The following is a 72089-nucleotide window of genomic DNA, read 5'->3' as shown; positions in this document are numbered from 1 at the left end:
GTCAGCATCTTCCGAATTGCTGTTTTATATTTTTTATTGATGTCAGAGTATGTGTTACTCGATACATATATCTCGCTTACTAAGTGGAATGGTGCTACGAAGGTAAGTTCACCCAAAGTTTCAAGAATTCTGAAGGAATTTCGTCTACTACAGCTGCCTTCTTTTGATTTATGTGTTTCAGTGCTCTTCGGCAGCTGCTGTTGTTATAACGTCAAAACTCAGAGATTGAAAAATATTCCCGTTACGAGCAATACTATCGCTGAAATGGGTAGTTTGAAGCCCGAGAAGTTGTCAGATACTACCCTACGCCTTGTACTGTTCATGAACGCCTGCAGTTCAGCGGGGCAACCTCATGGCTGGATGCACGTTCCCCTCACGCTGCGGCATCCCGTCACACCGGTAAGCTCTGCGGACTGCCGTGTCTCATGCAGAAAAGGTATTTGTCTGGTGCATAAGTTCTAACGTAACACAGACGTTTATCAATAATACATTCTCCTTCTCTATTTAAAACAATCTGTCAACGCTGGAGTACGTTTTATATTCCGCGACTGTGGAAATCACGTGGTTTTGAGGCGAAGAACTCGTCGAGCCATGTTCATAGAGCATCTTCATTGGAAAGGGAAGTTCCTTCAAGGTTGTATCTGTGTTTGAGGACACCAGATCAGCTGAATAACGTGGTTGCGGAAGGACTCCCCAACACAACTCCCGTATAGTGTCTTCCCTCAGCCTAGCAAAATGCGGGTGGTCATTATCGTGGAGTAGCATCACTTCACGCGGTCTTCCTCCTTGTCGTTCTTGGATTGCGTCTGCAAAACGTCGCGGTTGCTGAGAATAAACGTCAGTAGTGATGGTTACACTTCGGGGAAGCAATTCGTAGCGCACCAGATGCATAACATCATCTTTTGTAGATGATTACAGGTCGTTGTTCGGGGAGTTGCTGCTTTGCTGGGCTCAACCATTCCTTTCGTTTCCCTGTGTTAGCATTGTTGTTGTTTGCTGTCTTCAGTTCTGAGACTGGCTTGATGCAACTCTCCATGCTACTCTATCCTGTGCAAGCTTCTTCATCTCCCAGTACCTACTGCAACCTTCATCCTTTTGAATCTGCGTAGTGTATTCATCTCTTGGTCTCCGTCTAATCTCTTGGTCTCCGTCTACGATTTTTACCCTCCACGCTGTCCTCCAGTGCTAAATTTGTGATCCCTTGATGCCTCAGAACATGTCCTACCAACCGGTCCCTTCTTCTTGTCAAGTTGTGCCACAAATTCCTCTTCTCCCGAATTCTATTCAATACTTCATCATTAGTTATGTGATCTACCCATCTAATCTTTAGCATACTTCTGTAGCACCACATTTCGAAAGCTTCTATTCTCTTCTTGTCCAAACTATTTATCGTAATGTTTCACTTCCATACACGGCTGTCGTGCGGTAGCGTTCTCGCTTCCCACGCCCGGGTTCCCGGGTACGATTCCCGGCGGGGTCAGGGATTTTCTCTGCCTCGTGATGACTGCGTGTTGTGTGCTGTCCTTAGGCTAGTTCGGTTTAAGTAGTTCTAAGTTCTAGGGGACTGATGACCATAGATGTTAAGTCCCATAGTGCTCAGAGCCCTTTGAACCATTTGAACCATACATGACTACACTCCATACAAATACTTTCAGAAACGACTTCCTCACACTGAAATCTATACTCGATGTTAACAAATTTTTCTTCTTCAGAAACGCTTTCCTTGCCATTGCCAGTGTATATTCTATATCCTCTGTACTTCGACCATCATCAGTTATTTTGCACCCCAATAGCGGTACGGAGTAGTCATCGCCGGTGTTGTTCACGAGCCAAGCAATGATGCACATGTGGTCACCTGCTGATTTTGTGATTTTGGCTTAGGGCATGCGGCACCCGTACTCTTGATGTTTGAGCCTTTCCCATTGCACTTAAATTCGTACGGTGGTGAAATAATTGCAGTTTACCACATTTACCAGCTCTCGAGTACACTCGCGTGGATCATTGTGGGTTCATGAGTGTGAACGACTTCCATTAAACAGCGAAATCATTAACGTCAAAACGATCCTCCTTAACAAGAGAAAACCACTTCCTTAGAGTTCTCTGTCCAATAGTATTATTCCCACACACGGTGCAAATGTTTCTGGGTGCCTCCGCTGCTGTAGCTCCTCGAATGAACTCAGACCGTGTAAAATGTCGGAAATGTTCCGATTTATCCTGTTTGTACTCCATTTTGTAGCGTCGACAGCTCCACTCACTATCTTCAGACACAAAATTTCAACATGTAAACTCAAATAGCAACAGTGAACTAACAATAAAAACTGACAATCGTTAAATAAACCCATAGCAACCTGAATACCAGCTGACAAAAAAAAAAGCTGTGAACTTCTGCACCAGCCTAATAGATACATATTTTCAAGTGAAGCTAGGATTTCAGACTTAATTTTTTTGTTTTAGAGCGATTGTATCAGGACGCTAATTATGGACAAAGTATGGTCACAAAATATCGACATAATATTTACACATGACTTTGACATAACACAAATCAATATTTTGCACATTTTGCGCCATTTTCTGGAGCATCTATGTTCCACTACATCCGCATTATGTACAAACCAGCAGAATTTCTGAGATTTATAGTAGTGTTGCAAAACAATAACTATGATGTATAAGAAAACACAATTAGTTACTTCAGACATTTTTTGAGTACACCCTGTGGTCCATAGCATTCTACTTAAAGCTCCTAAAGCATCTCGCTACCACTAGGCAGATATGAGACATCGACGTGACAATTCTAAACACTGCGTATGACTTTAGTATGACAGAAACGGAAGATTTAAGTTTTTCTCAGTTACCCTGATTTATTTAAAGAAGTTAAATCGTTTTTCGCACAACTAGGCCTCACGCTGGTCTATTTGCTTCCTCATTTGGTCATATCCTACTCTTTGCTTCGAACAATTTATAGAGAATCATATTTTCGTTACACTGAAAAATTTTACCAATGAAATACACAGACAGCATTCCGCTCTAGGCAAAAGCACGCCAAAAAAAGAAACTAAAGTGTAGCCTGTATAGAAACAATAACTGTTGTACGTTCTCGCTTCCCACGCCCGGGTTCCCGGGTTCGATTCCCGGCGGGGTCAGGGACTTTCTCTGCCTCGTGATGGCTGGGTGTTGTATGCTGTCCTTAGGTTAGTTAGGTTGAAGTAGTTCTAAGTTCTAGAGGACTGATGACCATAGATGTTAAGTCTCATAGGGCCCAGGGCCATTTTTTGAATAAGTGTTGTAGAATTAAGGAACATGTTTTATGTGGAAGAACTGCGATGTTTTTGGAAAATGAATATCTCTTCTATAAAAGTCAACATTGACTTATCAGGATGGCAACGTGAGAAGGCAGTATTGAATACCGAAAAGAATTGTCAGCACCATTGCTCTTTGCAACGTATGTGAGCCGTGGCTGGCTGGATGAGTGCCTTGTTTTTTAATCATTTGTTGTAGCCCAGTGGTTACCGCAATAACGTTGCTGTCTTCTCTCCGTGAGCCGCAGTAGCAGTGTGTATCGATACTAGTACTGCTGTACTATGTCTGGTGTGGCGGATATGTTTTCCGGGTGTGCTGTGTGTGACAGTCGGTCCGTTGGGTCAGAGCAACGAGGAAGTCTCTGTGGCGCGTGGTCAGACCGGAGCCGCTGGCGGCGTGTACGTGCGGTTGTAGTTGTGAGGCACTTCTTGCAAGGGTTACGAAGTTCGTCAGCCACCGAAACTGGACACTAAAGTTGAGTGCTCACTTAACCTACTATCAAGCCTCAACTGCTATCACATCTCTTGGTTTGATCCTGGTTGTCACTTTCTGAGAGATCCACGCGAGCAACAACGTGTGTGCGTTCAAGTCGATTAGAATTGCAGCCGTCTTCCTGTGTGGTGTTAAACTTCATTAATGAAGGAATGACTTAAATTAAGTGTACCAGAGGTATCTCCTGTGTTGTGGCCGTTGACGTTCCAGTGACCTAAAGTGGTTGTTGACGTAGTTTCTGGCAGTGTATTTTCCACATCGTGTTGGTATTGTACAGCACAGCGTGTAGTGTGACAGCTGAGGTGTTGGTAGTTTTGGGCGTTTATTCTCATTTGGCTTGATTGGCCACCAGTATCCGGAACGTTTTGCGATTGACATCTTGTTGTCGTTTTGCTGTTCAGGTGCAGTAGAAGTGATGTTGTTGGTTGGTTCCTCGGCTGGCTTTTTGTTGGGTTGCCTTTTGATTAAGAAGTTGTCGGTCTGGCTGCCTGTTTCACCTAAAAGTGCGTTAGTTACTTCCCCAGGTTGGAACCTTCTGAGCGCCGCTCCTTGTGTATTACAGAGTGATTTCCTTTTTAGTCTTAAGTACTGTGTGTGGCCTTCAGCGGAGTTTTTGCTTATTGAAATTTCAAGGCTTTTCTTCTTAGGCCTTAAGGCGTAAAAAAGTTTCTTGACTGGTATGTGGCCTTCAGCCGAGTTTCAGCCTTTCAAAATTAAAATTGCAAATTCCTTGTGCCTAGACATTAAGCCGTAAATTGGTTTCAAGTAGGTATGTGGCCTTCAGCCGAGTTTTCAGCCTTTTCAAATCAAGAGTTGAAAATTTTGTCTAGGTTTTAAGCCGGAAGAAATATTTTGTAGTTTTTATGTGGCCTTCAGCCGAGTTTTTCAGTTAAAGCCCAGACAAAGAAATTTCCAATTTTTAATTTTAAGACGTGAGATTATTTGGGTTTCGTATGTGGCCTTCAGCCGAGAGTTATGTGAAGCATTTTAGGATAAAGACTTTATCCTATTTTAGTTGAAATTCAGAATCTCTTCCTTTAGGCCTTATGTCGTAAAATTGTTTTCTCCATGATGTGTGTTTTAATCACTATTAAATTAAAAATTCAAAATCCTTGTCTTGCCCTTAAGTCATAAGATTGTTATTTTTTAATATGAGGCCTGCAGCAGAGTTTTACACGAAGTATTTTGAGATCAGGCCTTCAGCCTTTTCAAATTGAAAGCTCTTCTTCCCAGGCAAAATCCGTAAAATTGTTTTGTTGAAATGCGGCCTTCAACCGAGTTTTCAGCCAATTTAAATTAAACTTTGAAAATCTTTGTCTCGGCCTTAAGCCGCGACACTATTCTTGATTAACGTGAGGCCTTCAGCCGCGTTATATGGGATAACATTAAAGCTAAGGCTTTCAGCCTATTTATATTGAAGATAAAAAATTCTGAAGAAGTGAAACCGCCAGAAGAACTCCTGTACCTTGCTTAGGCCTTGTGCCTTGGATTTTCGATGTGGCCTTCAGCCGATCTAAATTAAATCAAAGGAGGTCTTTCGTTAAAACCTTGAGAGTTTTGATTCTTGCTTGTCTGATTGTGTGTTTTAAGAAATAAATTTTGTATGATGGTGTGCAACTGACAGTAACATATTTTGACCTCTTTCCACAAATATAACCGCATCCGCTCCGTCCTGCTAGCCCAGGGATTTCACTGGTAGCAGAGCGTGGTTACGTTTGTGTTCTTGCCATTTCAGTTACTGTTAGTTACAATTTTATTTCTGTTCTGTGACACCACATTGTTTTGGGTGTTGATTGTTTCAGGTGTATTGTAATGGCGGTCAGTCAGAGTCCGGGGATCGGCCTGCTCAGGAACATCTTGTTTACGAGTTGGAAATAAGGCGCCAAGCTACTGAGAGCAGTGATCCGGATTTAGTGGCCCGTTTAGGTGCTGCCGTTTTTCAGCCGGTTGACGTCACGCCGGCGGTGTTGGGTGAGACAGGAGCGGCCACTGAATTTTTGTTGAAGGCTGTTAGGGGCCTTGAGGACACTATTTGCGTTTTGGAAGGCACTCAACCTAGTGCCAGTCTATTGGATAGGGTGTAGGCCCAGTTAATGTATTTAACAAATCGGAAAGCGGATTTGGGCATGTTAGCTTTGGAAGATCACCATAAAAAATTAGCCGCCGAATTGGGCTCTTTGGTTAGTGCATTGCAGTTTAATGTTACGCGTTTAGATTTGGTGAGAAGAGGATTGAGGAGCGGAACTTGCTGTGTTCGGGAGAGGGCGAGAGCCTGCCCGGGATGGTACTGTTACGTCCTCGGTGAAGTTAGACGCAATGTTTGCCAAGTTGCCTAATCCTCTCGTGATATTACTGAATTAGTCGTGGAGTGGCTTGAACAGGTCGAAAAATTATTACGGTTGTCGGTTCGTCTTGAACTTTATGCTTCTCCCTTTCGTGGTTCCACACCAAGTAATTTTGTCACTGCCGTACCTGTTAGCTAGAAGTGAGTTGCAGAACCTCCTCTTCCGAGCCATGACTGAAGTGTTCTCCTTACAGCAATTGAGGGAGCTCGTCATTAGGCAGAGATTGACCACCGGAGTTCGAAAACAGCTTGAATGTCGTTACATTTGGGAGATGCAGCGGGATAAAGAGCAGTTACATCAGTATGTGGACAGAGTTCAGACGGCGTCCTTGGCTTTGTTAATCGATTTGCCTGAACAACAGCCGGTGTCTATTGTTCTTAGGGGAATGCGCGTTGCGGATAAGTAGCACTATGTTTTCCGTAATCAGCCTTCAGCTTGGGAAGAACTCCGTGCCGCGGTTGTAGCGATATGGGCGTTGCCGCTTGGATACGATGTATGTCACGAAGTTAAGGGGCAGGCCACCGGCGCTGGCAAGGGAAATTCCGAAGTGTCTGCATCCGCTGAAGCCGTAAAACTGGAACCCCGGGGTTGTTTCAGGTGCGGCAGCACGGCTCACTTGGAGCGCTCTTGGATTCAGCCTCGCGCTCTCAGAGCCAATAAATGACGCCGGACTGGGCAGCTATCTCGTGATCGAGCCTTTAGACGCTGGCGTACCCGTGTTGTCGCTCCCTCTTCACCGCCATCGCCTTACGTTGGTTCTCGAGTAGGTGGCGAACCGATCTGTGCTCTTTCCGATTCTGGTAGCTCATTTTCATTATTGTGCTTCGAGTGGTTTTTGGAAGTTGGTCATTTTACGAAACTTCGGTCGGTGCTTTCTCCGGTGCAGAGATGTCGGGTGGCCAATGACCAGGTGTTGCCTCTGCATGATTGGGTCCGAGGGAGTATATCGATGGGGGATTTTTCCTGGCCCTTGTCATCAGCCTCGGTCAAGGAGCTGCCGGTCGATCTAATTTTGGTATGTGATTTCAGTAAATACTGGGTTATTCTTGGATTATTCTGGGCACACCTTTTTCTTTAAGTTAGCTCCTGTGGAGAAGTTTCTACATCTACATCCATACTCCGCAAGCCACCTTATGTTTCGTTTTATAAGTGCGCTAAACGTATTGTGCATCGAAATGCAGATGCATTGGCCGTTCAGGATGTGGCTAATGAGTTTGATCTTACCCATCTCTCGCCGCATCACGCTTCTCAATTACGGGATTTGTTACAGAGTTTTCCTGAGCTTCTTAGTGATAACTTGAGTGTCACTAATGTTCTTAATTACCATATCCTTCTATCCGACGATAGTCCTGTCAGGCAGCCCCCACGTCACCTCTCACCTCCTAAGGTGAAGATACTGAAGGCGAGAATATCACAAATGCTCCAACAAGGAGTTATTACGCCTTCTACATCTACTTATGCTTCCCCCATATGCCATGTTCCCAAGGATCAGGAGCACTATTTCAGACCTGTGGTTAACTACCGGGTGCTTGAACACTAAGGTTGTCTTCGAATGTGCCTCTGCCTCTGATCTGCATAACTTTTACCTGGTTTGCCGGTACTAATTGGTTTACTGTTCTTGGTTTGAACCAAGCCTGTTGTCAGATTCCATTAGCTGAAGAATGTAAACATGTTACCGCATTTTGTACTGATTGGAATCTGTTTGACAGAGTTCCTTTTGGTTTGGCAACTCGTTTGCTGGATAATATCCTTAGGGACTTGAAATTAGTGTTTGCCTATAATTATTTGGACGATTTAGTCATCTATAGCTGTTCGTTTCAGTCCATTTGGATCATATCCAGAAAGTTCTTTCGAGGTTTCAGGGAGCCGGGCTGACTGTTAAACCCAGTAAGATGACATTAGAAAGGCAGCAGGTGTTCTTCTTAGGTCACCTAGTGTCAGGTCAGAGTATTCGCATCGAACAAGAGCGAACTAAGACCATACGGGCGTTGCCTCCGCCTACTGATAAACGCGGAATTGCTAGGTTCATAGGCATGTTGAACTATTTTAGGCGTTTTGTCCCTAATTTGGCTTAGTTGGCCGCGACCTCAAACGAACAGTGCCGGAAGAGAGTGCGTTTTGAATAAGGACCTGTCCAGGAGCCCGCGTTTGAGTATATTAAGGCAGCTGTAGCCAATCGTCCATTTCTAGGAGTACCATACTTTAATAAAAGGTTTATTGTCCAAAATGACACATCTAATGCTGGTATTTTAGCCGTAAAACTGGCCGTAGTGCCAGATGAGAGGTACGCATTTAATTTGAAGTTAAACACGTGAGAGACACTGAAAATATCCTTGCGGATGTCCTCAGCCGGTAGTTCGCCGAATCTACACCTAGTGAGGGAACCCGGGAGACAGATGGAGGCAGGATTGGGAGAAATTCCTCTTTAGTTTGATGTCGCTCAGCGTCGGGATCAGGACCCTATTTGGCTGGGGAACTGTCGCATGAGTATATTATTAACAGTTGCATTCTGCGTAAAAGGGTCGGGCATGCGAAGCAGTTAAAGAAGTTTGCCAGTAGCTCTGGTGCGCCCGGTTTTTCGGTACTTTCATGATTCGTTGGTGGGTAGCCACTTATAAGTTCCTAAGACTCTGAAAAAAGTCAAAGCCTCTTGGCCCTCCATGGAGCGAAATGTCAGAGAGATGGTATAGCAATATCGGCTGTATAATGTAGTCAAACCCAAGAATGCTCTTCAACAGGGTTTGCTGAGCTCTGAGCGCGAGTCCTGTCCTACGCACAAGCTCTATATCGATTATCTAGGACCCTTTCTTCGTACTAAGAAAGGTCATCGATACGTGTTAGTTACTATTGATGCGTTCTCCGGATTCACTTGGCTCCTTCCGAGCCGTAACGTCACTGCTACCACCACTATTTCTCATTTAACTAAAGTTTTCATTGTTTTTGGCCCCCCTAAGAAAATTGTTAGCGATAATGCGCCGGCCTTCCTTTCGGCTCCTTTCAAGGCGTTCTATTTTCAGAACGGTGTCAAGCATATCACGACTGCGTCGTATTATCCGCAGGCATGCTTTACGGAGAGGGTTAACCGAAATCGTAAATCCGCTTTGATTTCAGAAAACGCCTAGTAAGTGGGACTCTAGTCTTCCTTGGCTTAGTTTTGCTTTTAATACCACCAATCATGAAGCCTTGGGAGCTACTCCCGCCTCTTTGATCCTTTCCTATCCTGTTAATTCCCCTTTTTAGAACTTGTGGGGAATTCAAGATCTAGTTCCTCAAGTCATCAATGAAAACTGGAACCGTGCCAGACGTAATATACTCAGGGTCCATAATAATCAAGGTGAGCGTTACAATCGTAATCGGCGAACCTTTAGAGGGAGGCTAGGAGATCAGGTCTATGTCCGTAGTTTCCCCAGTAGGCAGCTGCGTGTCGGAAATATGAGTAAATTTACTCCTCATTTTCTGGGGCCTAGCACCAATTTGCGCATTTTAGGCCCGGTGAATCTGCTGCTTAAGGATAACCATTCCGGTAACAAGTACTGGGTTCACCTTAGCCAGGTTAAATCCAGTTAGTTAGTCTGATGGTTAAGTAGCCCCCCCCCCCCCCCCCCCCCCCCCTTCCAGCATCGTGTTTGTTTGAGGGCGGGAGGTTGAGCCGTGGCTGGCTCGTGTTATGCTTCCCATTAAATCTTGGTTTTGGTTGATATTCTGTGATTAGTCTCTCGCGGTTATGCTGTTATCCTCTGTCTCCGTGAGTCGCAGCAGCAGCGCGTATCGATATTAGTACCCTTGTACTATCTATGGCGTCGCGCTTATAGTTTTCCGACTGCAGCGCGTGCGGGTAATGCTGCGGTCCTTTTGCCTCAGAAAGTCTACAAGGAAGAGCTATGTGGTCTACTTAGTTCTGGTGCATACCGGAAGATTAACAAAGATCCTACTATCAAGGTGACAGTATGGACTGCTGCCTTGCTGAACGCTTCATCACTACCAAAGGAAGTCAAAAGAAGTACCACCGAGATATTATGGTCTTCCTAAAGTTCACAAAATGTCTAAGTATGAGAGTGTAGAGGTCTATGAGACCTATAACGAGCGCTATTGGTTCACCGACGTATTTTTCTGCCAAACACTTGACTTCCTAATTAAAACAATTGGTAGGAAAACGGAGTCACCACATTCGTAATTCTATGGATTTTATTCAGAGACTTAACACGTCAAAACTAACTAGCACATCATTATTATTTAGCCTGACGTTGCTGTCATTATGCACCGGTACCTTTAAAGGACTCTTTCTCTTATCAGCCAACATCTTGATACGAACATTACGGCCTTATTTGAACATGTGCTTTTATCATCTTATTTCCAGTTTAATGGTGAATTTTATGAGAAGATTGATAGTTAATAAAAATTTGCGGGTTTCCAGCCGCGTCGGGTGGTTAAAATCCCACGGGCTTTCGACCGAGCTCTCCCCGGTCATTCTCAAGTGGTAAGACTGACTGCTGTGTCGTCGTGGCCGCGTCGTTATACAGCCGCACTGCTGGCTGTGACGTCACTGGTGCTCTCTTCCACGTCATATATGATCATGTTTTCATACCGCGTTCATCGCGCCCGTTTTAACATCGCGATAGCCGGGTCCCAGGCTGTGCTGAGTTGCAAACATCCGCCCTTGTTGATGGTGTTTTCAGCGTTTTTTATTTCAATAGCTTCTTTTATGACGCTATCGCAAAATCCCTCCGCTTTCATAACGACAGATGTTTCGTCGAATAGAATTCGGTGTCCATTTTCTAAGGCGTGTTCTTCCACGGCTGATTTTTCTGGATAGCGTAGGTGTAAGCACCTCTCGTGTTCCTTTCCGACGTTGCTCTACCATGCGTACTGTTTGGCCGACGTAGTAACAGCCACACTGACATGGTATCTTGTACACTCCAGGCGTTCTTAGCCCTAGGTAGTCCTTCACAGGCCTTATGAGCTGACGAATTTTTGCTGGGGGCCTGAACACCGATGAAATGTTACATCTCTTCAGGAGTCGGCTAATCTTTCCCGACACTGTACCACAGAAAGGCTAAAACACAAGTTTCTTGCTTTCTTCTTCGGTGGTGTTCTCTTCTCTGTTGGTGTGTTTCTTGCGTGTCACGCCAGATATAGCCTGGACACCTGTCCGTGGCTGTACCCGTTTTCCCGGAAGACGTTTCGGAGGTGGCTCAGTTCTAGTGGCAGTCTTGCTGCGCCTGGGACGACTTTAGCACGATGGACGAGGGTATTCAGAACGCCACGTTTTTGTGCCGGATGGTGGTGGCTGAGAGCGTGCAGATACTGATCTGTGTGTGTGTGTGTGTGTGTGTGTGTGTGTGTGTGTGTGTGTGTGTGTGTGTGTGTGTGTGTGTGTCCGTTTTCTGTAGACACTGTGGCTGAGGGGCCCCTTGGTTTTCCGTCGAATGAGGACGTGAAGCAAGGGCAATGTACCCTCTGTTTCGACTTCCATCTTACACTTGATGTGGCCGTGAATGCTGTTCAGGTGTTCCAAAAATTCACGACCATGGAGCTACATGATGAAAGTGTCATCGACGTAACGCTAAAAGCAACTTGGTTTAGCTGGAACCGTGTCCAAGGCGAAGTCTTCAAATTTTGCCATAAAAAGTTTGGCTATGGATGGAGCCAGAGGGCTTCCCATAGCCACGCCGTCCAACTGGTCGAAATACTGGCCGCCATGTAGGAAGTACGACTATGTCACTGTGTGCTTAAACAGTCCCACAATTGTGCTATCAGATAATTGGGAGAGGAGATCTATACAGTCTTTGACCGGAACACGTGTAAACAGGGAGACCACACCAAAACTAACCATCAAATCTCCTTGACTAAGACGCAGTTGTTTAATTCTGTTGAGAAAGTCGACGGTGTTCTTGATGTGATGCACACAACGAAACACATGCGGTGCAAGGAGGCTGGTCAGGTGTTCTGCCAGTCTATAAGTTGGTGACCCAATGCTGTTCACAATGGGACGAAGAGGAGAATCGGTTGTGGATTTCTGGTAGTCCAGAAAGCGTAGGTGGTCTCGGCGCCTGAGGGAGGAGAGTCTTAATAACGCCCTCTTCCAGCATTGACTGTTTTAGAAGCTCTGATGTCTTCCTCATTATTCTTGACGTCGGGTCCCGTGGCAGTTAACGCTATATATCCTCTTCAAGCATTAACTGAATTTTGGCATCGTAGTTAGCTTTATTTACAATGACGGATGCATTGCCCTTGTCGACTGGCAGAACCACGATGAGTGCGTCGTTGCGGAGTGCGTGAAGACCATTGCGTTTAGCCCTAGTCAAGTTAGACCTCGGTGGTTTAGATTTTGAAATGATGCAACACGTTTCGCGATGAATTTAGTCAGCATTCTCACTAGGCATCTTACGGATTGTTTGTTCAACCCCACTTATATCATCACAGACAGGGATTCTCTGAAGCGCTGGTGCGAAGTTAATACCTTTCTTAAGCGCCGAAATGGCACCCGCATCGACCTCTTTCTCCGTCATATTGATGACAGTTCCTTCTGTTGATTTCCGTTCTGCACCGTGTTGTTGTTAAGAAATCCGCGCGAACTACCCTTTCTGTTTCTCTGTGGCCTTCTTTTGCTGTAGTGGCCGCGTCGACCCACTCAAAATCTAATTGTGAGAGTACCTCTGTCAACTGCAGATGTATAGCCAGCAGTTCGCGACCTTTTAAATCCAGCTGCCGCCTGGTGAAGTGTATCGTTTCCCGCAACAGGGCAGAGCTGGCTGAACGGTAGATTCACCTGGCTGCCGAGGTAAATCGTGGAATCGCGTTCTCATCTCGACAGCGTAGCAGGAAGGCTAGAGAGCTTAACAGGTTAGCCTTCTTCCCAAGCAGGTTCCCTAGGCGCCACGTTTCCCCCCCGTAGAGGTACGCCATGTATGAATGCGTGGTTTCGTGGCGATATGAATTAATAAGATTTTCTCGGGCTTCCAGCCGCGTCAGGTGGTTATAATCCAACGAACTTTCGAACGAGCTCTCCTCGGCCACATCAAGGACGATCTAAATCTTAGAACGCTTCGAGTGTACAAGATACCATGTCAGTGCGGCTGTTACTACGTCAGCCAAACAGTACGCATGGTAGAGCAACGTCGGGAAGGAACACGAGAGGTGCTTACACCTACGCTATCCAGAAAATTCAGCCGTGGAAGAACACGCCTTAGAAAGTGGACATCGAATTCTATTCGACGAAACATGTCGATATGAAGGAGGGATTTTGCGATAGCGTCATAAAAGAAGCTATTGAAATAAAAACCGCTGAAAACACCATCAACAAGGACGGAACCCGACTATCGCGATGTTAAAACGGGCGCGACGGACGCGGAATGAAAACATGACTATATACAGTGTGTTACAAAAAGGGACGGCCAAATTTCAGGAAATATTCCTCACACACAAATAAAGAAAAGATGTTATGTGGAGATGTGTCCGGAAACGCTCAATTTCCATGTTAGAGCTCATTTTAGTTACGTCAGTATGTACCCTACTTCCTCTATTCACCTCCAGTTGGCAAAATAGAAGGAAGGTAATGTTGACTTCGATGTTTGTGTTGACATGCGACTCATTGCTCTACAGTACTAGCATCAAGCACATTAGTACGTAGCATCAACAGGTTAGTGTTCATCACGAACGTGGTTTTGCAGTCAGTGCAATGTTTACAAATGCGGAGTTGGCAGATGCCCATTTGATATATGGATTAGCACGGCGTAATAACCGTGGCGAGGTATATTTGTATCGAGACAGATTTCCAGAACGAAGGTGTCCCTACAGGGTGACGTTCGAAGCAATTGATCGGCGTCTTAGGGAGCACGGAACATTCCAGCCTATGACTCGCGACTGGTGAAGACCGAGAACGACGAGGACACCTGCAATGGACGAGACAATTCTTCGTGCAGTTGACGATAACCCTAATGTCAGCGTCAAAGAAGTTGCTGCTGTACAAGGTAACGTTGACCACGTCACTGTATGGAGGGTGCTGCGGGAGAACCAGTTGATTCCGTACCATATACAGCGTGTGCAGGCACTATCAGCAGCTGATTGGCCTCTACGGGTACACTTCTGCGAATGGTTCATCCAACAATGTGTCAATCCTCATTTTAGTGCAGATGTTCTCTTTACGGATGAGGCTTCATTCCAACGTGATCAAATTGTAAATTTTCAGAATCAACATGTGTGGGCTGACGAGAATCCGCACGCATTTGTGCAATCACGTCATCACCACAGATTTTCTGTGAACGTTTGGGCAGGCATTATTTGTCGGTGATGTCTTGATTGGGCCCCATGTTCTTCCACCAACGCTCAATGGAGCACGTAAATATGATTTCATACGGGATACCCTACCTGTGCTGCTAGAACATGTGCCTTTACAAGTACGACACAACATGTGGTTCATGCACGATGTAGCTCCTATACATTTCAGTCGAAGGGTTCATGTGCTTCTCAACAACAGATTCGGTGACCGATGGACTGGTAGAGGCGGACCAATTCCATGACCTCCACTCTCTACTGACCTCAACCCTCTTGACTTTCATTTATGGGGGCATTTGGAAGCTCTTGTCTACGCAACCCCGGTACCAAACGTAGAGACTCTTCGTGCTCGTATAGTGGACGGCTGTGATACAATACACCATCCTCCACGGCTGCATCAGCGCATCAGGGATTCCATGCGACGGAGGGTGGATGCATGTATCCTCGCTAACGGAGGACATTTTGAATATTTCCTGTAACAAAGTGTTTGAAGTCACGCTGGTACGTTCTGTTGATGTGTGTTTCCATTCCATGATTAATGTGATTTGAAGAGAAGTAATAAAATGAGCTCTAACATGGAGTTAAGCGTTTCCGGACACATGTCCACATAACATCTTTTCTTTATTTGTGTGAGGAATGTTTCCTGAAAGTTTGCCGTACCTTTTTGCAACACCCTGTTTGTCGAGGAAGAGAGCACCAGTGACGTCACAGCTAGCAGTGCGGCTGTATAACGACGCGGCCACGTCGACACAGCAGTCAGTCTTACCACTTGACAATGACCGGGAAGAGCTCGGTCGGAAGCTCGAGCGATTTTAACCGCTGGAAGCCTGAGAATATTTTATTAATTCATATCGCCGAGAAACCATGCATTCATACAAGATCGATGGTGTTGTCATGGGACGCCCCCTCTACCCTCTGGTAGATAATTTATTCATGGAAGACTTCGAGGACAAGGCACTGCACTCAGCAAGTTTTAAACCAACGGTCTTCTGGAGGTACGTGGACGACACATTTGTGGTATCGACGCACGGGATGAATGAATTACATCGATTTCTTGAGCATTAGAATTCCATCCATTCTAGTATCAAATTTACTATGGAAATATAAAAAAACGTCTACCTCCCATTTTTGGATGTTGTCGCTCGCCGTAAAGTTGATGGCACATTAGGACACGCCGTATACCGGAAACCAACGTATACAAATCTAAATGTTCATGCCAGTAGCTGCTATCACCCTTCACAGACCGTATGTGTTCTTAAGACCTTAGTGCATAGGGCACACTGTATTTCCGATAAAGACAATTTGCAACAAGAGCTCACATACCTTAAGAGCATTTTTAAATCGAATGGATTTTCTCCGCAACGAATTTGTAGAGCATTCAATGTAAAACCTAGGAAGAAGATAGTAATTCTTTCAAATCTAGTACTTTTTTGCCGATGTGGGTGTATTCTTGAGAAATTCTGTGTTGTGGTGGTCTTTCACCCCCCCCCCCCCCCCCCCCATCCCCCCCAACGAAGACTGCTGCAGCTTTACTCTGTGAAGGACGATTTACAGCTTCGAAAAGCGGGTGTGTATCAGATTTATAGCGGAAATTGTGAGAAATCGTACAGAGATCAAACAACACGCACCGTTCATGAGAGATGTGTAGAGCATCGAAGATACAAATGCTTATTACAGCCAGACAAGTCAGCTGTGGCCGAACATTGTCTTGGTACAGGTCATTCCATGAATTACAGTGATGTGAATATTTTAACATCCACGTCTTCCTTTTGGGAATCTGCCGTCAAGGTATCGAGATGAGAGCAGCTAATAATTTAATAAACAGAGATAATTGTTTTAATTTGGACAAAGCATGGAATCCGGCTCTTGGGGTAATTGAACTGCAGAGAAGTCGTCACGGTGTCACCGCCGCCGATCATACATCGATAAGCGAATCGAATGTCTGTACGCCTTCGCCACAGGCGGTGCATGTATAAGCGTATTTCTTTGCCGCCGACCAACATCTCTCAATCGCATGCGCAGTACCGCCGCGGTGGAGCATCTAAGGCCGCGCTTGGCATCTTGTCGTCAGTCTTATGACTCACTCTGAGGATGGCCGGACGATACGCGGCCGAAATATCAGCGGAGGAAATTTTATTTGCGTGGCTGCGTGCCCAAAATTTAATGGACTGTTCATTACACCGCGAGAAATTGAAAATGGACAGTGGTTATGAAGTTTTTTAAGTGAGAAACTGAGGAAAAATAGGGAGGAAACGTTTATGAAAAAGCACATCGCCGATTCAAAAATGAGCTTGTAATGTCTTCACTTACGTTGTACTATATCCCACAGTATGTCTCGTTTCACCAGCTATCGATGCCCCTTAATAATTACATTGTTTCATCGTATAATGCGGTCAATAATTAAGTTTTGCATGTTAACCATACGGCAAAGCACTCTTCTCTTTGCGTGCTGTCATTTGCGAAAATCTTGTTTCCATATCTCAAACCGTTTGAGATGTGAGGAATGTTGAGAATATCTCATTCTGGCTTTTTCGCTGGCTCGGACGGTTGCAGATGAGTGCGCTACATCAGATTAATTTTTCCGTCATTGGTGACTGAGACTTCCACCAAAGTCTAAAGAAAAATTCATTATCTCAGCTGAATTTTATACGCGGCAACATATTATGTAATGTGTACCAAACGCAAAATCTTAGCAACCCCTATTTTCTATTTTAAACTTTTTCATATTTCATGCAATGTCTTACTTAAATCAAAGTACCATAATAACTGTCACCATTAACGAAATGATGGGCACGTCACACGAAGCTGGCATATAAAGCTATAAGTAGGGAAAAAAGATTTTTTTTTTTTTTTTTTTTTTTTTTTTTTACGGAATAGTATCTGTAAAATCGTTTGAGGAAGAACGCAGGGCGTGTGGCTCGCTTCTGCCATCGCAGTGTGTCGCCAGCCGTCTGGAAGTGGCCTGACAAGGTCGGCCCCGCCTAAAGAAACAAATGAAATCGCTCAGTAACTGTTCCCTGCGCATCGGCCACTGTATCCAGCACGGATTCCACCATCTGCCACAGCATATTACACGGCTTGCAAGGTATAGGGTAGATGTGGACCAGTGATTTTCCACAGCTGCCACTATGCTCTGTATGTAAGTAAAGATTTTACAGCGGGTTTGTCGTTCAGAAATCGCATTTGAGTGTTGTTTGTTTGTGGGAAGACTGTGTGACACCTTGTGTACGAAGGGGAAACGTCTACCAGCACTTACCAAAGTCCGAGACTGCAGTTTGTCGTTACGCTGCTCGCGCTGTCACGTGAATACGGTGCCCATCGGTTCGCGAGGGTCACGTAGGCTGTTAATGGCCCTACGTGACTAGCGCCTGAGAGGCTCGACGTGCTGTTTGGTTGGCTGTGCAGGACCACACAGACACACCAGGTTCCCTGTGTCATGGAACGCAGCGAGCTCACTGGTGGCCAGAAGAGCGCCCTCACGGACAGTGCGGCGACGTCCAGCGACAACTGCTGTCGAAGCCCACATCGACGCGGCAGGAGACCGAGGCGGCCGACAGTGGAACTCCCAACAAGGAGACTGGACATACCAAAGTGGCACTATGTCGTCATTGCAGACGAGTCCCAGTCCTGTGTACAACATCACATTGGACGTATCCATGCATGCAAGCTCTGAGGAGGACGAACGTTGCCAGACTGCTTTCGTCATCTTCTCATGGGCTCATCATCTGACTTGTTGGTATGGGGTACCACTGGGTAAATAAGATGACCGCGTCTTGTCCACACAGATGGTAATGTGGACTGTACCTATCACATTTCTGGCGCCTTAAGGACGGTGGCTATGACCCTTCTCCGAGATCTTCATGACATTATCTTTCAACACATTACACCAACATCGCATGTTTCCCATGCTGTGCTGACCTGTGCCGCACACCGGAGTATATTTACCGAAATTATGGCCAAAATGGCAAAAATGGACGTTTGGTCAACTATTGTAGCAAGTACATGAAAGGTTCTCGGTTCACTTGCCTCGTCAAATTTTCAGAAAATTCCACGCTTTCGATGATACCCTCCACCATCGTCGTCAGGGACTAAAACTGACTGTCGTGAACTGGCAAGGTTCCCTCTTTCATACTCATAGGAAGGCATCTGATTTGCTGGATTACGTCACGGTGGAGCATACAGATGTGTTGCCCCCCTACGTAGATAGATTTTGCTTGCAATCTAGCGCTGCATGCAGCACCATCTATCGCATCAGGCTGTGAACTGCGAGAAGTAAGACAATAAACCAACGTGCAATTGAAAAGAACTTTGCGAGAGGCCTGGGACAATCACCTGCTGTGATCGGTAACATTAGACAAGTGAACGTAGCAGAACCAACCTAGATTACACACACTAACATACACTTCTCAATACGCACATATATAACACAGTACATAGCTATAATTAGTTTGAAGGCGCATTTAAAAATTGCGAGAAAAGTATGGCAAAGTAACTACATATGGAACAATCACACACGTGACGAGCAATTCGGTGCCCTAGTAGAAGCAGTCCTGTCATCACGTCACCAGTAAAATCGGTACAGCAAATTAAGGGTATCACACGAATCTACTTTGAAATTTTCAAGTACAAAAGGTTAAGAACTAGTGGAAAGTGGCATGGTACAAACTGAAAGACAGGCAGACAAACTAACAAATGCATGCCGAGTCATCCCAGGCCCATCTCTATGGACGGCAGTGGAGTAGTTTAGGGGTATTCACAACTACAGTTAACCTAGTAGTGAAAGGGAGTGCTTTAAAGGTTTGAAACTATCAAAAATAATTTTGGCCAGGATTTCGGTACATGTAATCCACTGTTGGTTGGTTGAATTGTTGGAGGGCACCAAACAGCAAGGCCATCGGTCCCTCACATTATGGAAGGATGGGGAAGGAAGGTGGCTATGCCCTTTCAGAGGAACCATCCCGGCATTTGCCTGAAGCGATTTGGGGAAATCACCGAAAACCTAAATCAGGATGGCGGAATGGGTTTGAACCGTCGTTCTCCCTAACTAGAGTCCAGTGTGGTAACCACTGCGCCACCATGCTCAGTATATAATCCTCTTTGCGTCGATACAGAGCGTTCCAGACTGTTGCTTTAAACAGACACCAGAAACACTGGCTACGAACTGTGCAGAGACAGCCACAACAGGGGGTGAAACCCGTGTAGGGGCTACACGTAACACGACTTCGGTTCGCTGTCAGGGCACTTGCAGTGCTGCAAGTTTATTAATGCATCATGTCGCTTTCTTATTGGATGATCTTTAGGTTCTGTGTTTGTTTTCACACGTTATTAACAGGCAGTGCAGATAGTGCATTTTAGCAGAAGTCAATGAAAATTTTGGTGGAGTACGAAAAACGAATGGGAACAAAAATAACAAAGGATACGAAGAGTACACTAACAATGGATTTCAATCGAGGTTCTTAAGCTGTAACAAAAATACGTGAGTCTGCAGAACACCGCGAGACAAAACCAGCGTCCTTTAGCATGCAACAAAAACAAATACAGAAGCATTTAGTTCACCCTATAATACGGATGTCAGCAAAAATTAAACAGAGTACGAGCAACGTATTTGCAATGCAATTCAAAGACTGCAATACACATAGAGAGGTCCTCAAGTGGTTTAAATGGCTGTGAGCACTATGGGACTTAACATCTGAGGTGACCAGTCTCCTAAAACTACTTAAACCTAACCAGCCTAAGGCCATCACACACATCCATGCCCGAGGCAGGATTCGAACCTGCCACCGTAGCGGTCGCGCGGTAGAGATGTCTTAATCGGGAACATAATTTCAACTCGATTACAGCCAAGCGGTAGAAATTGCATTATTGGGTTTTAAAATAAATGCACTTTGGCACCAGACCCACTCATATAAATGAAAAATATTATCATATAGTACTCGCATTTTGCAGAGCAAGAATACAGATTATCACGTCATATTTCCCCGAATTCAAAGTTCACCGCCAGGCCATTTGGAGCGCTAGTGTCGGTTTCTGCGACCGTACCTTAACATAGTCGCTACTCTTGTGATATTTTGGTATTCTGTGTGGCGGATCACCACCCTCCATTCAGTACGATACAGAGTCGTATCAGCGTGGAATGCCTCGCGGCACCCCTGTCTGTCACACGAGCTTAGTTCGACTCGATGTGCTGCCGCTTGTCACTGCCTGATGTAGCTTCACTGTCTATTAATTTTCGAAGCCTGAATGAACAAAAAATTAAGTACTCTAACTAGAAGAGAAACCAGGCATTGAGCAAGTATTTATTTCTTCTAGTCTTCCGTTATTCCATCTCTTCCTCCCGCTTCACTCTGTCCACCTTCTTCCCCCCTTTCTCTAGCCATCCTCTCTCTCTCTTTATCCACTCTTCTCTCCCGTCCCTCCTTTATCCACGGCCTCCACACCTCCCCTGTCTCTTGCCATCTCGTCCCCTCCCCTCTCTCTGTCCATTTCCTCTCTTCTGCTGTCCATGTCCTCCTCCACCTCCTCCCCTCGTCTCTCTCCACGCTATCACGCTCACCCCAGCAGGAAGCTGGTGGTTTTTAGCTCTTCATTCTAGACAGCGACTAATATGTGTGCCAAATATGACTGAAGTCGTTCGAAGGATTAGGATGAGCATTTTACCGCTAGTTTGCTCGTATACGTACACGTCACCTAATTTCAGACAAATTTCGATCATATTTGTATACATATTTCACCTGTATGCCTAGCGAATTTTCACCCTGCTGTTGTGTTTTCATATAGCTAAATGTTTATGACGTCGTATATCCTGAAATATGTGTTGTACAAAAAGATAATTTTCCAGGTACATCCAGCAGTATACGTGGCCACTATCTGCGAAATGCGTTGTGAACACAGTTGGCAGTAAAGAAGTAATAAATTAAAACGTCACACATCATCTGACAGTTTCTCGCGCATCTCACTGTTTATGACGTAATATCTCTTGAACTATTTGTTATGTAATTATATATTTTTGTAGTTACGTTGAGCGGCATATATGGATAATGTTTGCGACTAGAGTTGGTTTCAAATAAGTGATAAATTAAAACGTCATGCATAATCTGAACGTTTTTCACTCATGGTTCAGGAGACATGTCAAATACTGAGATGAGTTGTAGAATTATATATTGTAGGTACATTCAGAGACAAATGTGGATATTGTCTATAAAAAATGTTGCGAATAGAATAAGTAGCAACTAAGTAATAGATTTAAACGTCTTGCATGATATGGTAGTTTTCCACGCAGTCAGTGTTTATGAAGTCTTGTCGCCTAAACTACACTCCTGGAAATGAAAAAAAGAACACATTGACACCGGTGTGTCACACCCACCATACTTGCTCCGGACACTGTGAGAGGGCTGTACAAGCAATGATCACACGCACGGCACAGCGGACACACCAGGAACCGCGGTGTTGGCCGTCGAATGGCGCTAGCTGCGCCGCATTTGTGCACCGCCGCCGTCAGTGTCAGCCATTTTGCCGTGGCATACGGAGCTCCATCGCAGTCTTTAACACTGGTAGCATGCCGCGACAGCGTGGACATGAACCGTATGTGCAGTTGACGGACTTTGAGCGAGGGCGTATAGTGGGCATGCGGGAGGCCGGGTGGACGTACCGCCGAATTGCTCAACACGTGGGGCGTGAGGTCTCCACGGTACATCGATGTTGTTGCCAGTGGTCGGCGGAAGGTGCACGTGCCCGTCGACATGGGACCGGACCGCAGCGACGCACGGATGCACGCCAAGACCGTAGGATCCTACGCAGTGCCGTAGGGGACCGCACCGCCACTTCCAAGCAAATTAGGGACACTGTTGCTCCTGGGGTATCGGCGAGGACCAATCGCAACCGTCTCCACGAAGCTGGGCTACGGTCCCGCACACTGTTAGGCCGTCATCCGCTCACGCCCCAACATCGTGCAGCCCGCCTCCAGTGGTGTCACGACAGGCGTGAATGGAGGGACGAATGGAGACGTGTCGTCTTCAGCGATGAGAGTCGCTTCTGCCTTGGTGCCAATGATGGTCGTATGCGTGTTTGGCGCCGTACAGGTGAGCGCCACAATCAGGACTGCATACGACCGAGGCACACAGGGCCAACACCCGGCATCATGGTGTGGGGAGCGATCTCCTACACTGGCCGTACACCTCTGGTGATAGTCGAGGGGACACTGAATATTGCACAGTACATCCAAACCGTCATCGAACCCATCGTTCTGCCATTCCTAGCCCGGCAAGGGAACTTGCTGTTCCAACAGGACAATGCACGTCCGCATGTATCCCGATCCACCCAACGTACTCTAGAAGGTGTAAGTGAACTACCCTGGCCAGCAAGATCTCCGGATCTGTTCCCCATTGAGCATGTTTGGGACTGGATGAAGCGTCGTCTCACGCGGTCTGCACGTCCAGCACGAACGCTGGTCCAATTGAGGCGCCAGGTGGAAATGGCATGGCAAGCCGTTCCACAGGACTACATCCAGCATCTCTACGATCGTCTCCATGGGAGAATAGCAGCCTGCATTGCTGCGAAAGGTGGATATACACTGTACTAGTGCCGACATTGTGCAAGCTCTGTTGCCTGTGTCGATGTGCCTGTGGTTCTGTCAGTGTGATCATGTGATGTATCTGACCCCAGGAATGTGTCAATAAAGTTTCCCCTTCCTGGGACAATGAATTCATGGTGTTCTTATTTCAATTTCCAGGAGTGTAAATGTCGTTCCACGATGTAATTTTCTGCTACATTCAGAGCTATAGGCGAATACTGTCTGCATAAAAAATTTTCCACGACAACGTTAGCAACAAATACCCAATTAATTAAAACGTCGCTTGCCAAGTGAACAGCAACACTGTAGTAAGCGACATTTTTTTTGTTTTCATCATTTTTTGGTGTTATGAGAAAGAAAAAGTTTCCTAAAGATTTGAAATTATGTGTCAAGTTTATTGCAAGTCTGTAAGTGATCTGAGCTACAAATGCTGGATGACTGAAGAGTGGGTGTTCTCGCTCGTGGGCTGCGCTGGTTTTGCACTCCCACCCCCCACCCCCAACCCTTGTGGTCCTTACCACCACAGTGCTCCTTTCCACTCAGTAAATGATACGTGCACCAAGTTTGGTTGAAATTCGTCCTGTGGTTTAGGCAGAGGTGTGGAACGAACATACATACATACACACACATATACATACAAACATGTATATAATTTGTGTGAAGTACACAGTGAGAAGATTTAGTTATTTACTCTCCTTCCAGTGCAGTTTTAACACTCTCAATACCAAGCCATTTTCAGTAACGTGTATTACCAAAGAGAGGGCGGCGGGGGGCTACTTTGTACCCACCGTAAAGAATTTATAAAATAAAAACGTTTCATTACTTGTTTTTACATTGCGTTATGAACATAATCAGGATCCAGTACCTCAATATGTCTTATAAAATGCATTTTTGAAAACAGTTTTAACCTTTCACTTACTTCACTTCTAAGTTAAGTAAGTCTAATTATCTTGAGAAAAATTAGTAGTAAAAGTCGTTACAATACTATTGAAGTGCACTTTACTATAATTAAAATAGTTACAAATACCTGACGTAATATAGAAATATATGTTATGTACATAACGTAGTGTCGTGAGAGTAATAATTCACGACTTTCTTGGGCTTGGAACATACAACAGTTTTTTGCTGTTTTGCACATATGTACCTCTTACAATTGTGGCAGACTATTATTGTTTTGTTCACTTTGTTGTACTTTTCTGCTTTTGAAAGGCTTTCACTAACACACAAAATACATCTACCTTTACCTCCATGAGCTTCCTTTGCACCGTAGTCCTGCTGGATTTTCCTCTGAGAATACCCTCCATTCTTGAAACTACAGGCTTTGGCAGTCCAGAAATATTTTTAGCCCTTTCTTCAGTGTATGGTTTCGCGAGCTGTAGTCCAAGTTCTTGAAGAATAAGTCGTCACTTACTAGGTTCTTCTTATCCCAGTCCGGCAAGTTCAACAAAAATAGTGTAGACCTATTCACCACTGCTATGTACACAAGAGTACAGAAAAGAGATAGCGCCCACCTTCTTGTAGCCCTCTTAGTTGAATATTTTCTCACCATTTGATCTATCGTGTCAACGCCACCTTTAGTCTCATTATAGTATAAATTTATGATCAGATGATAGAAATAGCAGATTTCTTTTGGGTTTTTTACGGGGGATACAATTGTGATTGGAATATTTCCAACACTAATATGTAATTCTCGTCTTGAGATGTCTCTCAGTTCTTGAGGTATGTGTTTCCAATTAGCTTGTAATGTTCCCACGAGAGTCAGCTTGTGATTCCTCTATAGATCTTCGGCCAAATCAATTGAAGTGTAATATCTATATGTGGTGACCTTTCTCACTGAATTATGTATAGGAACTTTCAGGCGTTTGACCACAGCTGCAGCGGAATTTGAGTGCTGTGTACCATTATTTCTTTTCCCAGCATACGGCTCCGTGCAGATAACATATCTGGTTTTAGCGTCTGTGAGCATGCGTGTAAGTACACCGTATTTACCATGCTTTTCCTTCACGAAGACCTTGACGGGACACCTGCCACGGAACAATGGAAACTTTTTATCAATAACAGTGTGCATCCCAACAGAATAATATTTTGGACAAAATTCATTCTTTTTATCAAAAACTTCTTGTATTGCAGCAAACTTATCACGTTTATTGCGATCGCTTCGTGACTCTCTGTGATCAAATCTTATTACTTTAGTAAGCTGCTCCAATCTGGTACGACTCGTAGCAGTATAAACAAACGTTCCTTAAGTAAAGAACCATAAATCTGTAAATGATGACTTACTGTCTTTTTCCTTCCCCATTATAATAAATAGTCCTATATACGCCATGAACGCAGGTCTGTCTGTCTGTCTGTCGGTCTGTCTTGGGTATTTTCTGCCTCAATGCATCTTGATTGGTATGCTTTATTATGATGTTGACAATTTCTGGAGACCAAAACTCTTCAAATATGTCTGTTATTGTTCCTAGTTTACCTTCGTCTCTTATGCCTTCTCTTTCTTTCACTGTGTTTTCTGCTAATCGTCTTCTAATTTGAGGTGGTTTGGAGGTATAAATTTTTCCAGTGCTTGTAATATCCTTGTCACTAACCTCGCAAACTGCGACGTCATCAGTTTCAGGTACCCAGATTTCATCATCAGCTTCTGTAAGTGCTCTATCACTGTCCACATCCTAGCGCACAACACAATCCTCTTCAGGTCCACTCACTACAGCTTCAGTTTGATCAGATTCCATTTGAGAAGCCGTAGCTTCTTCCAAAATCTGTGATATTTCTCCATCAGTAAGTGAATGTCGACATGTTTTGAAGCACAGTTGTATTAAGACTGAACTAAGTGCCACTGAACAGGAAACAATAAAGAAACAAAGGGAAATGAATCATTGTTGGGACTATTGTTGCTATCAGTCCAGAGAAATATAATTTCCATGTGTTCTAAGGTCATATAATGCTGTTATTTGTGGAGTAAGACAAACATTGTGGGAAGTCTCATCTACTACCAAGGGGGTAAGACATTATGACCACCTCCCTTCAACTTAAAATTTCGGATTAATCTTAAACGAAAAATGTAAAACAATCATAAAATCTGTAAGAAGATTTCATCAAAGACAACAAACAATTTTTACAAAACTTAAGAAAATAAAGTACCCGAGTAGATTTCAATATTTTCAAAAGGTGGGTACAAAGTACCCCCCCCCCCCCCTGGTAATGCGAGTATTGCGAGGGTTACTGGTCAAGACTGTAAGTGATTAGGATTTCCATTACTATATTTGACCGATATACTACTAACTCGCAAAAAAGAAACGATATTGCTCGCATTACTAACAATTTTTTTTAACGAACATTTTCTGAGTGTGTCGTTTTTGACCTGCGATAGCGCCACTACGCCATCACAAAAATTGCATCAAAACTGATAAAGTGGACCAACAATTTCTAGCAAACGTGTTCTTACGGTCTATAGAGAAATTTCAAGTAGCGCTTCTGACACGAAAGAAACGACAATGATGTCCCGATACCGGATACGCTCCGTTGCTGTAACCTGCTCTGGGGCAGACGAGAGGACCTTGCTGAATTGACCTCTGCCACTTCCTTCATACCTACCGCTGTTCAAGGTCAGTGTCGCACGTGTACTTCCTTGCGTACGTATAGTACGACACAGTTCTCAAAAAAGGTTGAAATATCGCCTTTGCTTAATATACTCGGAAGTTCTGTAACCTTCACAGAACTCTTATAGTTATCTTCTTAATATATTCCTCCGCAAGTGAGTGTGCAGCGAAATGATTGGCCCGTGTCACGCACACGGCGCCATCAACCATACCGCTAGAAAATAGACTGAAGCACCAAAGAAACTGGTATAGGCATGCGTATTCAAACAGAGAGGTATGTAAACAGGGAGAATACGGCGCTGCGGTCGGCAACGCCTACGTAAGACAAGTGTTTCGCGCAGTCGTTAGACCTGTCAAGGCTGCTACAATAGGTCATGATTGTGAGTTTGAACGGGATGTTACTGTCCACGCACGAGCGATGGGACACAGCATCTCCGAGGTAGCGAAGAATTGGGGATTTTCCCGTACGAGGATTTCACGAGGGTACCGTGAATATCAGAAATCCGGCAAAACATATAATTCCCGACATCGCTGTGGCCGGAAAAATATTCGGCAAGAACGGGACCAACGACGACAGAAGAGAATCGTTCAATGTGACAGAAGTGCAGTCCTTTCGAAAATTGCTGCAAATTGCAATGCAGTTGGAGTGATATGGGACCCCTGATACGTCTAGATACTACTCTGACACGTTCCTAAGCATCCTGTCTGATCACCTGCATCCGTTCACTTTCATTGTGCTTTCCGACGGACGTGGGCAATTTCAGCAGGACAGTGCGACACCCTACACGTCCAGAATTGCCTCAGAGTGGCTCCAGGAACACTTTTCTGAATTTAAACACTTACGTTGGCCACCAAGGTGCGCAGCCACGAAAATTATTGAGCATATCTGGGATGCCTTGCTACGTGCTGTTCAGAAGAGATCTCCACCCCCTCGTATTCTTATGGATTTATGGACAGCCCTGCAGGATTCACAGCGTCAGTTCTCTACGGCATTACTTCAGACGTTAGTCGAGTCCATGCCACGTCGTGTTGCGGCACTTGTGTGTTCGTGGGGGACCTACACGATATTAGGCAGGTGTACCAGTTTCTTTGGCTCTTCAGTGTATATTACCATCGGATTGGCAGTTCTAACATAACATTTGCGTGTGGTACGTGACTCACATTGTCCCTTACATACTCACTTCAACGAGAGACACAACGGGCGTTAGTGACTACTTAAATATGCAACAGTAGTTTTAATAACCAACTTACAACAGAAATAGAAATAATTTTCCTGCAATTTTCTAGAAATTTCTCCCAGTAAAATAGATTAATGCCCGCTGTACATGTATTTTGATTGTTTTTTTAAGAAGAGTTGTTATTGCTTGTTTTTCCTGTGAAGAGGAGCCTTTTTCTTGTTGTCTTCCAGAGTAATTTGTTATAACTTCCTTTCTTCGCGTGACGATGTTTAAAAATTTCGCGATGAGGAGTGTTACTTCACAGTTTATTCCATTCTTTTGTATGAAGAAGTTGTTTCTCTGCTTTTCACGAAGCAGCTCACCTTGTACAAAGACCAGGTTATAGTTTTGAGAGGGTTACTTAAGCATTCTGGAAGAGGAATCAGGTCGAATCCTGTGAGGAAAATACCGTTACGAGCTACAAGCCTCCATCAACTTAGGAATTCTTTTATGGTGAGCGTAAGACGGAGCTAAATGGGAAAAGTAAAAAGGAGCGTAGCTGTGATTCGAATCTTGCTAGTAGCAATGTCTATTTTTAGTATTTATGTTTCACATTTATTAACAAATGAAAATGTTATTAACTGACATTATCTCATAGTCTTTAATGATAATAAAATCTCTCCATTTCCAATTACTGACCGCGTAAAAATTTGATATAGAGAGGCGAAATGCGTTTATTAAATAAGAAAGTTGTACATCAACAACGTAGTTCAATCTCTAGAAATGAAAATAGGGTTTATTTTGTATCTGGTGTTTCGCATTTTTGTACCCAATAAATTTTAAAAAGGACGTTATTTTTATTAAAAAATGTGATTCGATACTTGATAAGAAACGTTTCCATATCATCACAAATTCGGTATTTAAATAAAAGTAAAAGTGGATGCTAATAGCGAAATTGGAACTAACGATTTTACGCTTACAGGCCTCTACGAAATGGCTCTGAGCACTGTGGGACTTAACATCTGAGGTCATCAGTCCCTTAGAACTTGGGTTAGTTGGGTTTAAGTAGTTCTATGCACATTACACACATACATGGCCAAGGCCTTTACACTATGCATTTCAATGCCAGTGAATACGTTAATGGTAATAAATTTTTTGTACGGTACTTAATAATGAAGAGAATTCTTATGATATTCAAGAGCGATATATTCGAGGTGTTTCTTATTTAATTGTGTCGTATTTCGTTAGAAAGTTGCTATCCCAACACAAACTTTAATATCCCGTTACGCCAGTGCTATGCAGCCTTCCTTACTTCTTTGCCTCTGGAGGTTTACAGGAGGTACGAAGTGTCTGAGAACCATGGCGCCCTGATTGCTTCCCACTCTTCAGCTCTAAGGCGTGCAGGGCTGCAGTGCTGCCTGTGACTTCCAATGTGCACTCACATTAATGTGAACATCTGTCGGATGACTTTGCGGCTAAGAGTGCTGGGAGACGCGTGGGAAGAGAGTCGCTGAGTTTCTGGAAGGTACCGGCAGGGATGTGGAGCCGTGCCAAGTCTACAGCCGTGGCCAGCCTGGCTACTTGTCTCAGCTGAGCAAGCATGGAACGAGCAGCCCCATCCAGCCACTCTTTGAAACCACTCGTACACTGTGAGCTGTGTGACTCGTTGCATTGTCCTGCTGGTAGATGCCATCGCGCTTAGGAAAAACAAACTGCATGTAGAGGTTGACATCGACGCATATTTGTGTTGATCCACTGTGGTTTCCAGAATGACAAGATCATTCAAGGAATTTTGTGTCGTCTTGTTGTCACTGTAGACTTGTATTGTGGGAAGCAAGGAGAGCATGTTGTTTGGTGGCCAGTATCCTCTTCTATAACAAAAAGTGCATGGGTGTATTAACAGGGTTCTTTACTTATAAGAACAAGAAGTTACTTAAGACGGCCGACTTTTACTTCACACAAGACCTGGACTATGCACACTATTCTGATGGCTAGGTAGTGACTGTGAGCTAGAGGCTGAGCTAACTGCGATTTCGACTCCCATTAGGCTGTGACTGATGACTCAGTTCGTTGACTCACTGGACGCCTGCTGACTACCCCCCTCTCCACCCCAAATCTGCGGTGGCGATCTAAATACTGGAGGTCGAGAGGGCGCTGGCGGCGCATTGTTTGCGAGTGTGTCTTTGGCCTCTCTCCCGATAGGCTCGCTTGCTCCGGTGACTACAATCAATCTTCTCACAACCTCTGTGTCACCTGCTGTGCTGGCGAGATCTTATGCCAACACATTACCTCCCCCCCCCCCCTCCCCCCGAAATGGCACACCGTTGCCGTGTAGTGAGGCAGTTAATGACAATGGGGAGGGAGGCACGATGCTGGACGTAGAGATGAGCGAGGAGCCGTAGCTGTGGAGAATGGCGTGCTTCTGGCTGTACCCTGCCTTGTGGCTTGTGAGGCAACAGCAACGCACTCCAGAAAACTGCTGCCAGGCCGCACATCCAGGCCTAAGGGCGTGTCCTGGGGCGACGAGGGCGACGGCGATGCTGATGCCATGTCCACCTCCATTGGGTCGGCGAGCGGGTACGGTCAGGGCGAGGGCGTATCGTCCATCTGTTCCTTGGTGGCACCAGCGGGCATCTGCGAAGGCCGTGCGCTCCTGTGAGGCAGTGAACATGGGGGAAGGAAAGCAGCAGAATGGTGGAGAGATGACACGCACGAATTTGGTTCTGATGGCGGCGGTGCAAACCATTCGGAGCTGCAATCAAATATGTAAAGAGCCAATGCGTTCCTGAACCACGCCTCTTGCACCAGCGCTCACTGTTGCCATAAACAGTACAAAAAAAAACAAGATTACGCGGCACGAAGCGGTACCTAAGGCCCATTCGCGGCACCGGGTGCTGTGGTGGGTGTAGCAAGTGAAGCACTGACCTATGGCTGCGGCCGTGCAGAAGTTCCGGCAGTGATGGTTCGTCTCGTGGGTGTGAGCGATAGGAGGTGGAAAAGAGTTGCAGCGCCTGTTCCGAATTAGAATCTTAATAATTTTACAATAAAACACCATTCCGAGGTTTTTAATTTAAACTATTAATCAGATTTTATTCTGTATTATAGTAAATGTGTAGGTGGTGAGAAGCTTGGCCACTGTTGTTTGCAAGTCCGTATGAAGCGATCTGCTTGTCCGCTGGTCTGCGGGTGAAACGGAGCACTTGTTAGATGACGAATGCCGTTTCGTTCACAAAACTGTTCAGGGTTTGCCATGAAAACGTTCCCAATACCACAACGCTCCCGCCTCTGGCCTGGACTCTTCTGACGACTGTTGCCGGGTGTTTTCTTTTAGATGTTTCTAGCCATACGCGCCAGCAGCCGTCAGTCTAGTGGACCATAAAAACGGGAACCACGTGATGAGGCCATCTGTTGCCACTGGGTGGACGTCCAATTACGGTACTGGGCTGCGAATTCCAGCCTCTGTCGACGACGAACAGCGGTCAGCATGCTGACCTGAAGCGGGCGCCTGCTGTAGAGGTTCAGACACAGCAACGTGTGGTGAACGGCCGCTGAGGAGACGCAGTCGGCAGCCCCTCGGCTAAGATGGGCGGCCAGCTGCTCAACAGCTGCTCGTCTCTTCGGCCGTACACGTCTCCACAGCCATCATTCACTCCTGTCATCTGTGGGGCGCGCTGCACTAAACTTCCACTGGCGCCAGGTTTGGTTAGCGCCGTCTTACCGTTGACTTCATGCTTCAGCCACGGTGACAGCGAACAATTTTTAAACTTAGCCCTTTCTATCCCTGGCTCGAAAAACAATTGTCGTGCCCTTTTGGTCGCCAATTCAGTTTCTCCTTTTCCTATCAACGACTGCACCGTTTTCCGCGTCCCCTGACACGCTATGCGTACACCCTCCACTGCTAGAGCTGCACTTGCTGTCTGTGAGTGGTTACTGCATGTGTGACGCTATTTCAGTGATTACATAATCATGTCAAGTTACAAAGAACTTGACAGTATGAGCCCATTTATCAGTTTGACGTTGCGCTCCTTCTCTGCTAGCTGCCATGCACTGATTCGGTTGAGGAAGATGCCATAAGGTCAGTTTACCCCGGAGCCACTGCGCTGAAACAGTTTATTTGGCGTCTTCAGTCCCCAATACTCGGTCTATGTGCAATCTTGAGATGCAGATCTCCAATCTAAATGTACATGTGCACAACTGCAAACATTCTATTTTCAGTTGGTCATCCTGCTAAGATGCAGATGTGCTAATGCCGTCTACATTATTTAATGGGACCCACATAGCAAGTCTTTCTGTTCAGTACGGGACGTTGGCCAGCAGAGATGTCTATTGAGGCAATGGAGGACTGCAGGATAGGTGTGCTGAATCTGCAAATATCTTACATTAGGTGTCAGGTCACCAACTTGGGAATGCTTGGTAAACTCCCCCCCCCCCCCTCCCTATTCCCCGAGAACCAGTGAGAATTGATTAAAGTCCCCAGAGTAGTCATCGAGGCAACTTTGTCATGTGACAAAGGTGACGACAACCGGCTCACTTACTCTCCCCTCTAAGCAGTGAGGATCAAGCATTACCTCCTCCCCTCTTTTATAACTGGGACACTTGAGTGCGAGGGGCTACTCCAGAGCTGTAAAGCACGTGGGGGGGGGGGGGGGGCATCAGCCAATGGCTATTTGTTTGTAACGAATTACATTAAGTCATGTCACTTGAGTTATATTTGTTAATACCAGTATTATATAATTAGAGGCACCAGCGGATGCCGCATACAGGAAGTACTCTCATTATTCCATATTTTTTGTAGTTTTCACCCATTTTCATATTTTTTTGTGTATTCCTCAGTTTTACGTATTTTTCTTTCTTTTTCTTATTGCTACCAGATTTTCCACAATTTTACGTATTTTCCACCACACTTTTCCCGGCGTCACGTCGCCATTGTGACTCTATCTGCCAATCACAGTCCAGCGTGGTTACGATTTACGGATCACTGCTAAGCCACCACTCCATTACTAGTGTGTGTGTTACGTCATAGTGTTAGAAATGAAGAAATTGGTAGAAATAGTGACGTCTCGTCTAATACATAACAAAGAATTTCTAACCAAAGATATTCTATGTATAACAAATACCACACTGTGATACATAAATACCAAATACATCGTCAGATTGTGTGATGTCATAGCGATATTTTGATGCTTCCAATCAAAGCTACTGTGTTTGTACAACAGCACTACAAAATACGCCTCTGGAGAGGTGAGCAGTATCTGCAACAAACCTACCTAATGAACAGCACATCACCTGCAGGATGGTCCTCCACTCAGAGACCCAAGGAAACTGAGTTTTGTCATTTAATACTAACATGGCATTCTGAGTCATATGTTTCTTCATTTCAAGTATTTCCAGGTGGATCATCCTTTTGATATTCTTTACAGAATGTAAAATCTTACAATCAACGTAATTTGAGCGATTAGTTTTCTGTTATCAGATAATTAGCAAAGGTTTAACTTTTCTTTCTTAATCTGTAGTTTCTCTCATGTTCAGATAACCTAAGTTATTGGTCTGCCGCTGTGGTTGCCCCGGTTGCCGCCCGCAGTGGGGCTGAGCCCTCGCCTGTGGTTGATTGGGAGGTCGTTCCAAGGCCTGGCAGGCAGCGAAAGGCGTCCCCGGAGGCTGATCAGAAAGCCTCCCCGGTGTGTCTGACAAACCGGTTTCAGGCACTGTCTCTGGCTGAGCCAGATGCAGCTGCCTGCCCTATTTCAGAGGATCATTGTCAGCCTTCAAGGTCCGGGCAATCGCAGAGGGTGGGCTTACTGGTAGTTGGGAGCTCCAATGTTAGGCGCGTAATGGGGCCCCTTAGGGATACGGCGGCTAAGGAGGGGAAGAAATCCAGTGTGCACTCCGTGTGCATTCCGGGAGGAGTCATTCCTGATGTGGAAAGGGTCCTTCCGGATGCCATGAAGAGCACAGGGTGCAGCCAGCTGCAGGTGGTGGCACATGTCGGCACTAATGACGTGTGTCGCTTTGGATCTGAGGAAATTCTCTCTGGATTCCAGCGGCTATCTGATTTGGTGAAGGCTGCCGGTCTTGCTTACGAGATGAAGGCAGAGCTCACCATCAGCAGCATCGTTGACAGAAACGACTGCGGACCTTTGGTGCAGAGCCGGGTGGAGGGTCTGAATCAGAGGCTCAGACGGTTTGGCGACCGTATTGGCTGCAGATTCCTTGACTTGCGCCATAGGTTGGTGGGGTTTCGGGTTCCGCTGAATAGGTCAGGAGTTCACTAAACTCATCTGGCGGCTACATGGGTAGCAGAGGCTGTGTGGCGTGGACTGGGCGGTTTTTTAGGTTAGATGGCCTCGGGAAAGTGCGGGATGGGCTGCAATGTCAAAGGGTGCTTGGCAAATACAGGACGTGCTTGGATCAAGGAACAGTCGGAATTATAGTTGTAAATTGTTGTAGTTGCGCTGGAAAAGTCCCTGAGCTTCAAGAGCTAATAGAAAGCAGAGAAGCTGATATCGTTATAGGTACAGAAAGTTGGCTAAAGCCTGAAATAAGTTCCGCAGAAATTTTTACGAAGTCTCAGACGGTGTTCAGGAAAGATAGATCAGGCAGAAGTGGTGGTGGAGTGTTTGTGTCTGTCAGTAGTGGTTTATCTTGTAGTGAAGTCGAAGTAGATACTCCGTGCGAATTGGTGTCTGTGGAGGTTATACATAACAGCCGAATTAAGTTAATAACTGGCTCCTTCTACCGACCCCCAGACTCCGATGATACAGTTGCGGAACAGTTCAGAGAAAGTTTGAGTCTCGTAACAAATAAATACCCCACTCATACGGTTATAGTTGGTATGTTGGCAAAAATACTTGTTCAAAACCGGTGGTAGGCAGAAAACGTCTGCCGAGATTGTCCTAAATGCTTTCTCCGAAAATTATTTCGAGCAGTTAGTCCACGAACCCACGCGAATTGTAAATGGTTGCGAAAACACACTTGACCTCTTAGCCACAAACAATCCAGAGCTGATAGAGAACATCATGACTGATACAGGGATTAGTGATCACAAGGTCATTGTAGCTAGGCTCAATACCATTTCTTCCAAATCCATCAGAAACAAACGCAAAATAATTTTATTTAAAAAAGCGGATAAAGTGCCACTAGAAGCCTTCCTAACAGACAATTTCCATTCCTTCCGAACTGACTATGCGAATGTAGACGAGATGTGGCTCACATTCAAAGATATAGTAGCAACAGCAATTGAGATATTTATACCTCATAAATTGGTAAGAGATGGAACGGATCCCCCGTGGTACACAAAAAAGGTCCGAACGCTGTTGCAGAGGCAACGGAAAAAGCATGCGAAGTTCAGAAGAACGCGAAATCCCGAAGATGGGCTAATATTTACAGACGCGCGAAATTTGGCACGTACTTCGATGCGAGATGCCTTTAATAGGTTCCACAACGAAACAATGTCTCGAAATTTGGTAGAAAATCCGAAGAAATTCTGGTCGTATGTAAAGTACACAAGCCGCAAGACGCAGTCAATACCTTCGCTGCGCAGTGCCGATGGTACTGTTATCGACGACTGTGCCGCTAAAGCGGAGTTATTGAACGCAGTTTTCCGATCTTCCTTCACCAAGGAAGACGAATGGGGTATTCCAGAATTTGAAACACGAACATCTGCTAGCATGAGTCTCTTAGAAGTAGATACCTTAGGGGTTGCGAAGCAACTCAAATCGCTTGATACGGGCAAGTCTTCAGGTCCAGATTGTATACCGATTAGGTTCCTTTCAGATTACGCTGATACTATAGCTCCCTACTTAGCACTCATATACAACCGCTCGCTCACCGATAGATCTGTACCTACAGATTGGAAAATTGCGCAGGTCGCACCAGTGTTCAAGAAGGGTAGTAGGAGTAATCCATTTAACTACAGACCTATATCATTGACGTCGGTTTGCAGTAGGGTTTTGGAGCATATACTGTATTCAAACATTATGAATCACCTCGAAGGGAACGATCTATTGACATGTAATCAGCATGGCTTCAGAAAACATCGCTCTTGTGCAACGCAGCTAGCTCTTTATTCGCACGAAGTAATGGCCGCTATCGACAGGGGATCTCAAGTTGATTCCGTATTTCTAGATTTCCGGAAAGCTTTTGACACCGTTCCTCACAAGCGACTTCTAATCAAGCTGCGGAGCTATGGGGTATCGTCTCAGTTGTGCGACTGGATTCGTGATTTCCTGTCAGGAAGGTCGCAGTTCTTAGTAATAGACGGCAAATCATTGAGTAAAATTGAAGTGATATCAGGTGTTCCCCAGGGAAGCGTACTGGGACCTCTACTGTTCCTGATCTATATAAATGACCTGGGTGACAATCTGAGCAGTCCTCTTAGACTGTTCGCAGATGATGCTGTAATTTACCATGTAGTAAGGTCATCCGAAGACCAGTATCAGTTGCAAAGCGATTTAGAAAAGATTGCTGTATGCTGTGTCAGGTGGCAGTTGACGCTAAATAACGAAAAGTGTGAGATGATCCACATGAGTTCCAAAAGAAATCCGTTGGAATTCGATTACTCGATTAATAGTACAATTCTCAAGGCTGTCAATTCAACTAAGTACCTGGGTGTTAAAATTACGAACAACTTCAGTTGGAAGGACCACATAGATAATATTGTCGGGAAGGCGAGCCAAAGGTTGCGTTTCATTGGCAGGACACTTAGAAGATGCAACAAGTCCACTAAAGAGACAGCTTACACTACACTCGTTCGTCCTCTGTTAGAATATTGCTGCGCGGTGTGGGATCCTTACCAGGTGGGATTGACGGAGGACATCGAAAGGGTGCAAAAAAGGGCAGCTCGTTTTGTATTATCACGTTATAGGGGAGAGAGTGTGGCAGATATGATACACGAGTTGGGATGGAAGTCATTACAGCACAGACGTTTTTCGTCGCGGCGAGACCTTTTTACGAAATTTCAGTCAACAACTTTCTCTTCCGAATGCGAAAATATTTTGTTGAGCCCAACCTACATAGGTAGGAATGATCATCAAAATAAAATAAGAGAAATCAGAGCTCGAACAGAAAGGTTTAGGTGTTCGTTTTTCCCGCTCGCTGTTCGCGAGTGGAATAGTAGAGAGATAGTATGATTGTGGTTCGATGAACCCTCTGCCAAGCACTTAAATGTGAATTGCAGAGTAGTCATGTAGATGTAGATGTAGATGTAGATGTACCACAGATCTACCTGACTCACAAGCAGTACTGTGGAGAAGTATAAGTTAGTAACTCTATACACAACACTCATTGCCAGTATTTCTCGGTGACATAAGCAAAGTGATACTTTCCTATGTAAACAATCTACATCTCATCAACTTTGGATCTTATGCATTTATAACATCCTCGAACTCAGTTTGAATTACCTTTGGCAATAAGACCGGAGCTCATTAAGGCGATTAAAGGGCAATCACCACGCAGCATTGCAAGAGAAGATCTCAATGAATTCTCGGTTCCACAAAACCAATTACAGCAAAATAAGCATCTCCGGTTTAAAGACTATGAGACTAGCCGACAGAGATTTTCCAAGCCCTTTATAGCTCCTAGGTCTCCGTGAGACACCCTATTGTAGCGCAGAAATGAAGCAGTTGCTGAAGTGAAGCACATCCTGTTCATCAAAGAGAACTACTGACGGATGTGTTATGGAAAAATGTTCTTATCCCCGTGTCCAGTGAAACTCTGTTGCGATCATGAGTAGTTGCCATCTACGATCACTGTTTGTAGGTAATGTCTAGTAAAGTCATTAGAAGATCGAAATCGGTTGCAAAACGATTTAGTAAAGATATCTGTATGGTTCGAAAGTTGGCAGTTGGCAATTAGCGCAAAGTTATGAAAAGTGTGGGGTTATCCGCAAGAGTGCTACTAGGAATCCGTTAAACATCGGCTACACGATAAATCAAATCTAAAAGCCGTAATTTTAAATTAATACCTAAAAATTACAGTTACGAACTACTTAAGTGGAAAGAAGAGAGAGAAAATGATGCGGGGAAGACAAACCAAAGACTGCGTTTTTTTGGCGGAACAGTTAGAATATGTAACAGATCTACTGATGAGTCTAGCTACACTGTGCTTGTCCGTCTCCTTTCGAAGTACTGCTGCGCGGTGTGGGATTGTTACCAGATGGAATTAACGGAGTACATCGAGAAACTTCAAAGAAGCGCTGCTCGTTTTGTATTAATATGGAATAGGGGAGAGAGTGTCACTGCATGATACACAGTTAGGGGAGGACGTCATCAAAACGAAGGCGTTTTTCGTTGCGGCGGAATCTTCTCACGGAATTTCAGTCATTAACTTTCTTCTCCGAACGTGAAAATATTTTGTTAACGCTGACCTACATAGGGAGAAACGATCATCATAATAAAATAAGGGAAATAAGAGCACGCACTGACAGATATACGTGTTAGTTATTCCACCACGCTGTTCGAGATTGGAATAATAGAGAATTATTGTGAAGGTGGTTCGATAAACCCTCTGCCATGCACTTAAGTGTGATTTGCAGTCTACCCATGGAGATATAGATGTAGACAGTGGACGCTCATATCAATAAAAGTACCCCGTAACTCCACAGGAGAAAACGCAAAAATCACTGCATGAAGGATTATAATTAGTGTGTTTATGATATGTTGAAATGTCTGTGTAGAGTCGCTTCATAAGACTGTTGCCCTGTTTGATTCTGTTTGTCTGCAGTTTGTTCTACTAACCCTCCCAGAAGGACTGAGAAGTTTCAGTGATAATCTGACGTTAAGTGCAAGCAACTCGTTCTGCGCATCAGTATGTCAGTACTTTAAGTGATCCATTAATATTCCATGTGTAATCTAGCCCCATATTTATAAAGTTCGTCCATTAGCCTACCTTGTGTGACCAGGTCTTTTTATGTGTCTTTTCAGGTTTGTCTTGGGTTTGGTACTTGAGCTGCTTTTCGTCTGCTAGAAGCACAGGATAACCAATTTTGTACCTCTTACGTGGGCAAAGAGTTCTATCGGTGCTGTTCGACAGCTTCGTGGTTGTCAAGTTGGTATTGTCCGTTTCCCGTGTGGGCTTTCCATGCGCTCCGAGCCGAGCGGTGGCTGTCGGTGGATGTATGGCTCTGAGCGCTATGGGACGTAACATCTGAGGTCATCAGTCCCCAAGAACTTAGAACTACTTAAACCTAACTAACCTAAGGACATCATACACATCCATGTCCGAGGCAGGATTCGAACCTGCAACCGTAGCAGTCGCGCGGTTCCGGACTGAACTCGGTGGATGTAGCTGTGCTCTTAAGTGAGCCCTCTCCTGCCAGTGATGAGATAGGTCGTAGCTTCAAACGCGGTCTTCATGCGTGGAGCCGTTCGGAAAACCTCTTGGCCTGAATGAAGTGTTTCGATTACTTCTTGTTTTATATTGCTCTTGATAGGCAATGCTTGAGTCTATGATTTTGTCAGTGTCCGGAGTTTGCTTTGTTCCTTTCTACTATTGTGGTGTCAATGCGCTCTACGGGATATGGTTAGCCTGAGTTAATGTGCTTTAAAGCTTTGTGAATATGACAGAACTTGTGTTATCGTGTATGTGCGATATTTCTTTTTATGTATTGTAGTTTATCGCATGTTCTATTTTCTGCTGTGATCTCGAGTTGTCTTTATTCTGTGAGCGTTGCGCTCTATTACTGAATCTCAATAGTTGGTCCGTGTTATTTTAACTGATAAGTGATGGGTGAATATTTGCGTTACTGCATTTCCGTGTTTTGTGGGAACGTGTAGCAGCTGCCTTTGTTTAATGGGGGCCATATGTTTCTCGAATCATTGGGGCCTTCCGCCTTGATGGTTTTATTATGAATTCGGCGTGATTCATGATCTATTCGTTCTTACAGTGGTGTACTTTCATTGATTTATACATTTAGCGATTTTCACTCACATCTGTTTGAAACAGTTGGATGTGCAACTCAGGTGACTTCTTTTCATGATGCTTGCGTGAATTCTCAGGTGGTGTATTTGCTGTAACAAGATGTTTCAATCGGTGTAAACCCCTTTGATGTTAGTGCATGCAGGCAATGCAGGTAATGTTCCTCTGAATTTCGTCGTTTTCGTGTGAAGCTTGATTGGATAACTGAAGTCATATGTTCCTGTTCCCTTTCCTCTCTTTTCCCTCACGTATGCATAGTTAAATTGCGCTATGTAATTTCTTCTTGCCAGATCAGATTAGTTTATTTCGTGTTCAGGCACAACTTAAGTATATCTACAGAATGTCCACCCATAATTCTTTGTGGCTATTTTTGAATAAATGTGTTTCATGAAAACTCAAATCGTGTGTCCTCTAACTACTTCAGAACGCACCAAATAGCTGCCAGACTTGCAACTCGATGCTCTTAACGGCTTCTTTCTTTGAAATATTAGCCTGATTTTTATATGCTGCACAAAAAGACAGTGATAACGAAGTACCCAGAGAGAGGAATGAGTAGAACTAATGTGCCAAATTCACAATCCATTGATTAATTATACAGGTTCATTTAACGATGTTATGTACTATGGTTAGATTTAGTATTGCATTAACTGCATGCAAATTTTTTTTCCACTATGCTCAAACAACCTCTCTGCCGGTTGGTGAACTCACGAAGGGACTGAAGAGAAATTTAATGAGCCGAGGAAAGTGAATGAAAAGCTATTTGATGACTTAGAAGCTGCGAATCTTAAGCTCGAACGGAACGTGGAAAGTAAAGCGAATGACTTTAGAAGATGCTACAGGATGAAATAGCGATCGAGTTAGCGAAAACGTCGAGGGTCGTCGAGAAGCGTCTGTGAAGCTGAAAGCGAGCAGTTGCCGCTAAACAGAGTGCTCGAAGAACAGGAGAGCAGGGTTATGGCGACGTTCGTGGCTGTCCCAAAGTGAACGCGTAGAGCTACTGTCCCGAGCTGAGAGAGCGGCTGCCGGGCGTTTGGAAGCCACGAAGGGTCAGGCAGAGCAGAGAATCAGCGCGATACGTACTCCGTCTTTTGCTGCGCCCGAGTTCCTGTTCCAAAGAGCTGCCGAGAGCCGGGAGTTAACGTCGCAGAGACAGCGAGCACCAGTTCGGCCGCAGGCGGTGGCGATAAAGCAACAGACTGCCGGCTACTGTGAGCAACACCCAGGTTTGGTCCGGAGGGGACGATACGTAACTCCTGACTTGAAGAAACGTGTGGCTCACCTCAAAGCAGGTTGTCCCGAAATTGAAGTAGACAGTTCCTGCGAATTAGTATGCACAGAGGACATTCTTGGCAATCGGAATCAAATAATAACTGGATCCTTTTACAGACCTCCCAATTCAGATGATACAGTAGCTGAAAGGTTCAAAGACGAGTTGAGTTTAATTTCAAACGCGTACCCGACTCATACAAATATAGTTCGTGGTGCCTTTAATCTATCCTCGATATGTTAGTGAAAATACATGTTTAATTCCGGAGGTACGCATAAAACATCATCCGAAATTTTGCTAAACGCTTTCTCCGACAACTATTTCGAGCAGTTACTTCATGAATAGTAAAAGGTTGTGAAAACCGCGCTTTACCTGTTAACAAGGAATAATCCTGAACTAGTAACGAGGATTAAAACGTATACTGGTATTATTGAACGTACCCAGATCAACAAGGAATAATCCTGAACTAGTAACGAGGATTAAAACGTATACTGGTATTATTGAACGTACCCAGATCCCCAAGTCCTCCACAAATAAACGAAATATATACCTGTTCAAAAAAAGCACATAAAAATTCACATAACATCTTCCTCCACTCCTTCCACATTAATAATGTCACTGCAGGCCAGATGTGACTTGAATGCAAAGAAATAGTATCGGCGGCAATTCAGAGATTTACACCAAATAAATTAACAAACGACGCAGTTCATCCTCATTGGTACGCCAAACGCGTCAAAACACTGTTGCAGAAACAACGAAACAAACATGCCAAATTTAAACGGAAACAAAATCTCCAACATTGGCGATCTTTTAAAGAGACTCGAAATTTAGCGCTGATTTCAATGCGACATGCTTATAATAGTTTTCACAACGAAACTTTATCTCCAAACCTGGAAGAAAATTCAGACAGATTCTGTTCGTATGTGAAGTATGCTAGCAGCAAGACACAATCAATGCCTTCTCTGCGCAATAGCAATGGAGATACTATCGAAGACAGTGCTGCCAAAACAGAGCTACTAAACACAGTCATCCGAAATGCCTTCACAAAGGAACACGAAGTAAATATTCAAAAATTCGAAACAAGATCAGGTGCCAACATGAGTAACGTCGAAGTAGATATCCTTGGAGTAGTGAAGCAACATGAATTACTTAATAAAGGCAAGTCTTCTGGCCCAGAGTGTATACCAATTAGGTTCCTATCAGAGTTTGGTGGTGCAAGTCATCGAGTAAAACAGAAGTGATTCCTGGCGTTCTCCAGGGTCCTTTGCTGTTCCTCATCTCTATAAACGAGTTTGATTGTTTGCAGATGACCCTGTCGTTTATCGGCTAATAAAGTCATCAGAAGTTCAAAACAAATTGCAAAGCCATTTAGAAAAGGTATCTGGATGGTGCGAAAATTGGCAATCGACCCTAAATAACGGAAAGTGTGAGGTAATCCACATGAGTGCTAAACGTAATCCGTTAAACTTCGGTTACACGATAAATCAGAAAAATCTAAAGGCCGTAAATACGTAGGAATTATTATTACGAACAACTTAAATTGTAAGTAACACACAGAGTGTGTTCTGGGGAAGGCTAACCCAAGACTGCATTTTACTGGCAGGAGACTTAGGAAGTGTAATACATTTGCTAAGGAGAATGCCTACACTATGCTTGTCCGTTATCTTTTAGAATACTGCTGTGCGGTGTGGGATCCTTACCACATAGGACTGACGGGGTGCATCGAAAAAGTGTATTATCACGATATAGGGGAGAGAGTGTCACTGAAATGTTGGAGGCTTTGGGATGGAGATCATTAAAACAAAGGCGTTTTTCGTTGCAGAGGAAGCTTCCTACGAAATTTCAATCACCAACGTTCTCCTCCGAATGCTAAAACATTCTGCTGACGGAGACCAACATAGGAAGAAACGACCAGCATAATAAAATAAGGGAAACCAGACCTAGCATTGAAAGATATATATGTTAGTTTCTTCTGCGCTCTATACGAGATTGGAATAATAGGGAATTGTGAAGGTTGTTCGACGAAATGGCTCAAATGGCTCTGAGCACTATGGGACTCAACATCTGAGGTCATCAGTCCCCTAGAACTTAGAACTACTTAAACCTAACTAACCTAAGGACATCGCACACATCCATGCCCGAGGCAGGATTCGAACCTGCAACCGTAACGGTCACGCGATGTTCGATGAACCCTCTGCCAGCCACTTAAATATAATTTGCAGAGTATCCATGTAAATGTAGATGTATAGGGGCTGATGGAGTTGGAGCCTCAGGGAATAAAGTGCAAAGAGGGACTCGGAACGCGAGGATAAGTGCGATTACAGGGAAAGCAATGTTGCGGGAGGTTCTCGCGGCGGAGGACAGACCTTCGCGAGAGAAAAGCAAAGCTTCTGTTTTAAGCATTTCCTTTCACTACGTTAGTTTGAGTTGTTCCTGAACTCGGTTAACTGAATTCACCCTATGCCTGGTCGGAACTGTTCGAATTTGTGCTTTCCCCAGTGTGGCCCAGCACACACAACTGAATTCGTGCGTTGTTTCTTAGCAGGGGAACCTGCCATGCCAATGAGGACCAGATAGCGGCGTTGTGAGACAGTAAGGGAATTTCGGCAGGCTTTCCTTTCAGCGCCGGGCGGAGTAGCCACGAGGTTTGAGGCGCCATGTCACGGATTGAGAGCCCTTCCTGCCGGAGGTTCGAGTCCTGTCTCTTGCATGGGTTGTGTGTTGTTCTTAGGTGGGGTTAGTGTAAGTGATGATCTCAGCAGTTTGGTACTTTAGGAATTCACTCACACACATTCCTTTCAGCCCACACAACACTATAGTAATACTCTTCCTTAAATATTCTGGATTTACGAGCGCCGCCCGTTTGCTCGAACACATGGTACAGGCTAATCAATTTTTATTTTATACGTTCGGAGCAGCAGAGCTGATCAGTATTTGCCTGACTATAATGCCAACCCACATGTGTCACATCATCCCAGCTGCCAAATGCAGCCGGCCGGTTCTAGGCGCTTCAGTGTGATGTCATTTGGTTAGTTAGGTTTAAGTAGTTCTAAGTTATAGGGGACTGATACCTCATCGTTTTGCAAAATGAAAGGATGATGTGGAAGCATTTAAAGCGGCGCAATAAGAGTTCGAGTACGATTTGGGGGAGTATGTGTCTAAGTATACGATCTAGTCACGCGGTGCGCAAACGCACGATTCCAGTTGCGGGCGCTGTCGAAAACCTAGACCAGAGTGACTGACCGTACGCGGCCACCCTAGTTCCTTTGGGAACAACTGGGGAATAGAAAAACGTTGGGTAAATCAGTACACGAATGAAGGGGCACACGTACGCGGTCACGAGAACCCTGGAAGCAGTGGGATCAAAAACCATTTTTATGCATTTCTGTCTGTAAAATATCTGGGAGTGTGCGTGCGGAACGATTTGAAGTGGAATGATCATATAAAATTAATTTTTGGTAAGGCGGTCACCAGGTTGAGATTCATTGGGAGAGTCCTTAGAAAATGTAGTCCATCAACAAAGGAGGTGGCTTACAAAACACTCGTTCGACCTATATTTGAATATTGCTCATCAGTGTGGGATCCGTACCAGATTGGGTTGACGGAGGAGATAGAGAAGATCCGAAGAAGAGCGGCGCGTTTCGTCACAGGGTTATTAAGCGTGATAGCGTTACGGAGATGTTTAGCAAACTCAAGTGGCAGACTCTACAAGAGAGGCGCTGTGCATCACTGTGTAGCTTGCCGTCCAGGTTTTGAGAGGGTGCGTTTCTGGATGAGGTATCGAATATATTGCTTCCCCCCGCTTATACCTCCCGAGGAGATCACGAATGTAAAATTAGAGAGATTCGATCGCGCACGGAGGCTTTCCGGCAATCGTTCTTCCTGCGAACCATACGCGACTGGAACAGAAAAGGGAGGTAATGAGAGTGGCACGTAAAGTGCCCTCCGCCTCACACCGTTGGGTGGCTTGCGCAATATAAATGTAGATGTAGTAGCGACAACAACGGGCGGTCGTAGTGAGTTCGATTACGGGGCTTGAATCAGCTGAGTGGTGATAGCAATAACGGGTGGCGGTAATTTGGGAACAACTGGGAAATAGAAAAAGATAGGGCAAATCAGTACAGGAATGAAGAGACACGCGAACGCAATCACAAAACCCTGGAAGCAGTGGGATCAGAAACCACTTTAATGCCTTTCTGTCTATTTAATTATTCGGGAGCTGACCGTTTGGTTTTAAACTTTGTTTTCTGCGTTTAATTTGATTGGGAAACCGTTGAGATTAAACTTAACATATACATGGATGGACATGAGAAATGAAAGGTGTAAGTAGGCTGTTTAGGTTTTTATGTTGGTAACGCCACATAGCGCTCTGTATGAAAATCACTGATTGTGCTGTGTGCAGTCTGTGGCTGGTTGGCATTGTTGAAATATTCGCTATTGTAGTGTTGGGCAGTTGGATGTGAACAGCGCTTAGCGTAGCGCAGTTGGAGGTGAGCCGCCAGCAGTGTTGGATGTGGGGAGAGAGATGACAAGAGTTTTGAGAGCGGATGATCTGGACGTGTGTCCATCAGAGTAAATTTGTAGGACTGGATTTCTAGTTAGTGCCTTCAATAGTTAGAATCTTTTATGTAGCTGGCAGTACTGGCGCTCGCTATATTGCAGTAGTTCGAGTAAGGAAGATTTTTATGAGGTTAGTGATTCGTGAAAGGTATAGGTTATTGTTAGTCGGGGCCATTCTTTTGTGGGGATTATATAAGTCAGATTGCGTTGCGCTAAAATATTGTGAGTCCGTTTAGTGATGATCAGAGTAAGTAAAGAGAAATGTCTGAGTACGTTGAGTTTTGCTCAGCTGTTTGAAAATCAAATAACGTAAAGGAGATTATCAGCACAATCATTCATAAATTTTTCTAAAGGGAGGTTTCAAAGGTTGCAATAAATTTTTCATCTATGATTATTACTTTACATATGAAATATTCTATTGCAGATTAATAAAGACGAATTTCTTTGAATGTTCCCAAAATAATGTTCAAGTTTTATTTTTATTCAAGGACTACAGCTGTTTGTACAAGAATGAAAATATAATTTTCCATCGAACTTAGCAAAGATTTTCACGTTGCACTGGATTTTTGTTTACTGGATATAGCCCGACTAGCTTTGAAGCATAAGACTATCTTTACTTTATGAATTCTTTTTTATATTTCTAAGCTCTCCTGAAGAATTATCCACTTTTAAATACACTTCACGTTATGTTCAGAATTTATCACTTTTTGAATGAAAATTTAAAAGAGCTGCAGCTTGTATCCACCTGTGAATGCACAAGATAAAATCTACTATCTCTTTGTATTCTGCCTATGGAATGCTGTGAAAAGAAACACGTTTTTATTTTCGTTCACCTCTACCTGTACCCTTTTTAGGATGTGGTCGTTATTGCGATGGTATATTTTAATCTGCCGCTGTTCCAGAATGCTCGCTCACGGTGCAGCTCCGTACTGCCAGCGATATCCAATAAAATGCTGGAAATTCTAAAATAAAATGGGTAATGTCCGGTGCGAACTTTGCAGTAATTGTGACAAACAGATTTTACTAGATAAATATATTTTAACAGAAACAATTAAAATCTTTACACACCGTTTACAATCCGAGCTACAAATGGCGTCGATCATCGACTTATGACAAATGAAGACTACGTAATAGCCTAATGCAACGTTACGGGTTCCTCTCCCATTCAGTCTGTGCAGAAGGCAAGCGATTCTACTACAATATATTGCCAATTTATATCTTACCTAATTTTTGTACAGTCTTTGTCGTTTTTGATAACATATCCTTTCTTCTGTAGCGGTTTTCACATCCTCCGCCACAGATAGTATTTAACAGTCTTTGAATAATCATTTATAATAGCAAAATTCATAATTATCTTTTAAATGTCCTTTTGAAATACAATTAACAGAAATACATATAAATTATTTGTTGCAATGAACATTATACATCGAAATGTTCTTTTAACTTTCACTTTGGATGCATGCTGCCAGAGAACGTTACACCACGAAAGCAGAGACTGCTCATGAGGGGACCGTGAGCAGAATAGGAATGCCTTGGCGGGACCACCACAGTTGGAGAAAATCGAACCCGCTGATCCACAACATAATCCACTTAACGACGATGAGTGGCGGGAACTCTCGCGACAGAATGGTGCGGAACAGGACGGATCTCTGAGCAAGGTAAGTGCGAATGTTCTACACGTGGAAAAATCCAGCACACGGGACGATTTGTTACAGGAGGCTGCAGGCAGTAAGGTTTCAGCTTTTATACCAGATATCACCACCTCTATTAGAGTATCAGTACCCAGAACGCACTTGAGCTGCATCTGCCTGTGTTCTATTACAGGTGAGGCAGTGTTTCGTAACTATGTGTGGCTACAGAGGCAGCGTGCAATATTTCTGCAAGGGACTTCTATCGACTTTTTGAGTACACGCCACACGGAGATGATGCTCTGTACTGGGTGAAACGAGGTCCGACACGATGCTACGACGTGCTCCGTGACTTTTGCTACTTCAGTGTATAAATGTACCGGATGTCTCTCTTAAAAGTCTTCAGGCACATTTCTTCTGGTTTTTCAGTAGATATTTTAAATGTGTAGATGCAGTCAGTCCAAACGTGTACTGGTCATCACGTCGACGGAAAGCTTCGGTTTGTTTCCGTTACACGCGAAATGCTGTTTGAAGCGGAATTTTACATTCTCATTCGTTAGGGCGGCCCGAGATTAGTCCAGATTGGTATTCGTTTTAGCGATACGTATTAGCAGGAAAACTGGAGAACGGAGAGTGGCGGTAGCTATCAATTTGGGCCAGGGCCTTGTTGTCGCTGTTAGAGTATCGGTTATTCTTAGAGTTTTCCCGCTCCTGTTAATACAAATGGATGAAGCGAAAAACGTTGTAGACTAGTTTGTGGCCCGTCCATCCGAATGGGTACGTGAAATTCCGCTTTGAAAATAATTTTTTTTTTTTTTAATGGGGAACAAACCGACGCTTTGCGGCGACAGTGGCACATCATGACAGGCGTAATGAACAGTATTAATTTCGACTCACTCCACCTACACATTCCAAACACGAAATCGAAAATATCTGTCGGAACACCAGAGCAAATGCGCCTGAAGACTCTTGGGTGGAATACCTACACAGGATATTGGAGAAATAGTGGCAAATATTTTGATAGGTGATACCAACCACAAGAACAAGAAAAAAAATACCTTGAACGTGGGTCTGGAAATGCATACTTTGTGAGATCTCTACACTTGTCCATAGTGGCTGAAGACGTTCGGGTGTGAATATGTCCGCCTGACACACAAGGTAGATATTAAATAAACAAGTGATGTATGGCGACAGGTGCTGCCCCCATGATCCGTGAACCGAGCGAGGTGACGCAGTGGCTTGCACACTGGACTCGCATTCGGGAGGACGACGGTTCAATCCCGCGTCCGTCCATCCTGATTTAGGTTTTCCGTGGTTTCCCTAAATCACTCCAGGCAAATGCCGGGATGGTTCCTTTGAAAGGGCACGGCCGACTATCTTCCCCGTTCTTCCCTAATCCGATGAGACCGATGACCTCACTGTCAGCTCTCCTTCCCCAAACAACCGAACCCCAACCCATGATCCGTCAATAGCGTTCACTACTGTACGTGTCTTTCCGTACTGACGTACTCCAGTGCACACAAGTCTGAGCACTGGGTAATCTACAGGCAGTTGTGTTGCATGTACTATAGTTTTAGCGTTGTTAGTGTGTGTTATTTTGTAGTAAATTGCCTGCAACTATGGGTATGTATCGCATTTATTTATTCGGAGTATGGCATTTAAGTACATTTCAGAATTGCATCACGTTATTCTATATTACATGTGTTCACAGACAAACATCTAGTCCCTGTAAGTCATATCGCAATGTTTACTGTCACTGTGATATTTGTAATGCACTGTGCACGAATGGGTTGGTAAATTTCCATTTCTCTTCTGCTTGTTAACAATGGAAGCGTACTACTCCTAAAGTGACATGACGGATATAATTATCTGCTATGGGTTAGCAATTGGAAATAGCCCGTAAGCACGTTCCCACTACGCAGAAAAATACCCACGTTGCAGAGTACCATGCGATAAATTGTTGACCCAAAGTTTTCTGCTTCTTAAGGACACGGATTTTCTAGCTTCCAAAAGACGAGTAGTGGACGGTATGAGTCAGTTCACACACCTAAGATGCAGGAGGACATACCAGATTTGCTGGACGAAAGACGTGCAACAGCAGTGTGGAGATTTGGCGATTGACACCAACAGAAGGCATAAGTCATCCTGTTGTCCGGCTGGTACTGCTTGAGCTATTGCTGTATCCGTAACACCTTCAACACATCCAGGCACTAATTCCAGAGGACCACGATAGCCTATCATAGTTGTGTCATTGGCCCATACAGAAGCGTGCTGCAGGTCCACTGTTTTCGACGAAGAATTTATTTCTCTGATCCTGTGCGGTTCACAAAGGGTCGTGCTGTGAACTTCCATACTCAGCACGTGTGGGCTTATGAAAACCCCTATGCTGCTGTACAAAGAGTACATCAACCTCATTTCTCCGTCAACTAATGGATAGACATTCTTGGTGATAAGTTACTAGGGCCATATATCCTACTCCAAACATTTAATGGAGCTCATTATCGTCAACTTCTTGTTAACATTTTGCTTACCTTGTCTGAGGAGGTACCACATCAGTAAAGACTACCGATGTGGTTTATGCATTATGTCACATTTCATCTGCAATGTGTGTGAATATCGGATGCTGACGCTTCATGTCTTTTGGAATGGTTGGGGCGGAGGGGGCACACCTTGGTCCCCTGTTCCCTCGACTTCAGTCCTGTGTAGTTTTGGTTATGGGAACAGTTCAATGCGTTAGTCTTGCAGTACCACATGTATGTGAAATTAGAAATCGTTACCAGAGTTGGAGACTATTTAGACTCTGACAAATCCCTTTAGATACAGTTTTGATATACATAATACAATGGAAATATGCTACTTGAAATTTGGCCCTTACCTGAGGTCCTAGGGTGAACAATTTGTATAAAATTACTTAATAACTGTATTTTAAAAACAATTAATAATGCAAATCGAATGAAAGGAACACTACATTCTTTAAATGAAATTCAAGTAAAAAATGAACTGGTGATTTATTGCAAAAAGTCTTCTTCGTACACAAGAAAACCAATAGACTAACTGTCTATCATGTTAGACTAATACTGACAATCAGCAAAAGCATAATGTCCAGGGAAGGATAATGTGTTCATGCTGCACATTCCCTCCACGATGTTGAGGCGAAATAAATAATAAAATTAAATTTCTTGGTTTTTTGTAAAGAGGAAAAATTGTGGACATGGAATTATAACTTCAGAATTTTTGAAAGGCCTTTCTTTTTTTACGGGATGTATTGACCAGCTTGAATGCGGACAAATTCAGTGCTGCGTGAAATATGCCTGTAATATAATTTACCATTCCGATTAATTACATTTTTGAATTCTACGTCACTGTTGATTTAATCAGAGTTCTCACCTTAGACGTAGAATTAGTCCTTCTGCCACAATATTAATTCTTTAGTCGCCCTCGATGTTCTTCTCTTTGTTGACCGTGTGTACCTTCCTAAGTCGGCATCGGTTCACTTCACGTAGACGGTGGAAACCAAGGAAATACAATGCTACGTCACTTTAAAAAATAGTGAGAAGTATCGAAGTGTTACGAAAATTATTTATTCACAAGACAATAAGACTTGCTCTGCTCGTCGCACAAATCATGATTACTAACAACATGGCTGCCTTTCCGCACAGTCCGAAATTACGTCCGTCCTCCACAAGGCAACAATCGAAAGTGTCTCTTAGCTCCTTCTTGGAGTATGAAACAAAAGCGAATCCAATATGAACATTACAGAGATTATATTCTACATCCCTCTCAATTTGATCTTTGGCGCAGCCTTTGAGGTGTTGTATGTCTCTGCGTCGGAATGTGTCATTACAATGTGAATAAACCCTACGAATCTGAATTTTACTATGTAGTGGTTCCTTGTCGGGACTAAAATGAAAAGAACCTCTCTTCGTATCTGTAATCTTACGGTACTGCGGTGGTGTACAACTATAAAATGGTAATCTCCCAGACAAATTGGTGCCGCTACAATGTGCTCACCAATCACTAGCCATCTCGATCTACATCCACATCTACATCGATACTCTGCTAATTACGTTGAAGTGCCTTGCAGAGGGTTCTTCGAACCACCTTCAAAATTCTCTATTCTCCAAATGTCGTATAGCGCTCGGAAATAACAAACACCTACATCTTTTTCGTACGAGCTCTTCAAATGGTTCAAATGGCTCTAAGCTCTATGGTACTTAACATCTGAGGTCATCAGTCCCCTGGACTTAGAATTACTTAAACATTAACGAACCTAACCACACACACATCCATGCCCGCGGCAGGATTCGAACCTGCGACCGTAGCAGAAGCGCCGTTCCAGACCGAAGCGCCTAGAACCGGTTGGCCACAACGACCGGCTGTACGAGCTCTGACTTCCCTTATTTTATCCTAGTGATCGTTTCTTCCTATCTAGATCGGCGTCAACAAAATATTTTCGCATTCAGAGGAGAAAGCTGGTGACTGGAATTTCGTGAGAAGATTGCTCCGCAACGAAAAATGCCTTTGTTTTAATAATCTCCATCACAAATCCTCCATCATTTCAGTGACACTCTCCCCCCTATTTCGCGTTGATGCAAAACATGCTACCATTTTTGCACTTTTTCGATGTACCTGCTAAAAACGCAGTGTTGGGTTAGCCTTCCCCACATGATTTTCTGTGTGTTCCTTACAATTTAAGTTGTTCATAAATGTAATTACTAGGTATTTAGTTGAATGTATGGCCTTTAGATTTGACTGATTTATCGTGTGACGGGAGTTGAACGGATTACTTTTAGCACTCATGTGGATGACCTCACACTTTTCGTTATTTATGGTTGCTGCAATTTGTCTGCCGGCCGGTGTGGCCGTGCAGTTCTAGGCGCTACAGTCTGGAACCACGTGACCGCTACGATCGCAGGTTCGAATCCTGCCTCGGGCATGGATATGTGTGATGTCCCTAAGATAGTTAGGTTTAAATAGTTCTAAGTTCTAGGGGACTGATGACCACAGATGTTAAGTCCCATAGTGCTCAGAGCCATTTATCTATTTCTTTGCAATGTGTTTTGATCTTCTGATGACTTTATTAGTCGATAACCGACAGCGTCATCAGCAAACAACCTAAGCGACTGCTCAGATTGTCTCGCAAATCGTTTATACGGATAAGGAACAGCAAAGGGCCTGCAACACTAAGATGTGTGCGTCAACACGAGATCTGCGCCCCCATGGAACTTGTGGACCGAGCTAAGTTGTCGGGACGACTTCCTAGTGCAGAACACCAGAATGTTCGCCTCCCCTCAGCGATCGAGCACGAGAAGTCTCCTCTACGACGATCGACCCAAGAGTGTTCGATCATCCACATTCAACTCCTCAGTTTGGGCCGTCATGGCAACAAGCGTGTCAGGTAAAACGTTATGTACTTCTGTCCAATGACAGCAGACGGAACAGAGCCTTGTATAAACAACTCAGAATTTCCAACAAGCCAAGCAAACGCCGCTGGAACCCCACCAGGTCAGGTTCACACAGCAGCAGGCCGCTCCTCGTCAAGAACTGGTCAGTTCTCTCCAGATGTTACCGGGTAAGACACTCAGCGTCAAATTCTGAGCTTCCTGGGGTCGTGACTCGGGACGTCACTATGTGTGCCACTGGATGTCAGACTCGGAAAAACTTTCTTCTTCAAGGCGTGAAAATGACTGTAATGCGTGAGTTATTGCCGGATTTGTTATGCGCTCTGTATGTGCTTTCACCCTGCTCAGACAGCAGCTGGTATAGATTTTACGCTTGTGAGCGTATATATACGTTGTTATGTGGCTAGCGGAGCTTGTGGACTGGCCCTGTTCGATTTCCTTTACGTACATTTATGTAATTCGAAAATCTGTGCCCAGACATCAGTTTACTAAAACGACGTGACAATTTTGTAAAACTCAAAAGTGTTAATTCTAAAAAAGGGAGATATTTTTCCGGCTCACTTAAATACAAATCTGTTCGTAACTATTTGAGTTTCATATTGAAACAGTCTCGAGGTTAGAACCTCATTTTCAGCAGTTTCTTTAATTGTATTAATATTGTATTTTTTTGTCAACTGGAAATACTGAATTATAATATTCTAATGAAAATACGATTTTATTTGAGTCAAATCAAATAAATTAAAATTTGATTCAGACATGTGAAATGACTTGTCTATACTAATAAAACTCCCAGAAAGAATATCACTCTGCAGCAGAGAGTGCGCTGCGATGAAACGTCCTCTCAGAACTAGAATAATCTGCCAGAAGGTTCCATCAGTAATACTGGTGCGCTTTATATGTTCGTTTCTCCATGTAATGGAGAAAAAAGAATTACTCGACATTCACAGTGACTAGAGTATGTACAAAAAGGGCAATCAATACACATTTGCAGTTGACCAGCAGATCGTTCTGCAGATACAGTCTATCCTTTTGAATTTTTAAGTACTATAATCTATTTCTGTGAAGGATGCTTATCACGATATTTATTTGCTCTTTCACTTTATTCACATGAACTCTGAGAGTTTTATGTGACTATATTATTTTGTTTCTGCAAACATAATTCGTTCCACCAAAATAGCTGGAAATCCCACAGCAGATCAGTTCCAGTCATTCCACGAGTAAGGAGGTACACGGCTCGTCTTATCTGTAATTCAACCATGCCTAGACGGTCAATACCGTATTCTATCGCGTCCGCATTGTTACTTTGTGCCAAGAAGGTCTCTCAAGAAGGGAGGGGTCAGGCGTCTCGGAGTGAACCAAAGCTATGTTGTTCGGGTATGGAGGAGATACACACAGAGAGAGGAAATGTCGATGACATGCCTCGTTCAGACCGTCCAAGGACTACTACTGCAGTGGATGACCGTATCCTACGGATTATGGCTCGGAGGAACTCTGACAGCAACGCCACCGTGTTGAATAATACTTTTCGTGCAGCCACAGGACGTCTTGTTACGACTCAAACTTTGCGCTACAGGCTGCATGATGCGCAACTTCACTTCCGACATCCATGGCGAAGCCGATCTTTGCAACCACGACATTTTGCAGATCGGTACAGGTGGGCCCAACAACACGCAGAATGGACCGCTGAGGATTGGCATCACGTTCTATCCACCGATGAGTGTCGCATATGCCTTCAACCAGACAATCGTCGGAGACGTGTTTGGAAGCAACCCGGTCAGGATGAACGCCTCAAGATACACTGTCCAGCGAGTGCAGCAAGGTGGAGGTTCCCTTCTCTTTTGGGATGGCATTATGGAGGGCGGACGTACGCCGCTGGTGGTCATGGAAGGCGCCGTAACGGCTGTACGATACGTGAATACCACCTTCCGACCGATAGTACAACCATGTCGGCAGCATATTGGCGAGGCATTCGTCTTCATGGACGACAGTTCGCGCCCCCATCGTGCACATCCTGTGAATGACTTCCTTCAGGATAACGACATCGCTCGACTAGGGTGGCCAGCATCTTCTCCAGACATGAACGCTATAGAACATGTCTGGGATAGATTGAAAAGGGCTGTTTATGGAAGACGTGACGCACCAACCCTCTCAGGGATCTACGCCCAATCGCCGTTGATAAGTGGGACAATCTTGACCAACAGTGCCTTGATGAACTTATGGCTAAAATGCCACTACGAATACAGGCACGAATCAATGCAATAGGACGTGCTACTGGCTATTAGAGGGAGAGGTGTGTACAGCAATGTTGACCACCACCTCCGAAGGTGTCCCTGTATGGTGGTACAAGATGCAATGCCTGACTTTCATTAGCAATAAAAAGGGTGCAAAGGATATTCATGTTGATCTCAATTCCAATTTTGTGTACAGGTTCTGGAGCTCTTGGAGCCGAGGTGATGCGAAACTTTTTTGATGTATGTACATTTTTACTTTGTCTGTACAGAACTGTATACACTGTTAGCGTAAATAGCGCTAGGGAGGTGCATTATAGATTCAGTAAGCGTACAATACTTCAAAACTCGTTTACTACCTCATTTTCCGCAATTTGATCTTACGTTCTTGCCTCAGTGTCAGAGGTACAACAACAGAGTTTGCGCTTGGCTGTCATCCATTCGTATGTTCCGCTACATTTTTGGAGAGAAACCCGGTTGCCGCACAGTCGCGGCGTTGGCCTCCCTCTCTCTCTCTCTCTCTCTCTCTCTCTCTCTCTCTCCGTCTCTGGTGCCGACTCGCTGAGTGTGACACCTAGCGGCAGCTCTGGGTACCTTTGGCGCGACGTCGGGAGTCACAATCCCAGAAAGCTAAGGAATTAACGCCGGGTCTTGAGACTCAGACCTGCTAGCCGCCAGTGGCGCACGCAACAGCAAAGATCCCACCCTCCTCCAAACGGCGCGTGACCCCTGCGAGCCCCAATGTAGCTGCCCTGCCGGACTTCTAACCGGGGACTCAATGCTCTGAGCGGTGAGCAGGCTGTCCCTCCCTTATTCCCATTGTTGTGTGCCTCGTACGTTCTACAACTCTTGGGGAAACGAACTCCGAGGTTCCCACGAATTCTCTCAGCTGAAGTGATGTAAGTTAAGACACACAACCTCTGGAATTTTTATCAGGCACAATAGTGAAAATCAAGTATATTAATGAGAGTTTAATAAAGTGATGAGAATCGTGTTCCAGCATTTCTCCGTCATAAGGAGTGGGTGGTGTTATTTTATCAATGGATGGAGCAACCCAGATTGCTTGTAACATTTCAGCCGACGCCACGCCGGTCAATGATACCCAGACACTACAGGATCGCGTCTTCGATGCAACAACGAGCAAGCGTATTTCGGAGAGTGCGTGATCTCTTAAGCTGAGGATCAGAGTGATACATTTCCATTGGAGGAACGTCACGTTGAGCACCTCATATGAGAAATGTCATTAACGGATATCAGGATGGACGGCTCGTATGGACAAGTGTACAGATCACAGAAAGTATGCATTTCCCGATCCACGTTATAACATCCCAGCTTCCTCAACCAAATTATAACGTCCCAGGACTTTCTGCACCAAATTATAACATTTCAGCTCCTCAACACCAAGTTAAAACGTTGCATTAGGAGGTGTCTGCTTCGCGCAAAAGGTCTTGAGTTCATATTGACGACAACAAGTAATTCTTCATTACAGACATTTATTTACAAACAGAACTGACAGACTTCACAGACTCAACAACTGACTCTCCAAGCTAACCGCACTGCATATCCGAACTGGCAACTGACAACTCCTAGGTGTATTAATATCTTTCCAAACAATGAGAGTCTTTGACAATGTTTTGTTTACAATACGATAGCAATTCACGACTTAAAACTAAATTAGACATTACAGAATTTTAGTACAGATTAAGTAAAAGGATCAGTACATATAAATTCTTACAAGCATAATTTCCAAATAGATTTTATAACATTTTTCTACCAGCTTCTGGATAACCTTCACCAGATTTGTACCGGTGTTTCCAGAAATATCTTGACATTTGATTCTGGATATTTCTTGAGTGATTTAGAACAACTATTTATATGTAAAATGATTTAAATCGTGTTTCAAAACGTAAATAAATCTTTTTAGCACTATTTCTTGATACAAATCGTCTTTCGAAATCAGGTTATGAAAAAGTTTTCACAAGTTTTCGTATTTTTGCGATCGTAATATAGAATTTCTCCATAGAAAGTTAGAGAAGTGTGCATTAAACGTTCATTTCCAGACTTTCTCTTTAGCTGGTGAGTTTTTAAATGTATCTTGTCCATATTATACGAAATAATTTAGCTCAAAACTGATAATTTATACAATTAATCAGAGCTACAGCAAACAGTGAGTCTTTCTATTACAAAATGAAATATAATTACAAAATTGAATGAAAATAGGTTACTAACACTAATATATATTTACATTAATTCTATTTTTGTTCTTTCTGTGCAAAATGTCCTAATATTGACACAGCACAATATTTAAACATCACCAAAGTTTCCCTTTACATTTTGCATATCTGTATCGACATCCCCTAAAAGTCTACAGTATCGAATACTTCAATATGTCCCAATATGTCCTGTAATGTTACACAACCCCCCCATCAGCACTTCCACGTGAAACACGGAAGGGTTGATGTCCTTACATTACAAAACAGAAAAGTTTTACACATATCTTTGGTGTCTTCTTTCTTGAAGACCGGTGATCTTCTTTCTTGAAGGTCAGTGATCTTCTTCCTTAAAGGTCGGTATACCTCAATGCCGCACACTGTATTTCAGTCTCATCTTCACAGTCCGTATGGTTTCCATATACACTGCATGCTATCACAGGCTGCAATAGCACAGTCCGCTATGAATATACAGCACACAGTGGTCAAACCCAGTTAAACATTAGCAAAAGCATTTAATAGTCGGTGCACCGGTTTTTAAGGACACAGAAATTTGAATTCTCTAAAGTCTAATTACTCAAGAAAATTTACTCTAAATAATTTCTTAAAGCTAAGAGAGGATAGACTGACAGGTGGAGAAAATTGATTATACAGGATCACAGAATAAGTGTAAGATGCAATGCCAGAATACGAACATGAAATATGACAATTGCATAGCTAGGGGACCTAGTGCTCGCCAAACACTTAGCACACAAAGAATGTATGCTCCCCTGAGGAATCAGATAAATACAACATAACAAAGTATACAAAAATATCCTGGTAAGATTACATATAAAAGTCTATAAACATCTATTATCTAAAATACTTTTTTACATTTTTTTGTACAATTTCAGTTCGGTCACGTTTCGTAGGTCAAACAGTCTGCCAGAATTTGGGTAGACTAGACGGTAAGCATTCGGATGAGGATTGTCCTGAATCTTGAAAGGTCCAATATATATGTCAAAAAACTTTTTTAATTCACCACTGATGGCTTTAGACTTCTCTTGTGTTTCAACAAGGACCAAGTCTTCAATTTTAAATTGAGTAGGCTTCAATCTTTTGTCATGTCTACATTTCCTCTTATCACCTTGAGATTTCATGGTCTTTCTCACTATTTCCTCTCTCTCTTGAGTACTTAATGGTTTGCAGACTGGAAAATCAATGAAATCACTAATTGGATGTGGTGGTTTGCTATTATACTGTATTTCATACGGCGAAAACACTAATGCTGTAGGCTGTTCACAACATCTTCGAATTTCTCAACATAGTCAATCCAACTAGCATGATCAGTATTGCAGTAGGTTCTAAAGAATCGCCCAATTTCCCTCATGTATCTCTCCGAAGGGTTTCCTGACAGATGATAAGCTGAAATAAGAATGTGACTTATATTTTCATCTTCAACAAAAGCTTTCCATACTCCAGAAGTAAATTGAGTCCCATTGTCTGATAAGATTTTCTGAGGTTTTCCAACCCTGCCAAAATAGTCTCCTCTGATTTTTGAAATAATGCTCTTACTGTTTGCCTTGCGAAGAGGGTATGACTTAATGAATTTTGAAAAAAACATCAACCATAACAAAAATGTAGCAATAGCCTCCTCTGGTCTTTGGTAATGGTCCATATAAGTCGACAGCGACAAACTCGTGTTGTTCTTTCGGTAAGATGTTTTGAATCAATCCTCGACAAGTTTGGTTGGATACTTTTACTCTTTGGCACCTGTCACAACCCGTTAAAATTTTTCTAACCCTCCTGGCTATGTTGTTAAAGTACACATTTTCTTGGATTTTCTGGATACACTTTTGAATCCCACAATGACCAAAACTTTCATGAATGTACTTGATGAGTACATTGATGTACTATTCAGGCCAACATAATTTCCATACATCGCTATGTACACTGTTTCTCTTGAATAGAATCCCTTTGTAGATTTTGTAATAATCTCCCACTTTTTCATGTCCCTTTTTCCCTAAATAACTTTTGACCAGTTTACAGTTCTCATCGTGTTTCTGATTCTGTCGGATGTCATTACAAATGTCTCTGATTTCTTGTTCATTGTCCACCCCTCTTAAATACATAATTTTGAATTCTTTTTCACATTCCCCACTGTCATCTTCAAAGTCAGCCCCCACAGGTAGGCTAGATAAAGCATCAGCAACTACATTATCGGGTCCTCTAAGATATTTTATTGAGTAATTAAATTGTTGTAACAAGAGTGCCCACCTGGTAATCCTTCCATGATGCAACATACATTCTTCAATATAAATTAATGCCTTATGGTCTGTGTAGACAACTACCTGGTTTCCCAATAAACAATTTCTGAATTTAGAAAATGCCCAGTAAATGGCCAAAAGCTCTTTCTCGGTAACAGTGTATTGCCTCTCATGTTTTTTCAAGGTTCGACTAGCAAAAGCAGTAGACCTGTGTTCTATTTTCCCATTTATATTTACTTCTTGGAAAAGGTGAGCACCTAGGCCATAATCACTACTATCTGCCATAATGCAAAAAGGTAAACTTAAATCAGGACGGTACAAAATATTACTGTTACATAACTGTGTTTTTATTTCTTCAAAAGCCGCTTCACATTCCTGATCCCAAACCCACATTGCGTTTTTCTTCAGCAATCTGTTAAGACTTGGAGCATTTAGAGCTTGGGTACTAATGAACTTTCTGTAGTAACCGCACATCCCGAAAATTGACTTGAGTTGTTTCTTGGTTTTTGGAATTGGGAATTTTGGAATTGCCTTGAGTTTTTCAGGATCTGGCAAAATACCTTCCTCAGAAATACTGTGCCCCAGAAACTTCAATTTTTTCATACCAAACTTACATTTAGATAATTTAAGTGACATTCCCCCTTTCCTTAATCTATTGCAAACCTCCCTCAAAGTATTAACATGTTCTTCCCAAGTTTCTCCAGTGATCAAAATGTCATCTACATACACAGTTAATTTTGATAAAAGATCTTTTCCCAAAACAAAGTCAATTGCTCTAATGAATTCGGCTACTGAGACATTCAGCCCAAATGGTACCACACAATACTGGTAACATCTTCCCCCATACAAAAAGGCAGTATACTTTTTGGAATCATTTTCTAATTCTACTTGGTGAAATCCTGGTGTGAGATCTAAACTGGTCATGTATTTCATTCTTTCAAATTTATGAAGTAGTACGTCTATATTCTCGAGATGATCGGTCTCTCTTTCCACATACTTATTTAGGTGTCTTGAATCTAGTACAAGCCTGACACTGCCATCACGTTTTGCAACCACTACCAAAGGATTATTGTATTGGCTCTTACTTCTCTCAATGATGCCCCACTCTTCCATCTTTTGAAGTTCCTTTTCTACATCTTTTCTCTTTGCAATGGGTACACTATAAGGTTTTATAAAGAATGGCTCATGTGGTTTTAACCTGAGTTTACATTGGTAATTCTTTACTCTGCCAGGTCTATCATCAAAAACATCACAGTAATTCCACAATAATCTTTCTAACTCTACCTTCTGTTCTTGGTTCAAATTATCTGATTCCCATAATTTTTCTTGAACTATATCCCCATATTCTCCATCATCATAATCCTCAGTAATTTCCTCTACACAATAACCACTGTCTTTAGAAAATGTAACGTCCCTAATTTCAATTCCCTTATCAGCACAGTTTTGAACCGACATGTCAGTACTGGAACATACTCTCGTCTTAGGATCAATAAAGGTAAACAAACTCTTTTCCCAATCAAATGCTGCATTAGCTTTTAATATCCAGTCCATACCCAACAGTACATTCTCATTTAGGTCACTTATTACAGGACATCCTCGAGTAAACTGTACATCATTTATACTGAAGGACAACAGCATCTGTCTATTAACAATTTTGCTCAGTTTGCCAGTAATGCCTCTAATTTTTATTCCAACAACTGGTAATTCAACAAAGTCAGGATCATGGTTAATTATATCTCTTAATTTGCTTGAAATGGCACTAATTGGACTCCATGTGTCAATCAAAAAATACCCTTCCCAACCTGCAGCTTTAATTTTTATGTATGGACAACCCATAGTGGTGTTTTCCCTTTCTTCCTGTTCTTCATACAAAAGATCTTCTGCTATCTCATCATACCTCTGTTCCATATTTAGGTTTTCTTTATTAGGCAATACTTTCTTCAAACTTCTAGGTCTACTGGAATTTACTGGAATGTCTGGATTACTATTTACCTCACTCACATCCTGACTAGTACCCCGTTTGATGATTTCATTAGGCTTAAAAGCAGAAACTGGTTCACAAATTTCCCTTAATTTGATCTTAACATCATTGTCATCACTGTAATCTTTAAATTTGTCCCAAATAGATTTCAAAATAATCACAGATGCATCAGCACAATCAACCCCCCTGTCTTCTGATGTATTACTAAGCTGAACTGGCACAATCTGATTCTCATGTGGAATGTAGTTAGAGTTCCTGGCACAACTATTCTCAACACTATTGCTTATAACATTCTCTTTAACCTCAACATAAACTATTCCATCCAATTCACCATCAAAATCTTCTAGTACATAATCACCATTAGCCTTATCATCAACATTATCATCATCATTGCCTGAGCTTACACTACAAACACTACTAGTATCACCAACATTACTCACAACACCATCTTCACCAACCACATCCACATGAATATCAGACTCTCCAGAAACTTCAGTACGAACATCATTATGACAACTTACATCTAAAACATCACCACACATAAGTTTGTACAATCCAAAATTATCAAAGTTATTCTTACCTTTCATTTCAGCATTAGGTGCTTCTTCTTGATTATATAAATTTGCAATTATATCATCTTCTAGGCCTACTTCATCAACGGTAGCCTGGTTCCTATTACAGTTGTTTCTAGTATTTTCTCTGATGACGTTCCAAAATTTCCTGTCAAATTTAATTTTTTCATTACCTCTATCTACAGATCGATCATAGGATACTGTCTATACTGGTTAGGTCTCTGATTATAGTGCTGTCTGTTCCGGGTGAAATTAGCCTGATTTTGAAAATTCCTTGCCTCAAACTGACAGACTCCCAGTGGAGCATTTAGTCGTTTAAAGGCCTATGTCTGTCGTTTCCCTGCCTCGGGTTACCTTCTCTCATGTCATTACCCCAGGACCTGTTTCGATTTTCCCATTCTCTGTTTGAATTAAAGTGCTGATCATTCCTACCAAAATTTCTTCTGTCATTGCTATTATAATTATCCCTGTTGTTGTTAAAGTTTCTTCGTTCACTATTACTGTTATTATTAGCACGGTTCGGTTCCCACCCTCTGTGTGCTGAACCTACAAAGTCGTTGAATGTGTTGTTTTGTTCAAAGGCTCTATCAAGTTTGTCCACATATTTCAAGAATTGTTCTATGGACTCATCTGGACCATAAACTAAACCCCATTGTACTCTTTTCGGAAGTCTCCGGTTTAGTGCATCAATTTGAGTTAGCTCATCAAATGGCTTATCCAGATGCACTAATTTTTGCAACTGTTTCTCACAATAGGCTTTCATTGACCCATCAGATTCTCTGTAACTAGGACCATTCAAGAATTCACTTTTGATTCGAGCTTGCTCAGTTTCAGACCAAAATTTGGTTAGAAAACATTTTTTCGAAATCTTCAAAGGACATTTCCGCATAACAATTCTGATTGGCCCACGAAAGCGCCTCACCATCAAGTAATTTCTTTACAAATTTTATCTTAACACTATCTGTCATTATGGACGTGAACTGCTCCTTGCAGAATAGCATGAAGTCTTTTGGGTGTATATTCTTGTCACCGGGATAAGTTTTAATTGGAAAATTTCCCCATATCCCATTACAACTATTACTAAAACCTTTTTGAAACATAGTTTCTTGTATTTCTACAAATTTTCTGTCTACAGTTTTTTCGACATTACCTACTCTACTACAAATTTCTGTGACCTTTTTGTCCGTATCAGATTCCGTATCAGATTTGAAAGATTCAATTTCGTTTTCAAAAAATCGTTTTGTCTGGTCAAATTCATTTCTCAATTGAGAATTTTCCTCATTTACAAAATCAACAACTTTTTTAAGTTTTGACTGATTATTTAAAATTTTGTTACTTAAATCAGTTTGAAGGACAGAAATTTTGAACTCAACCGTGTCCACACGACAACTAAGTTCTTTTTGGTTTGACTCAAAAGTAATTCGCCATTCTTCGAGAACCTGATTAGTGTGAGCAATCTGTTCTGTATTTGAGTTTACTTCTGATTTTAAATCACACACAGCCTTCGAAATCGACCTGTCCATCTGTTGTTGTGTCTGTTCAATTTGTTGACGTAATTCGGCACGAGAATCGTCCATCTTCGAGTTTAACTCTGAAAACATTTGTATTAACATTTCCAACATTATTACACTGTCAGAAGCACTTTCCCTAATAGGTGTACTCGCTACACCGCTGTCAGTACTGAAATCTGCGTCTTTTTCCATTATTTTAGGAAGCAGTTACTTATCTTAGTGTCCGTCGGCGGTCGTTGGTGTCCGTGTTTTGCGAAATTTCTTCAATTCCAGGATGGTTTCACTCGGTTGATTCACTCCTCTTCTTGTGACCCCAGAATCGACGTATTTACTTCTTGTGATCCCAGAAGAGACGTATTTTATTTAGAAGAATCACTAGGTGGTCGTCAAATCGTCTGCTTCCTCCACCAAATTAAAATATCCCAGCTCCAGCGCCTCCACCAAATTATGACATCCCAGCTTCCTCAACCAAATTATAACGTCCCAGGACTTTCTGCACCAAATTATAACATTTCAGCTCCTCAACACCAAGTTAAAACGTTGCATTAGGAGGTGTCTCCTTTGTGCAAAAGGTCTTGAGTTCATATTGACGACAACAAGTAATTCTTCGTTACAGACGTTTATATACAAACAGAACTGACAGACTTCACAAACTCAATAACTGACTCTCCAAGCTAACCGCACTGCATATCCGAACTGGCAACTGACAACTCCTAGGTGTATTAATATCTTTCCAAACAATGAGAGTCTTTGACAATGTTTTGTTTACAATACGATAGCAATTCACGACTTAAAACTAAATTAGACATTACAGAATTTTAGTACAGATTAAAGTAAGGAAGAGGATCAGTACATATAAATTCTTACAAGCATTATTTACAAATAGATTTCATAACGTTTTTCTACCAGCTTCTGGATAACCTTCACCAGATTTGTACCGGTGTTTCCAGAAATATTTTGACATTTGATTCTGGATATTTCTTGAGTGATTTAGAACAACTATTTATATGTAAAATGATTTAAATCGTGTTTCAAAACGTAAATAAATCTTTTTAGCAATATTTCTTGATACAAATCGTCTTTCGAAATTAGGTTATGAAACAGTTTTCACAAGTTTTCGTATTTTTGCGATCATAATATAGAATTTCTCCATTGAAAGTTCCAGAAGTGTGCATTAAACGTTCATTTACAGACTTTCTCGTTAGCTGGAGAGTTTTTAAAAGTATCTTGTCCATATTATACGAAATAATTTAGCTCAAAACTGATAATTTATACAATTAATCAGAGCTACAGCAAACAGTGAGTCTTTCTTTTACAAAATGAAATATAATTACAAAATTGAATGAAAATAGATTACTAACACTAATATATATTTACATTAATTCTATTTTTGTTCTTTCTGTGCAAAAGTCCTAATATTGACACAGCACAATATTTAAACACCACCAAAGTTTCCCTTTACATTTTGCATATCTGTATCGACATCCCCTAAAAGTCTACAGTATCGAATACTTCAATATGTCCCAATATGTCCTGTAATGTTACAACGTGTAATGGAATTTTTTTTCTTGTTTTGGTGGACAGCCCCACCTCTCCAAATATTCGACACTTTGCACTACAGGTTGAAAGAAGAGTGACGAACATAAGATGCCGTCAATATTTATTAACGTTGTGGGTGGTTCTCTTGATTTATGCTAACTTTTTTCCACCCTATGTCTAGATCTGGTTTTGTTCCCTGCATATAAAATTATATGCAAGCGTTTCTATCGCACCAGAAAGGATGGAGGAGGTTTGATGTAAGATCTATTCGTGGTTTCTCCCTTATCGAAATGGTTTCCCATAAGAATCCAAGCTACATCGTTAGCCTCGTGGTTATTGAGGTTGATCCTCAAAAAAACGTAGTACTAATAGTTCAATCCAGAACGGTTTAGGTAGCCTTTACGGTAGTTGGGTATAGCTGTGTGGTTGGTATCCGAACAGACATCCGAAGTAGTGTGGCGGTAATGCTTCAATCTGTCCGAAAAACAGTTCCAGCTTTATAAATGTAGCCAGAAGTGTATCGTGGCTAATGGAGTTGATCATGAAGACCGATTAAAGTATTTTCCTAATATATTTTGTTGCCCTTATTTTATAAAATCATTCGGTGGCTTTCTAAGAGGTACTTTGTGTTAGGAGTACGAAACGTAAATAAAATTAAATTTTCACACGTTTTACTTGAGGCAGAATTAGGTAATAAAGGCAGTCGATACCTTTCGTATAGTGGAACGACGTAGTTGCTTACTGGCTGAGTATTTTTCAAGAGATCCTCTCACACAGTCTGGTAATTTACACTGTTTTTAAGAGACACTCCGAGTGCGCCGTATCAGTCACTCTTTAACCTGTTACGTAAGGCGATTCGTTCCTGTTGTTATCTTTTGCGTTAATTCAGTCCCGCAACCAATAACCGTGCATTCGGGCGGTAATCAGTTATCGGTGCGTTATTGTAGTCTAAAAACTGAATCCGTTATAGTAACTCTTTTGTTTACTCACTCGGGGTCCCACCGTTTTGTACACAACCTGAGGTGAGAAGTAGTTGTGACGTTCTCTACGGCGACATCAAAAACTCATTCTGAGGTGGTGTCGTCGAAAGCGTAAACCGAAGCAATCGGTCTGGATTCGAATACATCTTTCGAAGCGAGTACAAAAGAATATTATCACAGGACTTTACAAACAGGTTTTTCAGAAATTCCTACCAGTTCACTTACTTAAATTATTTAATATTGCAACGCGTTTCGAGCTATCACCTCTTTATCAGGCAAAATATGACAAAACAAAAAACATTCAAACAGAATGGACATAGACCTTAATGCAAGTATTTCTTTAGTCTTGTCGTTTGTTGTGGCTTTCCTGCAGAGAAAGTCAAATAGAAGCCGTATGAGAGCGCGTTTACTTCGTTTTCTTGTCTGTAGATGAATACTGGAGCACTCCGTTCATCAGAAAAGGCTGCCGTCTTGTGGCCACTGTGGCTTTAAATTGTAAGCACACCACGTAGCTCACTCGGAAAACATGAATAACTGATCTGGCTACTTCAGTATTATGGGCTTAATTTGTATTATTAGTTCACTTTTCTCGGACATGAGCAGACATCCACAAGTAGCAAATAATGTGACCGTGGCTTCCAAGTTAAGGTTCTTCGGTTAATCACAAGGCGTCTACTTCGGTAATAATCTTGCTGGCATTTCGATGATCTTTTTTGGGATTTCTTGATGATTCATTACATTCTTGCACGTGCTACCTTTTTATAGTTTTATGCACAGTGAGATATAATATTTAGCGATTTTAAAAAGCGAGTGAATCAAGCTGCGTCGGATAGAGGTGGAGGGGATAGCTTCAGTTACGTTTGACGCGAAATAGCATTTAGTCATAATGGAGCGTACACTGTCAAAGCATTTTTATCAAAACGGTAGTTCGTACCAGCTAGCACGTCGTGCAATCCGCAACCACTTCAGCGTTAATCGAAATCGGCCGGTGCACCTGCCTGGGCGATTAGAAAGTGGCTGGGGAACATTGAGGAGACAGCGCCAACTGGGAGACCAAAAACTGTGCGCTCGCCTGAAAAACATCGAACGTGTACGCCAAATGAAACGCGTATAGCACGTGTGATTTGACACGACACTACAGCGCGACACGCACGTGCCGCACGAGTCGCGCGGCTGCAGTGCATATTGCGACACGTACACCGTACTTAGCACGCGCCGACTGGCGACGCTCTGCGCTGACAGAACCGAAGCGCGCGCACCTTTTTATCTTTCTCTAATAATTTACAGAAACTATTCACTGAAAATATTTGATTTTTTTCCGTACTTGTGGCTTTACGTGTGAACTTCTTGGCCAAGTGCCTATCATCTGGCTAATAGTCATGCTTACTGTGATCTACACATTTTAGTAAGTCACTACGCAAAACTCAAAAAGTTTGCAATGAAAAATAGAGGGCGCTATGATTTAGCGTTTGGTGCGTATTACACCATATGTTTATGAGTATGAAATTCAGCTAACATATTAAATTTTTGTTTAGACTTAGGAGGAGGTCTCCATCTGTCTTCGATTTCGAGAAAATGGATCCCATGTAGAGCATTCACTCAGAATCTTACGCCACGGGAATGAAATATTCCTACATCACTGGTATTTCCTAAACCGCTCGAGACATGGAAACAAGATTTTGGTTAATGATGAAACAAGGAAGAGAGTACTTTGCCACGCCGGCCGGTGTGGCCAAGTGGTTCTAGGCGCTTCAGTCTGGAACCGCGCGACCGCTACGATCGCAGGGTCGAATCCTGCCTCGGGCATGGATGTGTGTCATGCCCCTAGGTTAGTTAGGTTTAAGTAGTTCTAAGTTCTATGGGACTGATGACCTCAGATTGTAAGTCCCATAGTGTTCAGAGCCATTTGAACCATATTTTGCCACGTCGTAAACACACTGAGCTTTCTTATCTATCACGGTATATCAGTAGTTACACTTCCCTATTTATTTATTTTTTTTCATTCCACTGTCTAATTTTTTTAGAGTTATCGACAGCTAGTGAGACAAGAGTGTCCTAATATGAAAGTAAACATGAAATTTCTTCTCTTATGTTGCCACAAACCGTCACAATGAGTTTTTTGATAAGATATTCGGCTCTCTGGTCGCCAGTTACTTGTTTAATGAGACAGATTTCTAAAACAGTGTGTCACAATAACTGGTGCAAAAATGAGTTTATGCAAATCATATTGTGTTTTGGCAAAAGAAGTGCTCTCAAACCCTTCAACAAGAGAAGTGTGGCCGTTACTCGCAAATGGTATTGCATCTTCGAATGAGACGAGGTTAACAACTCACACGAAAATAAATCGCTAATTCTGTTGGAATTTTTGTTGAATCTCACAACCCATTTTATTTTTAACACCGAGCGACTGAAATGGAAACTTACCAAAGAGTTTTATTCCTTTCCTTCATCTGAGCAATAGCAAAGTAATGAAGAGCGTGGTCTTCAGGCGGGATACCACGCACACTACTGATGCCGGTTCCTCACCAACGAATTGCCAAACTGACAGTCCGTGGTTCGCGAATAAAATAGTTGTTACTGAGAAAAGTAAACAACTGATACGTGGCACAACACAATGGCCAGTGTATCGTCAGCAGCTGGGAATAAATCGCGCGACAGGAATGCGGAAGCCAGCAAGTATGCTTTGTGAGAGGAAGAGTTCACATCGTTCCGAAAACATTGTCACCATTACATTTCTACATATCACCACACTCTTTCAGGATATTCCTACTTTTATAATAGTACCGACCACTAATTCCTTTGTGTAGCCTGTTGTGTAATTAGTTTATTAATGCTGATAGCGTGTATGCAACCACTGAAATACTTTTCCTCGTCACGACGAGCCGATTAAAACATCGTTATTTACGAGGGCTTCTCGACTATTTCGGGCTTGCAATGGAAATGTCACGTCCACATGTACGAAGTTTAACGTCTCTTATTAGACCCATATCCACATGATGATATGAAGTACGTAAGTTTTACTATCTCGGACGCTTTTTACCAGGAGCGCAAAGGGGTCATACCTGTGGAAATTATGCGTTTCCGACTTCTTGTAATGGATCGCAGAGATACTTCAGCATAAGAGGCAGCAAGTAGGTAACCTTGTTTTACTTTCCTGTCTTCCTTCTAGATGACACGATTTTATAATATTCCTTACTTCCTTATTCACTACCCTCACGGTAAATCGTCTGTCCCTTCTTACGTTCTGAAAAAATTGTGGAGGCAAACGATATACTTTCAGTGGCTAATGGCTCACCGGTTATTGAACTGTGCATTGGGTTTTTTGACAAAGAATAAACAAAACAAAAGAACTGTACATATGTATGTAAATGAAAACTATTACGTGCTAACGAAAATGGACGGAGCGCTTAAACAGCGAAAAAAAGAATAATGCTCAGTGATAGAAAACTTCAGTTTACATTACAGGCCGTACTCTTCGGATGGACAATACTTCCACTGTCCGTATGCGCCATGCCGAAGTGAGTATATGGCAGAACTGCCCTCCCGCTCCCCGCCTCACACATCCGTCAGTACCCGCGTGACGCGCGGCGCGAGAAACTGCGCCGCTACCACAAAGCCGCGCGACCTGGCGCAGGCGCGTGTCGCGTCCCAGTCGCGTCGCGTCGCAGTTTGCGCGGTCCCATTTGAACCTGTGAAGTTGCAAAAACGCGATCTAAACTTGGGATTTCAAAGAGAACGGTAGGAAGGATTTAACCCCAGGATTTGCACTTTCACCCCTACAAAATCTAAACGGTACAGGTCCTTAAGGGAATAGATTATGTGATCCGCAGCCGCTTCTGATTAAAAGTTTTGGTCATGATTATTCGGGACCAGGACATTGTAAACCGTTTGTGGATGAGGGATGAAGCTCACTTCCGTCTCTCCAGTTATGTGAACAAGCAGAACTTTCGATTTTGCAGTGACGTTAATACTAGAGAACTGCATCAGCAACCACTGCACTGGGCAAAAGTTACTGTGTGGTTCGTAATGTCTTCAATTAGGGATCATAAGGCCAAACGATTTTTAAGTTGTAACACTGACTTCGCAGAGATACGCTAGTAATCATGAATATAGTCAGTCGTTTGTTTCCAAAGATATGGCCTCCCGAAATGGGTACATTGCATGGCCCTCTCGTTCACTGGACGACACATGTTTGTGACATTTTCTTTGGGGTTGTCTGAAGCGGAAAGTTTAGCAAGATAACCCACCTCGAACAACTGAAGCCCTGAAAGAGTGGATGCGACAGGAAGTGTGATGAGCCAGTACAAGGTCTGGCTGGAGGAATGCGTGCTTCTAAGCGGACGCCATAATAAGACAGTTATCTTGAAAAAGTAACTGAGGAGGAGGAGGACATTAGTGTTTAACGTCCCGTCGACAACGAGGTCATTAGAGACGGAGCGCCAGCTCGGGTGAGGGAAGTATGGAGAAGGAAATCGGCCGTGCCCTTCAAAGGAACCATCCCGACATTTGCCTGAAGCGATTTAGGGAAATCACGGAAAACCTAAATCAGGACGGCCGGAGACGGGATTGAACCGTCGTCCTCCCGAATGCGAGTCCAGTGTGCTAACCACTGCGCCACCTCGCTCGGTGAAAAAGTAACTGACGTTTTACTGTTACAGAAAACACTTTTTCGTATATTTTAAGATTATGAAATAGAAAAAGTGTCTTTATTTAACAGCTTTTCAAAAATCGCTCTTTCTTATGCCTCACCCTGTAGTTGAAACTCTCTTCTTCATTTAGCTCAGGAGGCCCTCAGCTTTAAAAGAATTTATTGTGTCGTAAACACAGTACTATTTCAATATGCTATACGAGCTTATTTTAGGAAAGACACACGGGAAATATGTAGTGGTAAATGCGAAAAACAAATACAGAACTAGTTCTCTCATAACTGTTATGACTACTCTTATTTTTTATTTGGGGGACTTACGAAATCTGAATATTTTCGTAGTCTCCATGAAATAGCTGTGTTAATCTTAGATAACGGTGGGTGAGATGAACGTCTCTGACTGGTGGTGTGGAACTGTCTCAAGTGAAGGACAGAAGGAATTGGGTTATTCAGATACACACAGTAGACGATTGTAACTGCACTGTTTACGTGGAAAGAACCCACACATATTACAAAAAATTGATGTATGTACGTATGTGGCACATCTCCCCCTAGACCACTGGACTGATATGGACCAAAGTTTGTGCACATACCCCTTACTGACAGGTAACAATCATAATTCAGGAGGTGCGGCATCATAAACAATGAGATGCATGAAAATCAGCCGCACCATGCCTGATGTTGAAATTTGCTTCTGCACTACTAACTCTATTCGTAACAAATTTCGCAGACATTCGAAGCGAAAGGCACATACAAAATTATATCATGATGCCACACATAATTCGGGAGATCCGACGTCATGAACACCAAGATGTGTGAAGAACTGCTGGAGTGTGCCTAATGTTTATATTTATCCTTGCTGCTCACTTTGTTAGCAACATATTTTGCTGACGGTATCGACATACGCCGCTGAATGCGCCTACATGAATGCATCGTTGTAGGACTCTTTACTGCCGAGCCACTCGTGCAGTCGAGTAAAGTGACTCCAGGCAGCGCTTTTGGCAGCTTTCAACTATGAGGCGCAAACGGTTGTAGGCCTCGCCACAGAGGCGTGCAGATACTTGAAGCAGCTGTGCCAAGCGCATCATCCCACGCCGAGCCTACTGGCAGGTGTGCGTGCAAGGTTCCTCGTTGTGGAAAACTGGCAAAGTGAACACCCCGACCGGCAGTGCCGGCTGTCAGCTAGTGTACAATAAAAACATTATGACAGGTGACAGACTTCCGTCATTCAACAGTCTCCGGTCAATGAATTAGTTCTTTCTTAAGATCTTAATGAATTATTGTCAATGTAAACAACGAGACACCAACAGAGATAGTGATAAATGGTTCAAATAGCTCTGAGTACTATGGGACTTAACATCTGAGGTCATCAGTCCCATAGACCTAGGGTAGTTAGGTTTAAGTAGTTCTAAGGACAGCACACACATCCATGCCCGAGACAGGATTCGAACCTGCGACCGTAGCAGCAGCGCGGTTCCGGACTGAAGCGCCTAGAAACGATTTGCCACAACGGCCGGCGAAAGCGATAAATGAGGTAGTAGTGAAAGATACTGGCTTATTAACATGGCTTGCTTCAAATTTTCAAAAAATGTAACTGATTCGAATATTTGACTAACGTAAAGCCTACCAAAATCGGCTGTATAGTTACGTTCATAGTCTGCACATAACTTTGCGGTG

This window comes from Schistocerca gregaria, unplaced genomic scaffold, assembly GCF_023897955.1.
Source record: "Schistocerca gregaria isolate iqSchGreg1 unplaced genomic scaffold, iqSchGreg1.2 ptg000362l, whole genome shotgun sequence".
Classification (NCBI taxonomy): Eukaryota; Metazoa; Arthropoda; class Insecta; order Orthoptera; family Acrididae; genus Schistocerca; species Schistocerca gregaria.
Note: the sequence above shows the minus strand (reverse complement) of the source record.